The sequence below is a fragment of the Aegilops tauschii genome, chromosome 5 (genome assembly GCF_002575655.3).
Source record: "Aegilops tauschii subsp. strangulata cultivar AL8/78 chromosome 5, Aet v6.0, whole genome shotgun sequence".
In the NCBI taxonomy this organism is placed as follows: Eukaryota; Viridiplantae; Streptophyta; class Magnoliopsida; order Poales; family Poaceae; genus Aegilops; species Aegilops tauschii.
Window position 1 is genome coordinate 528,699,939 of NC_053039.3, and position 71,455 is coordinate 528,771,393.

General features: G+C 44.7%; 3 protein-coding genes, 2 long non-coding RNA genes and 1 pseudogene across 6 annotated transcripts; 1 reads left to right on the forward strand and 5 right to left on the reverse strand.

Annotated features, from left to right (window-relative positions):
- Positions 1 to 6,111: 6,111 nt before the first annotated feature.
- On the reverse strand, positions 6,112 to 6,911 carry LOC120965017 (histone H3.3-like). Its single transcript, XM_040390138.1, has 4 exons — positions 6,837 to 6,911; positions 6,650 to 6,729; positions 6,481 to 6,571; positions 6,112 to 6,282 (listed from the first exon to the last, which is right to left on the reverse strand). Exons 1-4 carry the CDS (start codon positions 6,909 to 6,911, stop codon positions 6,112 to 6,114), a joined length of 417 nt encoding a protein of 138 aa, XP_040246072.1.
- Positions 6,912 to 14,012: 7,101 nt separating this feature from the next.
- Positions 14,013 to 19,434, forward strand: LOC120965385 (uncharacterized). Its single transcript, XR_005758251.3, has 4 exons — positions 14,013 to 16,875; positions 17,344 to 17,436; positions 17,729 to 17,783; positions 19,229 to 19,434. It is a non-coding gene; the product is annotated as an uncharacterized lncRNA (long non-coding RNA).
- A 4,132-nt stretch (positions 19,435 to 23,566) lies between these two features.
- LOC109756778 (cycloartenol-C-24-methyltransferase 1-like) lies at positions 23,567 to 26,114 on the reverse strand. Of its 2 annotated transcripts, none has more exons than XM_045229280.2 (11): positions 26,033 to 26,114; positions 25,846 to 25,933; positions 25,641 to 25,707; positions 25,441 to 25,514; positions 25,200 to 25,340; positions 25,050 to 25,104; positions 24,902 to 24,949; positions 24,715 to 24,798; positions 24,436 to 24,636; positions 24,087 to 24,322; positions 23,567 to 23,969 (listed from the first exon to the last, which is right to left on the reverse strand). In XM_045229280.2, exons 2-11 carry the CDS (start codon positions 25,926 to 25,928, stop codon positions 23,891 to 23,893), a joined length of 1,068 nt encoding a protein of 355 aa, XP_045085215.1. In that variant the 5' UTR covers positions 25,929 to 25,933; positions 26,033 to 26,114; the 3' UTR covers positions 23,567 to 23,890. The 2 variants fall into 2 exon arrangements, with proteins under 2 accessions (XP_045085215.1, XP_020171201.1); XM_020315612.3 differs by having other exon boundaries at positions 26,007 to 26,096.
- Positions 26,115 to 30,287: 4,173 nt separating this feature from the next.
- On the reverse strand, positions 30,288 to 37,118 carry LOC109756779 (uncharacterized; annotated as a pseudogene).
- Positions 37,119 to 39,834: 2,716 nt separating this feature from the next.
- LOC120965386 (uncharacterized) lies at positions 39,835 to 42,305 on the reverse strand. The gene is made up of 3 exons (XR_012183356.1): positions 42,140 to 42,305; positions 41,778 to 42,054; positions 39,835 to 41,230 (listed from the first exon to the last, which is right to left on the reverse strand). It is a non-coding gene; the product is annotated as an uncharacterized lncRNA (long non-coding RNA).
- An 11,334-nt stretch (positions 42,306 to 53,639) lies between these two features.
- On the reverse strand, positions 53,640 to 56,285 carry LOC141023108 (uncharacterized). Its single transcript, XM_073499430.1, has 4 exons — positions 55,674 to 56,285; positions 55,243 to 55,578; positions 54,645 to 54,782; positions 53,640 to 54,461 (listed from the first exon to the last, which is right to left on the reverse strand). Exons 1-4 carry the CDS (start codon positions 56,283 to 56,285, stop codon positions 53,640 to 53,642), a joined length of 1,908 nt encoding a protein of 635 aa, XP_073355531.1.
- Positions 56,286 to 71,455: the final 15,170 nt, after the last annotated feature.

Genomic DNA, 71,455 nt, shown 5'->3' on the forward strand with positions numbered 1-71,455 from the left:
GTTTTCCAGGTCCAGATTTCGAGCTGCCGGAATTCTCCCTCTTTGTGTGTACCTTGCATATTATGAGAGGAAAGGCATTAGAATTACTCCAAAAAGCATTATTATGCATAAAAACATCATAAATAACAGTAGGAAAACATGATGCAAAGTGGACGTATTAGTGTTCTGGTTTCCAAATGAATTGATGCCATCGGTACTCGCACCAAGCACGATGTTCCTTGGATCTTCTGTAGCAAATCCATATACGGCGTTGAATGCTCTCCACTGGCTACCATCTACGAGGTGTCTCAGCTTCGGATCATCTCCATCGTCGGGCTTCTTCCTCTCCGCATGCCAGCGCATGAGCTTTGCTTCCTTAGGATCTATGAAATACCGCTGCAGACGGGGAGTGATCGGAAAGTACCGTACAACTTTCCGAGGAGCTTTATTTCCTGCCTTCTTGTATCGAGAAGCATTGCACACTGGACAGCTGGTTTTTTCCGCATGCTCCCCCCGATAAATGATGAAATCGTTGATGCATGCGTGGTACCTAATGTGCGGCAAATCAAAGGGCAAACGATTTTCTTGGCCTCCTCGACACTAGTAGGACACAGGTCCCCCGCGGGAAGAACTTTATTATGTAGATACTTCAAATGCTCATCGAGGCTTTTGTCTGCCCATTTGTTTTTGGCCTTCGTCTTTAGAAGTTCGAGCATGAAACTCAAGCGGGTCACCTCAGGATCGCAACTGTCATACAATGGAGTATTCGAGTCTACTTCAAGTTGCGCCAGCTCGGCCTCCTCTCTAGAAGCAACTCTCTCGCTAGTCCTACTCTTGCGAAGGAGGTCTCGAACATGAGGGTCCTGCACGACTGCACTTAGTACCGTCGAAGACTGCGGCGTGACCGCCGCCTTCTCCGCCATGTCCGGACTCTTCTTCGCCGTGTCCAGAATCTTCTCCGCCACCGTCATTTCCGGACTCTTCCCCACCGCCATGTCCGGCGCCATCGTCTTCGTGTCGAGCGATCATCTCTTCGTCTAGCCCCATGTCGTTATTCGTCCTTGGCATGTGGACGTCCTCATCATCGTCTTCTTCTTCACTTATCCACCGAGTATAGCCATCCATGAAACCATTCATCAGCAGGTGTGCCTTCAAAGTGCCACGATCAAAAGGGTCCAAAAGGACTTCTTCTTTGCATCTTGCACACGGACATCTAATACTAGTCCAATTATTTGCATACATGTCCTTCACCGCGGATTGCATGTATCGCTCCACGTTCCATCCACTCACCTTCATGACCGACTGCACGGTATAACAAGCAAAAGGGTTATAAACAAAATGCATGCATCAAAGTCATATAAAAAATTGGCATGACCTTTCCTAAAAATAGGACATATCGAGTTTGCTCGAAATTCACCGAAACGGAAATAAATCGACATTTCGGCAAAACATAAGCAACTCGGGGGCATGTCACTCGCACAAATCTCTCCATATCCCAAACACACATATTCCCATTCATACACATATTCCCATTCTTGAAATGAACAGCTTTTTACTCACCTATATATCTCCCGAGAGAGACCGAGCACGGTTAGATGAGGCCTTTCGCTACCTATAGGGATGGAAAGTGTGGATGGCTAAATAGCTAGATAGATCTAGTTGTTGGGGAGGAGAGATTACTCTAGATAACTAATGGAGAGGGAGTTATGATGGAGGGGGGCATTAATGGGGAGAGAAGAGAGAGATGAGAAGGCCATTTATGGAGGAGAGTTATGGTGGAGCGGGACATTAATGAGGAGAGAAGAGAGGTAGGAGGAAGAGAGAAGAAGGGCAATGGTGGAGAGGGGAGAGGGGAAAGGAGGGGAGAGAGGGCAAAGGGGGAGGAGGGGGAGGGGTGAAAAGGTGGCACCAGCCGCAACTAGCAGTAGCGCTGCTTCCCAGAAAGCGCTGCTGCTATGCTACTTAGTGGTAGCGCTTTCCAGGAAGAGTGCTACTACTAAGTTGGGCCCATTAGCAGTAGCGGTGCTGTAAAATAAAGCGCTACTGCTAAAATATTAGTAGTAGCGCTATTTTCTGGACAGCGCTGCTACTACAGCTAGCGTCGGTGGGAGCGTTGGGTCCCACTTAGTAGTAGCGCTTGCCCGGACCAGCACTACTGCTAATTAGCAGCAGCGATTCCTTTTTTCCAGCGCTACTACTGATGTCCTACCTATAAGCATTTCCCTAGTAGTGTAGATCCCATGTTGATAGGTTTTGACGAACTTTTTTTCACAAAAAAACCGGTCAAAAAACCAATGAAAAAACGAACCGGGAGCACGGGTTTTCTCCCTTTCCGAAAGAGGCACGCCCGTGCCTCGTGAAATCATAACTATGCCTCTCGCGGAAGCAAAACCGTGCCTCTCGCGGAAGGAAAAAAAGAAGAGAAAATGCGTTTTTTCCTTTTTCGAGGAGGCATGCCCGTGCGTCTCGCGAAAGAACAACCATGCCTCTCGCCGCCTCTCATGGAAGGAAAAAAATAGAAAACGCGTTTTTTCGTTTCCGAGAGGCACGGCCGTGACTCTCACGAAAGCACAACCGTGCCTCTCGTGGAAGCAAAACCGTGCCTCTCGCGGAAGGAAATAAAACCAGAAAACGTATTTTTTTCACTAGTAGAAAACAGGGCTTTCGTTCGGCCAGAAAAGAGCATTAATCCCGGTTGCATTACGAACCGGGACTAATGTGAGCATTAGTCCCGGTTCGAGCGGCTAGGGCACCGTACATGCATTAGTCCCAGTTCAAATGGGACCTTTAGTCCCAGTTGGTGCCACGAACCGGGACTAAAGGGTGCGATGCCCATTAGTACCGGTTCGTGTCACCAACCGGTACTAATGGGGTTTGAGGCATTAGTACCGGTTCGTGGCACGAACCGGTACTAAAGGTCCCATTTTCAAACTCTACCCACCTGAATCGCCTTTTCAGTTTTGTAAAAAGCAAAAGAAAATGATAAAAACTTCAAAAATTAAAATCCTTCCAGATGTAGTTATGTTACTACATGTACTAGTTAGGAAAGTTTAAAAACTTAAATTTGGACATGTTTTGCAAAAAGTGTAGGGAAAATGTAAAACGGCTATAACTTTTGCATACGATGTCAGAAAAAAACGTATAATATATCAAAATGTTCAGCACGAAAATCCGCATCCGATTTTGACCGCCTACGACCTGTTTGCAAATTTTTAGAATCCTCAAATTCTAAAAGGAAAAAAAGTTATGCTCAAATTTCATTTTTTTTGAATTTTTGTTAAATCTGGTCAAACTATGGTCAAACTACTTATTCAAGAAGTATTAGTGTTACTAAATAATTATTCAAGAATATTAGTGTTACTAAATAATTATTTTAGTTTTTTTGAATTTTGGTCAAATCTGGTTAAATTGTGGTCAAACTGTGGTCAAACAATGGTCAAACTAATTATTCAAGAAATATTAGTGTTACGAAATAATTATTTCAGTTTTTTTGAATTTTGGTCAAATCTGGTCAAACTATGGTCAAACTACTTATTCAAGAAATATTAGTGTTACTAAATAATTATTGTTTTTTAGCACAATAGTTTCAAACTCAAACAGTGAAATGTGTGACTTCATGCTCAAGCTAAATTCCTGAGGGTTAATAGGATTGACATCTTACTATTGTCAGGAAAACAACAAGTGCAGACTTGGAAACGAGTGAGAATAGAACCCGGAAGTTAAGCGTGCTCAGGCTGGAGTAGTGAGAGGATGGGTGACCGTCTGGGAAGTTAGATGATTTGGAATGATGAGGGGTTGAGGGGTGATTAGAGATTAGAGGTTAAATTGAGCAGTGATGAGGGGTGATTAGAGATTAGAGGTTAAAATAATTCAGAAATTTGAAAATAAAAAAAAATTCAAATTTTTTTTATAAAATTTCTTTAGTACCGATTCGTGTTACCAACCGGGACTAAAGGTGGACCTCCAGGCAGCGGCCATGTGGAGGGCCTTTAGTCCCGGTTCGTGTACGAACCGGGACTAAAGGGGGAGGCTTTAGTAACGACCCTTTAGTTCCGGATCTAAAGGCCCTTATGAACCGGGACTAAAGGCCCTTTTTCTACTAGTGTTTCCGTTTCCGAGAGGCACGGCCGTGACTCTCGCGAAAGCAAAACAGTGCCTCTCGCAGAAGCAAAACCGTGACTCTCGCGGAAGATAAAAAGAAAGCGCATTTTTTCCTGTAAAAAATATTTTTTAGATTTTTTTTCCAAAAGCTAAGAAGACCAGTGGAAAACCGAAACGTCGAAAACCCCCGGAAAAAACCCGTTTAAAGAGCCGAAAACGCGTGAAAAAAAACAAAATCTGAAGGGAGCGCCTAGAGCGCGACATGTGGCGGGCGGCTGAGAATGCGCCAAGTGGCGCTGATCGTTGTGAGACTCCCGAAGGAGTGCTCGTTAATTAGTTGCTCCCGAAGAAAAGATTAAAAGACCAGTTGACAGTAGTTGTCTTGCAACCTAGAATAAAAAAAGGTGGGCCCATTTTGGAGTCGATGGCTAATTTACAATTGGGAAAAAAATCAGCCCCTAGTTGCCTGTCAATAGTGGATTTGTAACTGAGACGAAAAAAGTCTGACCTAGTTGTAAATTGAGGGTGGACTTGTAACTAATGCAAGAAAAGGAGTCGGGCCCAGTTGCGACTCAAATGTGGACTTACAACTGGGCTAAAAAAAGGTTGGGCCAGTTGAAGTTAACACTGGACTTGCTACTGAGGCGAAAAAAATGGTTTGTCTGGTTGCAATTCAAGGATGGAATTGAAACTAGGAAAAAAGGCCACACAAAAACAAGGCAAAGGGGAAATGAAGAGAGCAGGAATGGAGAGAGGCAAAGCAGTTGCATAATGGAGGTGATGGAAAAAAAAAGGCAAACAAAGCACCCTGTCTATTCTGTTTCTGGACACAGCGATAAAAAATAGGTCTAACAAAAACAAAGTAGAGGCCCAACAAAAAAAAAGGCCTAACAAAAACAGTCCGACAAATTAACATCGCGACAACGGAAGACGTGCGACCATGGGACGCGCACAAGAACAAAGCGGGATCAAATTTGGACGGAGATTATACCAGTACCACAACTTAGATAAGACATTTTTTTTTAGCATCAGTACAGACACAAGCGCTCATATATACGCGCATACACTCACCCCTATGAACGCACACACATACACCCTACCCCTATGAGCACCTCCGAGAGACTGAGCCGGCATATCATCTTGAGATTTACAAAGCCACCATAGGCGCCTCGTCGTCGACGGGAACGTCTCCTCCCACTGAAAGCGCATCGCCGGAAATCCTTAAATAAATCCAGGAATAATGCGAGCACCAGGATTTGAACCCTGGTGGGTTGGGGATACCACTGTCCACCTAACCATCTCAACCACAGGTTAAGACATTGTTAAAGTGTACTTTTTTCAAAAAAATTATGTTTTTTCACAAATTCAATAAAGTGATCAAGAATTCAAAATTCATGTGTTCGCACACTTCACAAAGTGTTCACGTACTAAAAATATCGTGAATTGGAGGGGAAAAAGGAAAAGGAAAAGGAAAAAATGAATTAAAAAAATCATGAAATTTAAAATGAATAAGCAAAAAAATGAAATCAGAAAGAGAAAATAAAATAGGAACAAGAGAAAAAAGATCGATGAGAATATGTAAGAAAGCTTAGCTCTTTGAATTCTACTCCCTCCATTCCATAATATAAAAACGTTTTTCAAACTAGGGAGTACATGGTATGCCCAGGCATTGAAAAAAAGAACTCACAGCCTCTGAAAAAACAGGTGCCCCATGTACACGATGCAGACACGTACAACGGAAACGGTCACTGGCTTTTCGCGAAAAATAGGCTCGTTCCAGTGAGGTGTGAGACACTGTGACACCCGATCGAAAACAGTTTTTGCATGAATCCTACGGCGCCGATTGTACAGTAAACCATTTAGATATGACATAACTAAAAATCATCTAGATATGAATTATCAAAATTACATTTATTAATAATAGTTTAACATCCAGGGCATATCAAAGTGTGCTCCACCGCCCATTATGAACCCAGAAAATCACATGGAAAGCAGCAAACATGTTGGGGTTGATCCATCTATGTAGACTAATTACAGCCTCTCACCGCGGATCCTCCTAGCCAAATACACATCTTTGGACATAGTGGTCACACGTTTAGCATGGACGGCACATAGATTAGTGTCTTCAAACAGTCCCACCAAGTATGCTTCGGCTGCCTCCAGCAAAGCAAGCACAACATGGCTCTGGAAATGTAGATCACTCTGTAGATGTGGCAAGGAAGCCAAAGAAAATAGATGTAAGCCCAAATAATTCGTTTATTATCTTAAATACAGTGTGTAAGAACTTTTCTCCATATACCCTAATCAATCTCTAATGGATAGTTTTTGAAGGGATTGAGTTGGATTTGTTCGTATCTGAAATAAGGTTAGTCAGATACATATGATCTAGAGGAAATGTACCTTGCAAAATTGGGCAATCTCCCTGACAAGTCTCTGGAACGGTAGCTTCCTTATAAGTAGCTCCGTGCCCTTCTGATATTTGCGGATTTCACTATAGGAGCACAAGAGTATGAAGCACAGGCACCTCATAATAATCCAAGCAATGGAAATTATATTGTGCTACACATACCCAAGAGCAACAGTTCCAGGGCGATATCGGCGAGGCTTCTTCACTCCTCTAGTGGCGGGAGCAGTCTTACGAGCGGCAGCCTAGCATCACAAAACTAAAAACCAGTAGTTAAGTTGCTGTCAAGCAAACAGTTTCTAACACTCAAAGTTGCTAAGATGCTTCGTCGGAGCCAAAGGTGCAATATTACATAGAAAGCCCGAAGGTGCTTCGTCGGAGCCTTTCCGCCGGTGGACTTACGGGCTGTGCACTTAGTTCGAGCCATCTGCAAACAAAAGAGTACATCATGCACAAAAGTTGTGTTAACAAACTTAATTCCAAGGCTGGATCTAAGACATCTGAAACAAAAGCAACTACTCACTCTGGCTAAAATTTGTGATTTGACAGTGCTCTTGAAAGCCTTATATTTGACACTTTGAATACCAATTTATCATAGAATGTTTAATTACGTGCATGTGATACATACGTGTCTGAAAAATACGATTGCAGTTCCTTCCCGAAAGGATTCTAGCTTCTCAGAATCAGTATAGGCCCAAGTGATCACATAATACCCAGCTAGTTCACACACTTTATGATTATCAACGATTGCTAGCCAGGAAAAACAAGGTTTTGTAACATGTTCTAACTAGTACTCCCTCCGTAAACTAATATAAGAGTGTTTAGAGTATTTTATATGTTGACGAGTGATGACCAACACAAGCAACCACATGAGAAATATACTAGATGGAAGCACCAAGAAATACTAAGGCTACGGTACAACCATAGGAATTACTGTAGAACACTTGAAATGGCTTACCTCTCGCAGTTGCAATCTTGCGTTTGCACACCCTTGGGAGTACTCTTGCTGTCGGGCTGACTAGTTGATCGAAGGCTTATCCTGATCGGATGTACGTACAAATAGCGAGAGTGGGCAGGGTATTTATAGGCGTGCCTAACAGGGGCACGTACGAACCGACTTAGGTTAGATCCTTAATTTGCGCTAGATTGATTCGGGCACTGGCGTTGCAGTTCAAACTAATCGGACGGCTTGGATCAGCGGTGACACGGATTAATATGGGTATATCGCGCCCTGCTATTGGCCGATCTCACGAGGACACGGATCGTGGTTTTCCGGTACACATAAGAGAAACTTCCAGAATAATGCGTAAGCATGGTTGCATCTTCAGAGTTGATCAAGCGATGCCTCTCAGCCGCCCTGATATTGGCCGATCTCACTGGGAGTAGGACACGGCCGCGTGGCATGCTCGCCTAAGGTCTGAAGAAGCTCGTAAAGCGCGTGCGTCGGGTGCATGCACGCAGAGGCTCTCTGAGAGCATCTTTTGCAGACCCCGCAAAATCCCGACCCGCATAAGTCTTTTGCAGTTCGCCAAAAAGATATATGCAGGCCGGCGCGGGCGAGGACAGACTCAGACCCCGTATAATCAACCCGTAAAAAAAATATTCTCTGAATATACTGAACAGACTCAGAGTTAGCTCTTTTTTTTAGTCGTCCTCTTCCTCGCGTCAATCTGGCGAACAGGCGGACGAGGAAAACAAGAGGCGAGCGCGGCGCGGGCGGAGGCTAGGGCGGCCGGGGCGAGCGCGGCGCGGGCGGAGGCGAGGGCTGTCGAGGCAGCGCGAGCCGCGGCGGGATCCAACGGCCGGCGCATCGAGCTAGCTAGCTAGCTCCTCGAATCCATTGAGCTGCTGGCTAGCTAGCTCCGTTCGAATGGATTGAGTTGCTAGCTAGCTAGCTCCGTTCGAATGGATTGAGCTAGGTAGCTAGCTCCGTTCGAGGGCCGCGGAGCCACGGGCGAGCGCGGCGGCCGGGACGGAAGGCTGGCCGGCTATCGGATGGCCGGCGGGCGAGCGCGGTGGCCGGGGCGGACGGGCGCGGTGGCCGGGCGGCCGGGAGGCGGACGGGCGCGGCGGTCGGGCGAGCTTCATGGCGTTGGCGGGAGCAAAGATTCCTCAACCGCCAACGTTGACCGATATGCATAGCCCTGGTAAAGTTGCCCTCAAAACTGTATATATGAGGGTTTTGCGTTCGCGTTTGCAGGGCCCTTTAAATTTTTTTAAGGGTCGAACGATTTTGCGGGGTTTGTTTGGACTCGTTTTTCCGACTGAAACTGCAAAAAACGATTATTTTACGGGTTTGACCATTTATACGGGGTCCGCTAGAGATGCTCTGAGCGGCCGGCGCAGCATTTCGGTTGGCGGCAGGCATCCAAGGTCTGCCGGAGCAGCGGACAACGTTGCTTAATTGCCTAGGATAGACGGCGCGGGTGCTCCGACGAGATCGTCCGGCGATGGAGGCGCAGCAGCGACACCCGGCCGGCCGGGTCTACGACCAGGTACATCGCCGGAAGTCGGAAGTGTTGGACGTGCATGCCCTGGTGTTGTGCGTGTGGCATGGCTTGAATGCGTGCAGATCTTCACGGTGCTGTGGGGGTGTGGTGGCGGCATTGCGAGGACGTACGCACAAGGAGAGTTGATCGACGCATGAAGAGAACGCATGTGGTGACACGGAGAATATGGCACGGTCATTGCTCGCCACACGGTGCTGCTCTGCTTTGGCGTCGTGACTTCACAAATTAGCTCGGGCCTTGTTGTCTCTTCCCCCCTGGTTCATGTGTACTCTCTGTGACGGCACCACACATTTTGAAGAAGACTCGTCGTCGAGTGGCGAGCAAAGCTATTGTGGGTGCACGCTTAATTTTTTTTGCCTCCGTCAATCAGACATCTCTCTTGTTCGTAATTAATGGATGAGGCAAAACTTTTGTTGGATATTTATGCGGCTTTAAATATTTATTCAACATGGTTATTATTTATTTAACTCGGTATGGAATTATGCATATTATTGATGTATGTGACGGGGAATAATTGATGCGAAATTTCACTCGGGGCAGTAATACTCGAGGTGCCGAGGACGGTTGTACCTCCGTTTCAAAACAACAATTTGCGCATCAGAGTACTTCTCGCTTGAGACAGTCCACCAATCAAAAACTCGGCATGAGCAAATCAGTTCCAAGGTAAAACATTTGGGACCGGCTACTGGTCAGTCGCCTGATTTTAGGAAATGGGTCAGTTGATTCCTAACCAATCGACTGAAGCAAAATTGTGGTCAGCCAATTTCAGAAGTCTTTTTGCATACAAAACCAACAGAAGCTCACAAGACTTCATGTGCCCACTCCAAAACAATGGCCCGTTGATAAACAAAAAAATATAGAGAAAACAAACCAAAATGCAGACAACTTACACAAAAATTGCACATTTATACGATATGCAAAAATAAGCATATAGGAGTGGAATTTATGCAAAAATGAAATTTTGTAAGAAGGAATGAAGAATTATTTTTATATTTGCAATCTCGCACATGTATATTTAGTTTTATAGATGCATACAATACATATATGCATATGTTTATATAAAAAATGTATTATTATGATGAAAACTAAGCATACACTAGTGAGATTTTCGCGACAAATAGTGCTTTCTAAAAAGTAATGGATTAGTGACATCGGTATTGCCTTTACAAAATAAAATAAAATGAAAACTAAAAAAATAAAAAAAATTAGTGGCATTGGTATTTGATCCATGGTGTCTCTACTTCTCCGGATCAAAATAATGAATTAGTGGTATCGGTACTACCGTTTAAGAAGATATAAACGTAAAAAAATAATAATAACAAAATTTGCACACGGTTTGAATAAAAATTGCGCTTTTTTATAATATGCAAGAATAAGCACAAATAGTGAAATTTCACTAAAAAAATTCCCAAGTAGGAATGAATTAGAGGTATTGGTATTACCCTTGCAAAATAAAGAAAACAAAATAAAAACTTAAACAAAATTAGAATAGTGAAATTTTCTAAGAAACAATGAATTAGTGGCATTAGTTTCTCGTTAGGAAGAAAGGAACTAAAAATAATAAAACAAATAATGAATATTTGCAAACAATTTGTCAGAAGTTGCGCATTTTTAGTGTACATATAATCATGAAATTTTGGCACATATTTATATAGTATTTGTGTGTATATAATTACACTAAGCCAAAAACCCACAAAAGATAAAAATAACAAATAAAGGAAAGAAAATGGGAAAAAGAAAACCCGTACAGAAAACAGAAATAAAAATAAAGCAAAATACCCTAAAATAGGAAAGAAAATGATATAAAAAGCTCAAACTAAATAATGACAAAATTTGCACACAATCTGCACATAAATTGCGCTTTGTTATAACAAGCAAGTATAAACAGATAATACTGAATGTATTGCAAAAAGATTTTTTTAAGAAAGAATGAATTAGTGGCATTGGTATTTGATCCACGGTGTCTCTACTTCTCCAGACCAAAATAATGAATTAGTGGTATGGGTATTACCGTTTAAGAAGAAAGAAAAGTAAAAAAACAATAATGACAAAATTTGCACGCGATTTGAATAGAAATAGCACGTTTTTATAGTATGCAAGAATAAGCACAAATAGTGAAATTTCACAAAAAAAAATCCTAAGTAGGAATGAATTAGAGGTATTGGTATTACCCTTAAAGAATAAAGAAAATGAAATAAAAACTTTAACAAAATTAAAATACTGAAGTTTTCTAAGAAACAATGAATTAGTGTCATTGGTTTCCCGTTAAGAAGATAGGAACTGAAATAATAAAACAAATAATGAAATATTTTGCAAACAATTTGCACAAAAGTTGCGCTTTTTTATAATATGCAGGAATAAGAATATAATAATGTAATTTCACAAAAAATAAGTGTCCTGAGAAGAAATGAATTTGCAGCATTGGTATTATCATTAAAGAATAAAGGAAATTAAATAATACTAAAAACTGAAATACCAAAGTTTTGAAGAAAGAATGAATTAGTGGCTTACGTACTACTCTTTAAGAAAAAATAAAATGAAATAAAAACTAGAACACAATCAAAATAATGAGGTTTTCGAAGGAAGAATGAATTATTAACATTGGTATTACCCTTTAAGAAGAATAAAATAAAATTGAAACAAAAAAATCAAAATAATAATTTTTTAAGAAAGAATAAATTAGTGTCATTAGTTTTACTCTTTAAGAAGAAACAAAAATAAATAAATAAATTAAAATAAGGAAGAATGAATTAGTAGCATTATTATTACCCATTAAAAAAGATAACAAACAAGTTTGCAAAACTTGCACACAACTTCTCTCTTAGATTACACTTTTTTAGTATGCAAACAATAATCATATAGCAGTGTAATTTTCGCTCAAATTGCATATTTAAGTGTGTACACTACATTCACCCAACATCCCAAAAATATCAACAAAATAAAAATAAAACCAACTAAGAAAGAGAAACAGAAAAACAAAAGCAAAAGCAGATAAGAACAAAAAAATGTTTGAAAAACGAAGGGAGGGAGAGGAGAGCTGGATCTCACAGTTGATGGGCTTCGGCCCAGAAGGAAATCGACTGACCCAAATAAGGGGTCAGTCAAAAAAAGAAAGAAGTCGACAAAACAAACAACACAGGTCAGAAAAAAAACGCAGCCCGAATCTCAGAGAAAAACCAATGGCCACAAAATTGACTGATCCAAAAGTGAAATTTCAGCTGACTGAAATGTAGCTAAAGTGAAAACATTTTCAGTAGGTATTGATGTGACATAGAGTATTTGCATGAAACATTTTCCTCGGACCGCTAGCAGCATATCACAGAAGAACATGAGAGAGTGAAGATCGCTTCCCTGCAAAACCAATCAGGCGCACGCATAGCGTTATGCTCTCTCTATGTTTTTTTGAACTGATTCTGTAATAAATAAACTTGGACGTGCTTACCCTAATTAATTATCTGCCGCCCTTGACGAGGCCCTCGCCGGCGGTCACAAACCATCAGGCCGGAGACCCTGACGCTCCCCTCCGGCGCAAGGCCGAGGCGCTCCATGGCCTTCACCATGGCGTGGCGCCCGACGCGGGTGAGCCGGAAGCCGTTGGCGCTCGCCACGACGCGCCGGCGTCCGGGTCGAGGGGCTGGTACCACGGCACCGCGGCGTCCTACGCCACGTCCCTGGCGCAGATCGCCTTCAAACAACGGAACACAAAGGATTGAGCATGCAAATAACTATGCGTAGGAAGAGAGAATTTTCTGAGGCAGAAGTTTGGCTCCCCGCTCCCCTGCTCCCTCCGCCTAGGGTTTCTGCGCCGCCGCCGGCGGCTCCCCCGCGCGGAGCCGCCGCCACGGCCGGAGCCCGCCGTTGCCGCTCGCCTCCCCCGCTCCCCCGCTCCTCCCTCCACCTCCTTCCGTCCCTGTACCCTCCGCGTCGCCTCCCCGAGCGAGGCGACCGGGGGGCCCCGACGCCGCTCCCCTCCCGCGCGCCAAGCTCCTCCCTCCTCCCGCCGCCGCCAGCGCGCGCCGCCGGGCTTTGCCCGCGTGGTGCCGGCGGCGGCGGGCCTGCCTGTCCCCGCGCGCGGCCTCCTCTGCTCGGGCGATGGTGGCTGGCGGCGGTGTTCTTCGGCCGGCGATGGTGCGTCCTGGCAGCGGGGTCCGTGGGGCGCGGGCAATTCTGATGCGGTGGCGCGGCCGTTGGCCGCGGGGCGCGCGGTGGTGCGGCTAGCCGCCGGCCTCCGCTCCGCCCAGATCTAGGAGCTGGGTTGGGGCGGGCCGGCATTCCGGCGTGCGGCAACGTGGCTCCCTGGTGGTGGTGGCGCGGCGTCGAGGGATGCGGGTGGTGGCGGCTTCGTCGGCCGTTGTGCTGCAGCGTGGCGGCAGGGGTTGTACGGATCCTTTGGGGGTCCGGCCGGGCCTGTGCGGGCCTGGTAAGCTCCTATCGTCACGTCCGGTCGGCTCCGCGTCGGCGGTGGTGGTAGTCCCCTCCCATCGGCTGAGTTGCGGCTGCCCCCGAGCCCGTTGGCCCCTCGTCCCTCCTCCAGGTATCGTGTCGGTGGCTCAGCGAGACGGCGATGATGGTTCAGTGACTGTGGTGGCACATGTTGGTGGACGGTAGTTCTGGTGGAGCACTTCCGATCGTCTGGGGTGGTGGTGGTTGATTGGGTTGGGAGAAATCCCTGGTGGCTCGTCCATCACCGACGTGGTGACGCCTGCGGGCGCCGCCGGACCTTTCTGAAGGGCGTCGGATCTGCCCCTTCCCCACTGACCCCTGCGTACCGAGGGAAACCCTTGGACTTGTCCGGGCAGCAGCGGCGTCGTCGTCGCATTCCTTCCTGAAGGTGCTGCTCGGTACGTGACGTCTCGGAGTGCTAGAAGCGCGGTGGTACTTCTCCGGTGGGTGCAGCGGTCACTTGTCATCCTTGTTTCGTCGACCTGCCGTTGTCGGCATTTGTTTCTTTTCTTTTTCTTTTTTTTGGGCGTGCTTGTGCTGCTTCCGCCCCAGCACCTATCGTTGGTTATATTGATGGTTGCTTTATAATACAAAGCGGGGGAAACCCTTTTTCTCAATAACTATGCGTAGAACAGGTTTTGGACTCTGGGCGGCCGGTCGGAGCACACTTTTTTTTTGACTATGTACTGCAAGGCAAAAAGCCTCACAGATCTCTTTATTAAAGAAAAGTTAACAAAGTCCTGTACAAGCTAAAAAGGGAGTAGAATACTTACAAAGATGAATGTGAGTCAAAAAAATCTAACTAGGGTAAGAGTATAGCCAGTCCAAGTAACTATCCTTAAATTTACATTTGATCCTATGAGTTAACAAGGGCATATCATGAATGAAGTTATGCCTCCAGAGTCTGGACAAAGGCCTTTCATTTCTGAAAATCTTCCCATTCCTGATGATCCAGATGTTCCAAGCAGCAGTAAACACCACCTCAGTGAAGAAAGGCTTGCTAAAATCCTTCCTAGCATGCAGAGCCATCTTATATGTGGTCATCCCTGGCTGTGGCTCGGAGCACACTTGCCGTGCCATGCCACGGCAGTTTGGTACTGAGAATTCCCCGGCAGGGCACACTTGCCCGGTGAAAATTCAGACTGACCACGATTAAGGTGCTACGCATGTGGCCTCGATCGTGTAGGCTGCGTCGAAGGAGTCGTCAGGGAATGGTATGTCTCGCCCAAAGAAACGAGCCAGAAACGCTGTTTATCAAGACATTTTTCTTGCTGTACTTGGTCAGTTAATTGATTCACTGGCAAAGATCTCTGTGTCACAGTTGGTACCTTGACAAAGTTGCATAATTTGCTCAGGCCACCAGCCAGCTGAACTGATGAGTCCCTGCAAATGTCACGCATGGAGATTTTTTGTTTTTTCAGAAGCGCATACCCCAAGCAGTTCATGTTTAATTTGAACACGGGAAAACTGATGTCCACGTGATCTGGTACTCGTTGTTGTTCAACCCTGTCACCCTAAATACCCTCATAACCCTGCATGATCCATGTCTGAATGAATACGAAGTGAGCAAGTAATTCCACTTGTACATGTGCCCATCATATTTGTCCATGCCACTCCACATGTTCAGTTTTGCAACTTAAGCGGGCATAAGTACGATAACAGATCGACAGGCCCAAAAGGCGAGTACTGCACCATCCACACGAATGGCACGCACAGCCAACAACCTAAATGCATAACACAACAGCTGTTTCGTGCAGCTAATGCACAAAAGATGCTTACAGACTAGAGCATTCGTAGCACACAACATACACAGGCTAAACCTCGTCTTGAGCTCCTTGAAGCGCCAAAGCGGGAAACTTGCAGTAGTATGGCACGTAGAATGCACGTCGGTACAGTTCAGAGAACATCCGAATCTTCAGAATCTCTGAGCCTTTTCCAGTACTCATGCTAAATGAGATGATCCTATGAGCAACTCTGTCAACAAGGATAACTAGCTCTCTCTCCAAGTCAAAGGCCTGGATGTCGTAATCGAAGTACCATAATCCTTCATGATTAGTGCGGAGCAACAAATCCCTCCCAAAGACATTGTTCATACTTAGACGGTGCTTCACTACCCACCTGCTGTCAGTGCCTTCCAAACTCCAAATCCGCATCATACAACCATCCAATTCCTGTTGTGCATAGCATAAGACCCCTGATGACTGGCAAAGACAACCATCACAACAACCAAACATCTCTGGCCCATTTGGAAATCCTGGCAGCTGAATGATCCTCTGACTGAGCCACTGCATAGATGGACCGGGTGCATCGATTGCCAGAAGGACAGGCTCCCATATATGCCCCACATAGAGTACCCCATTCACAAAGCGTGAACTACCATAAAATCCTATCTCACTTTTCCAGCGACAACTAGACCATGTGAAATCCTCGGAGAAAAATATCTTAACTTCATTGTAGACTTCACCATCCATGGAAGGCCCAGACTGAAAGCTCAAGACATAAAAGTGTTGAGACCATGATGGATCAAAACACAGCATGAGATCATAATCAGAGTCTGCTGGTCCAGGTTCAGTATTTGGAAGTGACATCCACTCTTGAGTTGCCGGATTGCACACAATAACATGGGATATGTCTGCAAAATATGAAGAAGTAGGCCATTGCTGCAACCCTTAAGCTCTAGGTACTCATAACATGGCACAAAGCTAAGCGTTGTGTCAATTTCTTTGTCGCTTGAGGGAAGCCTAGCGAGATGGATGCCAGTGCCATACTGAGGTATTTGGTGCCGAACCAGTGCCCCCAAACCTAGATCTCACGGAGCCCTCCCAAATCCTCTTCTCCTCAGGCACACAACCCCGCCGGCGATGTTCCTCTCCTCCGCTGCCACCTACGTTCATCTCCGCGACCGCCTCCCTCCAGCCACTGCCACCCTGCGTTGTATCGCCGGCCCTTGACTCCTGCCGCACACTCCATCTCGCCGCTCCACGGGTGCCTTGCGTCTGCCCGTCGCTCCCCATCCACCTGAAGGCGGCCACCACTGACAAGCCCTCATCTCTCAAGGCCGCCGCCGCTCCCCATCCACCTGAAGGCGGCTGGCGGCCACCGCTCACGAGCGCTCTTCTCTCAAGGCCACCGCTGCTCCCCATCCACCTGAAACCCGCGAGCGCTCATGACCCTCCCCTCTCAAGCCCGATGCCGTTCACATCCGTGCTTCTCCCCCAACCAGCTAGATCCCGACCTCCCCACTAGCGAGCTCCGCCGCCCCTCTGCCATATTGCTCCTCCGACCTGCTCCAGCCCACCCCCTCGACCAGCGAGCTCCACCACCGGCCGCTGCTCCTCTGTCGTGCTGCTACGTACTCGGTACTCCGGCCTGCTCCACCGATTAGTGAGCTCGGCCACTGAACGCAGCTCTTGTGTCGTGTTGCTTCTCTAGCCAAAGGTTTTCTCTCAATTTTTATACATCTAATCCCCTCCTATGATTCTAGCTGAAGCGGCTTGTTGAATTATTCTGGAATCTTTTGTGCGCTTTTCTATTGAGTGCCTTTGTTTTCAACTAGAAAATGTGCCTATGTTTAATTCTGAAATCTAAATGCAATCTTATGTTGTTCCATCGAGATTTATTTTCAGAAGGTGTATATCTAATGTTTCTCACTGCAGCTTTAAGCTTCACTGTCATCTAACTTTGTATAGTTAATTTTTGTTGTCTGTCTTTGAACCTATAAAACTTGGGTGTTCTGTACACTTGTCGTTTCCTACATGTGTTTCTTGAACATGTCTAAAGTTTTTATAAGAAATGCAGTTCTGAACTCGGTCAATTGTAGGAGGACTAGACACATAGTACATATGATTTGAGATGTATATGTATGCAATTTCACCCTTTGCTAAAAAACGTGCTATACAATGTCAGATTTTGTGAAGCCACCGTGAGCTAGGGGTTGCACTGCAGGAGCATAGCCTGTACAAGTACTGAACATTGAAGATTGCATCGCAGCCTGTACAAGTATGCCTTCCTTGCAATCTTTGAAGCCTATTAAATTCTGAAATGTTATTTTTTTTCTATACAAGTTTATTTTGTGTAAAGTACTTGTTAATTGATGTGTTGAGGGGTGCTCATATACTTCCTCAACAACATGGGATGCTGAAGATGTTAGTGGATTGTGTTGGGCATTCTAGCTTCTATAGCTTGGCCACACTTAAGTGTACAGGCTAGACTCTGATTATTTCCTTGCATGTTTGGGTACTGATACACACATGATTCATTGCCTCAGTATTGTTCATCCTCTTTATTTCAGATTGTGAACGAAGAAAGGGCAACGAAGATATCTAAGGTTCAGCATGGTCAGCAAAGTATGTTTTTAGTCAAAAATTATTACCTATGGTGCATGGTTTACCTTTTCTTTTACTGAATGGGTTAATGGAGTTCACTGAAAACTTGACATTATAGTTGGATGTGACATAGTCACTTTTTCCTGAAGTAGCAACAAGTGACCTTTTTCTTTGAGTTTCAATCTTGTGGCCCCTGACATTAACAAATAAATTTAACAGGTTGTTATTTCTATACATGATATGCATTATCGCTAAAGGTGTATATTTAGTCCATTGGAGGAAGAATTTCAATTATTTCATTAACAAGAGACCACACTATCCTTGGCCAGTTTCTTTTGTTGTACCGGGTTATCCAAATGGACTCATGCAGATGGGAGTGTAATAGTGTGATCCTTACTATTTTGTTGCATGTTAACCATTTCTCCTGTTTGAATGGTTAATCACCGATCTCTAGGCATTGAATACCAGTGATCTGAAACCTTATGAAGCTACAACTTGAGAGTAATTTAGATAAGGCCTACTATCTAGCACACACATCCCTAGATATTGTAGAAAGGGACTGGTTGGGTGTATCCCCAGCCATGTGGTTCAGGGATATCATTTGGTTCTTGTTTTGTTGAGATCAAAGGTAGAGAGGATAGCCTAGTGTTTTTGTTTGGTTAAAGGGATAACAAGTGGATGGGTTATTGTGATGATTTTTTATGACTTGATGAGATTACCTTTTTGCACACAACCATTATTTCTGCAAACCAACTAATTCTCACATTCATACATGAGCTCTCAAGCACAAGATAGGTCAATTAGATACATGTATAAGCATCAAGAAAATAAAATTACACACACACACACACACACACACACACACACACACACACACACACACACAAAGACATGCAAGTGTACATCTGTTATATCTCACATACATGCACATGTTTGGCTAAGAAATATATGTGCGTCCATTTTGTATAGCGGTCTATTCATAAGTGTGCATTTACATGCATCATGGTCGTCAAGCTCCTATCCTCTCTTGTGGCCAGAAAGATGTATATCTATATGTTATGAAACCCTGATAAAAAAAATGTAGGCTTTTGAAGTTGTGCTCCTTTCAGTGTTCAGTATATAGAAACTACAACCTGAACATGGCTGCCTGTGTGTGTGTGTGGCCGTGCGGCTGTGTGGCTGTGTGCTATGCATACTGCTTACTCATTCCTAGCTGCTCGCACGCGCTCGTGGGCCTATGGCCGTTTCTTGCCTGTTGCATATTTCTTGGCTGCTGTAACTAAGGTTGTAAGAAACTAAGTAGCCCGTACTCTATCCTTCCGGCATTCTGCATGCTTCTTCTATTGTGAACTTCGAATCATGGACATCAATGGCTTATTACTATCATTTTCATGGTTTCATGTTGTCATTTTTTTTTGTTAGATTTGTTAAAATGCTGCTAAAGTTGAATCTTATGTCTTTTTCAGATGATAACTGAAGAATGTTGACTCTGTTGTTGATGCCTGGGCACTAAATAGTTGTTTACTTTTGGGAACGTGGTAGTACTTGGCAATATGCAAAATGTATTATCTTATTTTGTAATTCTATATGGTGTCAATCAGAATTGGGTTTGTGAGATATGCCGCAAATGTATGAACTTCATCAGATTTACAAATGATGGTCGAATTTGGTATGAGCTGTGTGCTGTGGTGAGATATAGATTTAATCATTTCAGTACCATGCCAAGAATTTGGTATCTATTGTACTGAGTGGACTTGTTTGTTGGTAAGCAAACGACTTACAAATGCACTTTCTGTCAGCATGAAAAATACTTAGTGGCACGTTATCTGTTGGGAAGCGAAATGACTTACCAACTCACGATCTGTTGGCAAGTGAAAGACTTGGCAGCACATTGCTTGTTGGGAAGCAAACTAACTTACCAACGCACAGTTTGTCGGTAAGAGAGACACTTAGTTACACACTGTCCGTCGGCAAGTGATTGACTTGCCAGACGCATAGGCCGTCGGCAAGAGAGACACTTAGCGACATACAGTTTGTCAGCAAGTTAACTGTCTGTCGGTAAATCTGACTCTTGACAGCTCAGATGCAGACAGACGCGTTCTAACAATTTGTGTGTCAGTAAAGGTTCATGCAGACATATTGTGTGTCGGGAAAACCCGTTTTTGCCAACACACACGTGTGTTAGCTATAGTGGGGCGTGGTGTAGTGAGAAAGAAGGGAAAACAAGGCAGCGGGCACTTGAGCTAGCGCCGGCTACAGCGCAAGAAACAAGACATGCAGCCCGCATGCAGCCCAGTGAGCACACCCTCCTCTCCTTTCCACCAATCAGCGTGTGTCGTCTTCCCTTCTTCCACATGCAAGCACTAATTACTAGTAGCTAGTTTACAACCCATCTATTATACTAGCATGCTATTACCAAGGCTTCAAATGACATGGCATTGGTATATAGCCAGCAACAGGCCTTCTTATTGAGAGCATCTACAGCCGGACTCAGCAAATTCGGCCCCTCAAACGCCGGAAGGGGAGGGGAGGGGAGCGGAGCGGAGCAGAGTGAGCTAGGGTTTCTGGCGAAGGAGGTTTTTGTGGGGTCGGGGTGGGCCAGTGGTGGGCCGGGCTGATATGGCGGGCGCACCCAGGCGTGCCCGAACCGCCTCATATCCGCCCTACATTTGGGACGAATATGAAGGGCCGGTAAGCCCGGGCGTTTGAGGCCCGTTTGAAAGCTTCGGTTGGGTCAGTATTTTATGACCGGTCAGTGACCGAACTGACTGTCCGGACATATGAGATGGATATAGGGCAGCCGGCTGTAGATGCTCTAACCATGCTCTTACCGGGAGGAAGGCCAGAGATAAACACCCATGGCTAGAAATGGGACCAAGACCAAAGATAAAAACAAAAGGAAGAGACACAGTTAGCTCGGGACAGAATGCCTAGCCAACAAGTTTAGCAAGTGCACGAATGAAAGAAAAAGGGGACTAACCGAAGATCTAATTCAGACACGAGACCCATAGCCAGCCCACACATTCAAGGCCTCAAAAGTCAAAGGACCCTTAAAAAAACTATTCACGTATCACTCGAGTACTTGCTAAAAAAAACCGTATCACTCGAGTAAGTCCACCGATCAGAAACTCAAGATGGACAAATCAGTTTTGATAAAATGTTTTCAGTATTCCCTCCAATCCAAATCAATTAACGCAGATTTAATACAATTTTAATTTGGATCAAAGGGAGTAGCTATGGATGTTACAAACTTGCATCAAACATTTGTTCGTGGACCACCAACGGCACATCATAGATAGATAGATAGATAGACAAGTACCCTCCAATCCATACAAAATTGTACTCCCTCCATTTCTTTTTAGTCTGCATATAAGGTTTGGTCAAAGTCAAGCTTTTTAAAGTTTGACTAACTTTATATTAAAAAATATAACCATTGACAATATGAAATCAACATTATCAGATGCACCACAAAATGTATTTTCATACTATATACTTTTAATATTGTAGATGTTCATATTTTTATATATAAGTTTGGTCAAACTATGTGTAGTTTGACTTTGACCTAATCTTATATGCGGAGTAAAAAGAAACGGAGGGAGTACTAAAGTTATGCCAATTAATTTGAATCGGAGAGAGTAGCTATGGATGTTACAAACTTGCATCAAACATTTTCCGCGCACCAGCACATCACAAATAGATGGATGGACAACACTGTCATAAAAGGCGAGTGGGCGCATCGGTGCCGGTTGCGAACATCCGAAAATGCTTGTGTGGCGGCCAGGGAAGTACATCGGCGACAACGGAGGTGGAGGGTGCGGATGCAAAGTAAGGGCAAGAAGTGGCGGTGAAAGAAAATGAGACCGGGAGGGCGGATTTAGTGGGTCCGGGGTGTCAGAGTCTAACATGGCTGCTGTCCGGACTATCGCAACCCCCTCCACCCACTTTGTATCCACTTTGCGGGAGAAAGTGCTTCCAGACCGAGCGGACCGATACATGACCGTGTTGGATGGATTCTATGGTCCGGATCGCGCGGTCCAGACGTATACGGATGGTTTGAAGGTCGGCGTTGGAGATGCCTTACAAACCTGCATCAAACATTTTCCGCGCACCACCAGTGGCACATAACAAATAGATAGATAGATAGACAAGCATTCCCTCCAATCCATACAAAATTGTTCTAAAGTTGCGTTAATTAATTTGGATCGGTTGAAGTAGCTATGAATGTTAAAACTTGCATCAAACATTTTCCGCGCGCCACCAGCAGCACATCACAAATAGATGGATGGACAACGCTGTCATAAAAGGCGAGTGGGCGCATCGGTGCCGGTTGCGAACATCCGAAAATGCTTGTGTGGCGGCCAGGGAAGTACATCGGCGACAACGGAGGTGGAGGGTGCGGATGCAAAGTAAGGGGAAGAAGTGGCGGTGAAAGAAAATGAGACCGGGAGGGCGGATTTAGTGGGTCCGGGGTGTCAGAGTCTAACATGGCTGCTGTCCGGACAATCGCAGCCCCCTCCACCCACATTGTATCCACTTTGCGGGAGAAAGTGCTTCCAGACCGAGCGGACCGATACATGACCGTGTTGGATGGATTCTATGGTCCGGATCGCGCGGTCCAGACGTATACGGATGGTTTGAAGGTCGGCGTTGGAGATGCCTTACAAACCTGCATCAAACATTTTCCGCGCACCACCAGTGGCACATAACAAATAGATAGATAGATAGACAAGCATTCCCTCCAATCCATACAAAATTGTTCTAAAGTTGCGTTAATTAATTTGGATCGGTTGAAGTAGCTATGGATGTTAAAACTTGCATCAAACATTTTCCGCGCGCCACCAGCAGCACATCAGAAATAGATGGATGGACAACGCTGTCATAAAAGGCGAGTGGGCGCATCGGTGCCGGTTGCGAACATCCGAAAATGCTTGTGTGGCGGCCAGGGAAGTACATCGGCGACAACGGAGGTGGAGGGTGCGGATGTAAAGTAAGGGGAAGAAGTGGCGGTGAAAGAAAATGAGACCGGGAGGGCGGATTTAGTGGGTCCGGGGTGTCAGAGTCTAACATGGCTGCTGTCCGGACAATCGCAGCCCCCTCCACCCACATTGTATCCACTTTGCGGGAGAAAGTGCTTCCAGACCGAGCGGACCGATACATGACCGTGTTGGATGGATTCTATGGTCCGGATCGCGCGGTCCAGACGTATACGGATGGTTTGAAGGTCGGCGTTGGAGATGCCTTACAAACCTGCATCAAACATTTTCCGCGCACCACCAGTGGCACATAACAAATAGATAGATAGATAGACAAGCATTCCCTCCAATCCATACAAAATTGTTCTAAAGTTGCGTTAATTAATTTGGATCGGTTGAAGTAGCTATGGATGTTAAAACTTGCATCAAACATTTTCCGCGCGCCACCAGCAGCACATCACAAATAGATGGATGGACAACGCTGTCATAAAAGGCGAGTGGGCGCATCGGTGCCGGTTGCGAACATCCGAAAATGCTTGTGTGGCGGCCAGGGAAGTACATCGGCGACAACGGAGGTGGAGGGTGCGGATGTAAAGTAAGGGGAAGAAGTGGCGGTGAAAGAAAATGAGACCGGGAGGGCGGATTTAGTGGGTCCGGGGTGTCAGAGTCTAACATGGCTGCTGTCCGGACAATCGCAGCCCCCTCCACCCACTTTGTATCCACTTTGCGGGAGAAAGTGGTTCCAGACCGAGCGGACCGATACATGACCGTGTTGGATGGATTCTATGGTCCGGATCGCGTGGTCCAGACGTATACGGATGGTTTGAAGGTCGGCGTTGGAGATGCCTTACAAACCTGCATCAAACATTTTCCGCGCACCACCAGTGGCACATAACAAATAGATAGATAGATAGACAAGCATTCCCTCCAATCCATACAAAATTGTTCTAAAGTTGCGTTAATTAATTTGGATCGATTGAAGTAGCTATGGATGTTAAAACTTGCATCAAACATTTTCCGCGCGCCACCAGCAGCACATCACAAATAGATAGATAGACAGATTAGATAGGTAGTTTCAGTAACCCGCAAAAAAAAAAAGGATAGGTAGTTTCAGGAAATGGCAAGCAAAGCAACCAAAGCAATAGGCATGATTCTTCAGACGTTCTCAGTCCCTGTCAGCAGGTTGGGTTTCTTGCGAGCCAGCACGAAGAACATGGGCGTGAAGATCCCTTCCCTGCAAAACCAAAATCACGCGCACGCACTCGCATCATGCTCCCTTCTAATATGTCCGTGCGTTCGCACTCATCTGGTTTCTGAATTCTGTAGTAAACATCGACGTGCTCCTAATTACCTGCCTCCCTTGACGAGGCCCTCGCCGGCGGTCTCCATGAGGCCGGAGACCCTGACGCTCCCCTCCGGCGCGACGCCGAGACGCTCCATGGCCTTCACCATGGCGTGGGTGACGAGGCGCCCGACGCGGCTGAGCCGGAAGCCGTTGGCGCTCGTCCACGACGCGCCGGCGTCCGGGTCCAGAGGCTGGTACCACGGCACCGCAGAGTCCTCCGCGACGTCCTTGGCAGAGATCACCTTCAAACAACGCCCAGCTTCATGAGTTGTGATTCTTCTCTGAAGCCTATGCACGTAGACGTAGTGGATGGCCCAAGCGAGTGTGTGACTGACTGACTGACAGATACTCCTACCTCGAAGCCGGCGTCCTTGACGGCCTGGAGGCACTGCGCGGTGGTGCGGATGTCGACGAGGCCGTTGCCGAGCTCGATCTCGGCCTTGGCGGCCACGTGCCGTGGGTTCCCCGGGTCGAACCGCTCCGTCATGCACCACTCGTAGAACGCCATGGGCTGCCCGGGTCGCAGCACACGGTGGATCTCCATGTAGCACCCGACCTGCCATGGACTCGTACATACCGTCAAGGAGATGAAATAAAGTTGGCTCTGACAGTCTTGGACATGAAAGTATTGTACCGCGTCAGGTGCGTGGCATGTGGCCTCGATGGCGTACGCCGCGTCGAATGTGTCGTCGGGGAACGGCATGTGCATGAAGTCCCCCTAGAGTTAGATGAATTATCAAAACAAACAGTTATCAAGACATTTTTCCTTGTTGCTAGCTCTTCATCAGTTAATTCACTTACAAAATGCTCCGTGTGTGTACCTTGACAAAGTTGCATCGTTTACTCAGGCCGGCTAAATCGATGAGCTCCTGCGAGTGTCCCGCACAAAGTTTTCTTTTTTCAGAAACAAACGCATATATGCAAATTCATGCTTGATTTGAGCATTGTAAATGCGTGTAGGAGAGAGACCTGGCCCCTTGTGATCTGGTACTCGTTGTTGTTCAAACCCGTCACCGACGCGGAGCTACACACCCACAAAGCAGAAATTCACGCAGGTTGTGTGACTGAAAATCTGGGCACAACACTTAGGTACGTTTTGGATCATCGATCGACACGTACCTGAATCTCGCGATCTCTCTGAGAGGCCCTCCGATGCCGCATCCCACGTCCAACACTTTCATCCCATCAGTGAGGCCAAGTTGCAAGGCTATGAAATGCTCATACCGCTTGATGCTCTCACGCAAAGTCTCTCCTTCCCATCTAAACAACAAAACCTAGACAGGTTAAGTTTGGCATTGAGTAAGACAAACTTCTCATTGGTGAAAATGTATATGTGGGGAATTTTGAGGTCTCGTATAACCTGTTTGCGAAATGGAACGACTCGCCCCATCCGTACTCGTAGAAGCTGGTGACAAGGTCATAGTACTTGTTGGCCTGCATGCATGCATGCATATCCATGACGATACAATGGCTAGCAACTCATCACTTCTTACATGATATTTGTGTACCGTTTTGAGTGAGAGGAGGATACAGAGAGAAGCTTTAGTACGTAGTACGTACCACATCAGCATAGTTGGATGCCCTCGATTTGGCTTCGCCTCCGTGAAGGTCATGGTACTTCTCGTACCTGTCCGGTTTGCAATCACCAAGTTAATATACTCCCTCCCATCCATATTATTTGTTGCTATTTAGTATATACAAGAGAGTAACATTTTCAACGCTGTGGCCTACAAGTACAATTAGAACAAGATGGTGCCGAACGTACTGTTCCACCGACGACTTGACTTGCTCCTTGCCGATCAGCCCTCCCAGGCCCGAAGCCAGATGGAGAGCGCCTGTCCTCGACATGCTCACTGCACAATCTGATCGTCAGGAACTAACATATACGGAGTAGATCAGATTGAAAAAGAAAGTTCGTAGTACTACCGGTTTTGGGGATAGGGGAGAGGGACCTGAATTGGTGTCCTTGCTACTGATTGTTGTAGAGTATGTAGAGACGAGAGAGCGAGCTGCTTTGGCTTTGTGGAGCAAGCATACATGTACCTATATATATACCAGTCCTAGGTAGCGACGAAGGCATAGGATTTCTACTAAGGTCTTGTTTGTTTGGGCTTTTGCTTTTGTTTTTGCAGCTTTTTTACTTTGGTCAAAAGGCCATAAAAGCTCCTAAATAGATGCTTTTAGAGTTTTTATGACTCTTTGGTGAAAGTAGAAAACTTGCAAAAGTAGAAGCAAAAGCCTAACAAACAAGGCCTAAAGAAGTTATGTCAGAAGACCGGAGTTGGATTCTGACTTGAAGCTTCTTCGGCTCTGGTGTGCGGCGATCTAGCTTACTAACTACTCTATACACATGTACTTTTTGTCACTTTTCTCGGTATTCTTTGTCTCCAAGCAGGATCGGCGCTCCATGGCCCGGAGCAGGAGGGCAGGGGGGCCGTCCTCGGTAGCAGCTGGTTGTAAACTGTGCAATGATGTTTGACGGTTTTCCAAGGAGGTGTGTTTTCATTTCTTGTCAGTAGTCTAGGTCGCTTTTGTGTTAGGATGTGCTACTCATGTACTCTTGTCTCTCTTTGATCCGCTTTGTAAGAGGGTCGCTTCATCGCCTCCTATCAGTTTGGCTGTGCTGCTTTATATATAAACCGGGCCAAAAGCCTTTTTCGAAAAACAAAAAGCACACGGCTTCCTGTAGCCTGAGAAGAAGAAAATTAAGGCAAGGTAATGGAATAACATAAAGAAATAAATAAAAAAGTCAAAGTTTTGCTTATTTTAGCTGAACTAACCTGAAGAAAAATAGGCAAAATGGTGCCAAAATATGACAAGCTGACAGCAATACGAATTTTTGTAAGACGCTTGATACTTACAAAAAATTTAAAATAGAGATTGTCATGAAAAATAAGAAAATTGAAGACAACAGGAAATTTTAAAACCAAATCGCCACTCTTCTGACATAACTTCTTTATTAGAAATATCTTTGCCAGAAAGGTTAGTGAGAACATGGATACGTATTTTACATAGACAAGTTAAATAAAGTCAGTTTGTTGAATTCAATGTGTTTCCTAATTATTTCTGTTTTTTGGTATTTTCAAAATTCTGGTAATCTTTAGAACTATTGTTTAGTGGGTTATCCTATTCCCCCTTAAACACTATTTTGACGTCTCCCATTTTCCTAATTATGTCAAATTTTTGTATTGGTTAGGCTAGCAGGTGTAAGAAAGTGCCGATAAACATGTACATGCAGTATTTCTTTCTTTTTATTTGTGATGATGAAATGCAGCATTTCTTACGGTTTTTTTGAGGAATTCTTAATTCATTTATATACACAAGGCAGCCTTTGCTTTGGGGATTGAATCCAGACAGCATGGGGTTACATGATGTGCTGTTGGTGGGTACTAGATAGTCTTCCATACATCGGTCCATCCATCCTAGGCGCTCTCAGAGTCAGTCGGCCGCCGGTTGGTTGATCCGAGGAGAGGACGGATCCGGCCGCGTCGGCGGACGAGGTTCCCATGAAGATGGACAAGGCATATAGGTGCCACGTGAGTCGCCATGACGTGCCATCGCGCGCCCATCACGCTGCTAATCCATTTTCTATACGACGGATGGCAAGGGGGGCTCGCTATCCGATCTGATAACACTTGGATCCCATGGACTTGAGGGAGCCGGATTGTCTGACGTACTGCACCCCTGACATGGGGCTATTGACGTGTGGGCCCGGCTCCACCTATCAGTGTGCCAACGGCACGTCAGGGGAGCCGCGTCCGGACTTGAGTAGCCCAATACCCTGCTGCACTAAATGACAGCACCAGCTAGGCTATGCTTTGAAGTGAAGTGACTCGATCTCTGCTTCCTCCCTCTCTCACAGACTGACTCGCCCCTTTTAGGTCTTTCTTTACCACGAGTTGGTTTGATACTATTCCTTCGATCCATATTAATTGACTTGTTTTTGCGAGACGATCTATATTAATTGATGATGCTTTAGCACAAAGTATTTTCTTTGTCGCTCTCCCGGGCGACACGGTGAACCCTAGCCGCCGCACCTCGCAGCTTCCCCTCTCCTCCTCAATCCCTCACTGCCATCGGAGGATGCGGCACGGGCTTAATCGCCGCCATTGGAGGATGCGGCCGGGCTAAGCCCGTGCCGCGGACGGCGGCGCGCGGCGCCTTTCCCCAGTGGTTCTCGGCCGTTGCAGCGGCGGTTCCCATCGCCAGAGTCCTCCGTTGAGATGTGCATCACAGGCATTGTGGTGGTCCATGAGTTGGGGCCCGATCCCGGCGTCCATGCTGGTCCCATTGGCAATCGACCCCTCCTCATGGCATGGGCAGCATTCCTCCTATGATCTGAAAGTCTAGATCCAGCATGCACCGGCCCCTCGGCCAGGCCTAATGCTGACTCTCTCATGCGTCTGCTTGTGACGTGCCCCAGCGACTCCACTCAGCATGGTGGCGTCCCAGCGGCGGCCAGTAACAAACTGGTCTGGATCTGATGGGCGCGGGACCCTCGACCGACAGGCCTGGTGTGAGCCCTCTCTGCAGCGAGGATGATGGCGTGGGTGGCACTACATGCGGGTCAGCCGGCCTATGTGTTTGGGAGGTGAGACGGACGACAAAAGTAGGGCTCGGATGCGGTCCGGACCATTACCGCGGCGTCTATGGGCGTCGTTACCTTGTTGAAGGCATCAATAAGGTCGTTCTCTTCTTCCAACATGTATTTCTCCAGGGGAATCCTTGGGTCCGGTGCTCTCGGACCGGACGATGACGACACTCTTGTGTTGTGACTCTCTTGAGGGCATCATTTTGGAGATGGTTTGGCTGATGAGACCAGTAGTATGCATCGTTGTTGTAGCTTCTTTGTCTCTCTGGTGCCTAGATGTGGGTGGATGAGGCGTGGAGGCGATGGCAGGCATCAGTGATCTTCCGCGACGGTGTTACATGGCGTAGTGGAGATGGTGCGCGACGACAGTGCTGTTGAGGCTGGAGGTGCAGATGGTCAGGCCATGATGGAGCTTGTGGAGGCATGTTGCAGCCATGGCGGTGCAGTGTCAGTTCATGGTGTATTGTTTAGGGGGCAATGGCCATGCCCAGATTATACCATTGATGTACATTTGCGACGTAGGACTAGGACCGTCAAAGCATCCCCAATATGGGATTTTGGCGGTGGCAACCTCTTTCAACAGTTGATCTGCGACCTGCGTCACACGAGTGTCATTGGTTCTTGACTCTATACACTACTTTTGGCAGTTGTCCAAAGTCCGGATCATGGACGTACACATCATCCTCGTTTTCGTCAGTTGTTGCTCGACGTGGATCACCGTTACTCTATTTATTTTCTTCTTTTTTCGCCTCCTAAACATAGCTTCGGTTTTGTAAGACTTTGCTATTAGGCGGCGTATTTCTTTGTGTGTGTCCATTGACTTTGGCTGTGTGCATCTTTGCTATGCAAAGACTGGGTGTTATTCATTGTGTTTTGTATCCTTTTGATGCTACGTTATGAGTCAATAAAAACGCCCTTTATCTAAAAAAAAGTATATTTTACTAAAACGTCATCAATTAATACAGACCGGATGGAGTAGTAATTTTCATGGCCAAAATGTTACTACTAGTAATACCCTAGCGGCCCACAGTGCTGCCCGAGTATCAGCTTCAGGCGCAGCACTGCCGCAGAATGCTCCGTTTGGATTGGATGATTGGTGAAATTGAGACACACACACACACACACACAGTCTTTCATTCCTACAACTTTCTTTCAGGTGCAGCCTTAACTCGCCTCTCTAGGAACCTCTTTGCTCTGCTTTTGGCAATAGAGCAGCGGCAGTTCATACCTTCTTTGGACCCAGCGAGGCTCCACCCTCTCCGTCCGCCGCCGTTGGGGGGGGGGGGGGGGGGTGGGGGGGCTCCTGCTTCTCTTTCAGTAGGGTCTCGTCTTTGTCTAATAAGTAGTAACCCAGTTTGGTGAGGTCGGTGCTTCGTCGACTAAGATGGTTCGGTCTCTCCTCACCACCACAATGTTCTATCCAGCAGCCCCATTGAGCCGATGACCTCGTTTGCTCGCCGTTCTAATCACCCCAGCTCGCCATTGGACCCCTTCGCTCACTCGAATATGGCGGTTATTTCTGAAGTGGCCCGCTCAGAAAAATGGGCCCAAAGCCCAAGCCAACGAGTCTTCATACCAGTAGCACGCGCGCACGCAGGGTCGCCACTTGTGGCTCATTTCCCCTAATGACTCCCTTTGTATCCCTTTGATTATTGTTCCAAATTGATAAAGTATGGGTACATCATATATACCTCATGCATTCCTTAGCAGCTTCAAGAGTGTACCAAAGAGCCTCATAGATTGATGATTACTTGTTGGTTGTCGACATCTTTCCAGCAAAAAATTATGATTTGGATTACGACAAGATGATCCATTGCCCCTGAATGCAGTAGCACAAAATTGCCTTCTTGGTTGATAACTATTTGCTGGTAGCTGGGTTCTTCTCCTTGAGGTACGGAGCGCTTCATCAAACTCAGCTGCTGGTGCATAGGATGGATACAACCTCATCAGACATCGGGCTCCTAGTACCGATCGCCATTGTGGGAAGAACATTCTCCTCGTGTATTCTGGATCCCATCCTCTAGCTATCTTTTTCATCGCAACCTGTCTCGTAATTCAGTAAGATTTAAACATCATAAGAAACAAAAGACATGCCAATATCAACATGACCAGGCAGGGGTACTCAACTAACAACAAATGTGGTATGAATGAAAAATGTGATATGCTGCTCACAGTTAGGGTAGTTGCATTACATTTGGTATTACTTATGCAACTCACAATAATGCTTTTTCGTACTGGTTGAATGCAATGCTTATAGAGATTATATCACTTCACAATTTTCTCGTCAGAACCTTTCTCCCAAGCAGCAAAAAAAGTGAAATACGATTATGTAAAATATAAATGTTTTCAAAAAAGCGAAAACTAGGGATGTGAACTACTTTCGTTACTGCTGTTGAATGTTATCCCTTTTTGCTGCGGTACCATGGATACTGTTTATGTGAACAGCAGCCCACGTAACAAGTCACTTAACAAAACTAATGAAAAGTAAACGTAGAAATGACCCAGTAATAACATTTAAACATCTTTACCTTTCCCTCTGCACCATGAGCAGTCGCTGCGATTGCCTTGGTTGCCTCTGCATGCACCACTTCCCAAGAAACAAAATAAGGGCTCATTGTGAAAGCCGTAAGGAACTAATTAAACAAGTAACACAAACCTTTATCATTTAACTGTTTGTCGGATATTTTGCAGTCATAGGGGCGGCTTCAAGAACAAGAGCAAGAACAATTACATAATCAAGAAAACTAAAATGCAAAATCATTACATTTGAAGTAGTGCAAAAAGGGCGTTACAGGTTTCTAACGTCAATGCCTTCTCCGGCGGGGCGAAACCCAAAATCCTTGAGAATAGATGAAACATGCTCAAGGACTTCCACATGGGAAACCTGCATGACATTTATGCCATTTTATTAGATATCAAAAAAGGAAATAGAAGAATTCAAAATACATATAAGATAGATTCATACAATATATCCCACAGCACAATCATTCACCATAAAACCAAAGGTTTCGAAGAGATAGTGAAAAGAATTATTAGAAATAAAATTTTAGCGTATGGCTTGGTAGGCAATAGGACATTTTGCAAACACACATTGAATGGAAGTGTATTCGATTTTGTTCATGAGTATGAATCATGAAATACAATGCGCTCATGTATTTTTAACTCAAACAAAATTTCCATATATGTTTGTCATAAGGATTTACCAAAAGAATATTATCTCTTCGATCCATATTAATTGTCAACCAATTAATATGGATCCTAGGGAGTATTCCTTTTTCCTTGATCAATGCGAGAATTACCAACGACTCTTAACGGACAGGCAGGACAGAACCCGGACGAAGAAACACCACTCAAATGGACCCCCCATATGGATCCCAAATATCCAGGCTGTCCGACACCCCTCAAACCCGTACCATATGTGTTGTGGATTTGGGGCTGCCCACGCATCCGCCACGTCGGCCTGACCCATCCCGACCGCACAAAATCCATCCTAGTCCCCACCCCGGACACAACCTTGGCCATTTCGAACACTCCACTATGCTTCCGCTCTGCTCCGCCCTACTTCTCTCCGGTCATCTCAGGGCATCTCCGGGCATGGCGACAGGTGGATCTTAGTCCGCCGGGTCTGGACCCAACAACGGTGTCAGTTGGGAGCTCGCTGCCTGCTCCGGCGAGGAGGAGAAAAATGCCGGCTCGTGCTCCATCGGTCTCGAGTCACAACCTGAGCTCCTCCATTGGAGCCGCCCCGATGCGGCAGTTGCGGCTGCTACACTGAGTCAAGATAGGTTGTGACCGCCATGTGAAGGCAAAGGCACACCGCGCCTCCTGCTCGTCCGCCGCGCCCGCTACGGTGCTGATGCCGTCTGGATCCGACAAGGACCAGGTCGTCCATGTCGTCAAGCCCTGACCTCCAAAGAGTCGGACGTGTGCCACCACCAGATCAACGCCAAGATCCTCGCGGAGTCGCGCCGTTTTGTGGAGGAGGCAGAGGAAGCCTATGCCCCAATCCTCGCAAAGCGGCAAGCACCAGCGGCCACCCGGGCTCTCGTGAAGGAGCAAACCCGGGATGTTCGTGTCCTCACCGGCCTGCCCTCGAAATCATACATTAACATGTTTGGTACCACTACTGACACATCCAGCTCAGCGGCAAGCATATCCGCCTCGACCCCTATGACGGCTTCGACCGCTACTTCCACGACAAAGACGACGAGAGCAAGGGCAAGGGTAGGCGTTGGTGAACTTCCCCTATCTATAGCCCTACTTTACTTTATGCTATGTACGATGAACTAGTAGAACATGCCATAATTTTGGTCGTATGATGGTATGTATGATGAACTCTCCTATGCTATGTCCTAGAACTGCTATGCCCAGACTACGTATCAACTATGTGCTATGAAATCAGAGTACGTGTTTTGATCGATGTTGCATGCTTGTATATGGATTTGAGTGTCCAGATGCATCCGTGGACATATAAGGGGCCAAATTAGCTATGTGTGGTTGGAGACGCACTTAGTGAAAGGAACTAAGGAAGAGACCAGAGGCCGTGTTAACTGACTCACTGCAATATACAAGTTGTCGTACCTCAGAGTGATGTTGAATGTACGCATCAAGAACTTCGCCAGCACGAGAAATGATACGAACAAGCAAATATGTACATTTTAATGTTGCCATTTCCTCCGGCTGCACGTGTTCATAGTGCTCCAGTACTATACGATCCATGATAACTTCAAGCCCATTTTGATTGCCATTGACACTTCTCTTGGAGGAACGGCTCCCGCGGATCTGCCCTTGAGCTGCCAGGAGTAAAACTGCAGTCTCTACAGGCCTTTTTTTCCCTTTGTGTACATCCAGAGCTCATCCACTAGATTATTTGTTTGTCTGGCAAGCAGTCTAATCGTATCCAAGAAGATCTTCTGTTAAAAAACACCAAGGAACAAAATATGAGTGCCTTTTTAAAAAAAAAGAGAAGGCTGGCAGCCGGCTTTAAATTAATGAAGCCCATACAACCAACAATGCAACTCAACGCAACCCGAACAACACGGAAACAAACAGACACAAACAAAAACAAAAACTCCGGCAAGATACAAGGGTGCCCAGAAGCAGTAGCTAAGTCCAAAAAACAAAGTCCAAGGACTCTCGAACATGATTGAAGAACCGACGCTGCGCAGAAGGCCACCTCGCAAAAGAGACCAGCCGTCGACAGGAGCTATGTCTTCGCCATCGCCTGGACGTCCGGCACAACAATGCCAACTTGTTCCATCACCGAAGGAGCCCCCTGCTCCTCACCCTGGCTCGTAGGGCGCCGCACCGTGGGATGATGGAATGCTCAACTCCCTAGAGCACAATTGGACACTGCTGCCAAGACCCGGAAGGGAGGCCTTCGAACACACCACCTCGCCAGACCTAGCTCTTCGAAAGAGCACCATCGTTGAAGCATGGAACCGTCACATGAAGAGAAGCAGCTGCCATCCACAAACCCACCCGGCGGCCAAAAATGGAACCTTGCTCATAAAACGGAGCCTCCAAGGAGGGAACGACACCACAACGTCGCCACCGTCCGTGTAGAACATGCCAGACCAAGGTTTCACCCAGAGCCCAAGGTGGACGGAGGCCAGCCACGATGACACCTCCAGGAAGGGAAACGGCACACAGGAGCTTCGCTATCACCGGCACCGACAAAATCGGCCAGAGCTTTCGCTCGGTATGTGACCCCCATCACCCAAGTCCATCCGCCATGGCCGACCAACGGAGAGATGCAGACGACAACCGAATCAGAGCAGGGTAGAAGCGAAGACCACACCTGCACAACGGACGCCTCCCGAGTGAGCCACCTCGCTGCCCACACAGCCGAGGGAACACACGAGCACCCGCGCAACGGCACCTGCCGGAATGGTGCCACCACGCCCACCATCCGGAGCCGCTGCTCCGGCAACCGAAGAGATCCACCCTCACCCACCAGGCCACCACCCACCGGGCGGTGAACCGCAAGCACGCAGCAGGCCACCCCAGCTGCCGCACTAGCTCAACTCCGGCACCCGCTGCCACCCAAAGTTTACACCTTGCCCACACGGAGACGAATCCTCGCCGAGATCCTTGCTGCAGGGCGCCCAAAAGGAGCTGCCGCAAGGGCCAGCACCGACGAGGGGAGGGCCATGCCCATGGAAATCACCGAGGCCTGCCAGATCCAGCGACGGCCGTGAACCCCATCCACGACCGCTGGCTCCCACGCGAGGAACCGCACCACCAGGCCTCGATAGCAGCAGCCCGCACCACCCCCGCGCCCGCCACTGGCCGCGCCGCGCAGGCAATCCCACGGACGGCGGGGAGGAGGGATTTCCAGATTTAGGACGAGGTTTCGATGCGAGGAAAGGAGCACTCCAGGGAGGAGGGGAGCGAAGAAGGAGGAGGCGCCCCGCCGCTGCCGCGGGCCGGCCGGAGGCCGGCGGCGGCGGCTGCGAGGGGGACTAGCGCGGAGGAGGGGCTGTTGAGGCAGCGGCGGCGTTCGCCTCGTGAGTCGCAGGAGCGACCCACGAGACGCGGAGAGCGGAGCCAAATCTACCGGTCCATCATATGAGTGCCTTTTAACATCTGCATGCAGGCAAGTAATGCTGAATAGTCCTTCCTGTTTTACTGCTTCATTTTATCCGAACACAGCAAGCATGGATACTCATTGTCTCTGAATAGGAAATAATAATATGCCAAATACATAAACACTTTCAGAAGACAAGCATGATTAGTATTCCATCTATTTCTTAAAAACAACCCATCTCTGACAAGTGGAGATTAAAGCACACTCCTTCGGTATGATATACGAGCATGCAGCTACAAATTGGGGGTCATCTCTGAGCCAAAGAAAATCAAATTAGCTAATGACAATTTGAAACTGCTGACTCCATGTCACAAAAATAAGGTTAAGAACTTACAACACAAGAACACAAACCGCAGGTAAAATAGGAATTATATCATTGACAAGAGGAGATGTAAGGATGCTCAGTCCCTGGGTATTGGTATACCAGTTGTATGCGATATATGGCATGGCCACAATACTTTTAAAATTTTCATGGTGCAAAAGTAGTACTTTGTGTAGAGAGGGGAATGACACAAACCATCTCAGGTAGGCACAGCAAATGGATGAGGTTGTAGGTATAATCCTCATAGTCCTGGCTAGAAGAAAGATTGTCCTCCAAATACTTATGCAGGCAAGCATTTTCAACCGCAACATGGAGGGGGAGTAGACCCTCTATGACTTTATTGCCAACTGTGCGCACATTGGCTGATGCACCGTGGCCAAACAGCAACTTGACCATGCCAACAGAGAACCTTTCAGCAGCTTCATGGAAGGGGAAGTATTCATATTGGTTGATGTAGTTGGGATTAGCATGCATCCCATTGAGTTCAGGAGCCTTGCCCTTCAATACATCGCAAGGCGTTATGAATGACCACATAGGTCAAGGTTTCCGCGGTGATAGTCAGATTCCATTGCATGCACGCCACACTCTCAAAAAGGCGTAGGAAGTGTCGGACACTGTCCTTTTCCAAGGCACGCTCCAAGCGGGGAGCTATCTCGTCAAAGGCATCCCGCACCCACTGGATGGGTCCATCCACAATTGCAAAGGGTGGAAGATAATCAACCATCCAACTAAAAAAGCAAATAGTATAAACAAAGTATTGCCGAGGGCATTTGACTAACAAGAACATATATTGTTTCAGCAGACAATTTCAGTAATCTAAAACTCTGCAGGACTAAAGAAAGAATATGGAATGATTTTTCATTTGAGATTTTGTAAATGAAGATAACAAGATACCTTGGGTGTAGGGTCTGGGATGATTATATCGTTTGGTTTGGACTTGGCGAGCCATGCTGATCTTAAACGATTCCACTGGAAGAGACAGTGTCAAGAGTCAGGAGCCAGTACAAAAAGGGAGATAATTAACTGAAGTCGAGAGGAAGATCATAAAATTAACAGTTACCACACCTCATGGATCTTATCGAGATCCATTTTTTTGAGAACCAGACAAGGACGGGAAGGATCCATATTATCTTTGGTTGCACCTTCTTCACCTTCATCATAATCATCTCCATGATAAGCAATGACCATATCCTTCTTTTTCCCCAATGCAGTAGAACTGGCCCCAACCATTGGTTGTTTGTCCGAAACAGGGGGATTTTATCTTGATATTTACATTCAAAACAAAATTCAATTTTCAGTTATTAGTGCAACAATCCTGAAGACCAGGAAGAAACCTAAGTTCCAAAGTTCACATATTGGAATGTTGACAACAATCCTGAAGACCAGGAAGAAATCTAAGTTCCAAAGGCTGTAATTACATACAAAAGGTTGTAAAACAACAATCATGAAGACCAGGAAAGATAAAATCTAAGATCCAAGTTCATATTGGAAATTTCGACACGATGGAATAACTTTGAGGAAGCATTCGTAAACAATTTTGTAGAAAAGAAAAGAAAATAGGGCAATCACTAGCATGCGTGCCAAAAAAATCACAAAAATTGCATACTTACCACAGTCAGGTTCCGACATGAATGAAAGTTTCTTCTGGGCGCGGGATCCTAATGACTTGTTAGCGGCGTTGAGCGATTGAGCCAACTACTGATGCGTCAATGCCAAATCAACAAGATCACATTAGAAACAGCGCCCCCCCCCCCCCACTCACCCCCCCCCCCCCCCCCCACTCAGCCCCCGCGTCGTCCGCTCGGGCGACTCGGGCGGCGACTAGGGTTTCCGCCCAGCGCCGCCACCCCTCACCCCCTTCCCCCTCGTCGCCACCCGAGGTGGCCGTCAGCAAGCCTGCGCGGTCGCCAGTGACGGTGGCGGCGAGGCCCTGCTCGCTCCGTTTCTGGCGGAGGACTCCGGATCTGGGGCGGCGGCCCTTGGCGCGGCGGCGGCGCCCTCCTGGCTGGCGGCGTCCGTGGGTGGTCCTAGCCGGCGTTCCCGACCACGCGGGTGGTGGGACGGCGGCGGGTGGTGGCTGTGGCGTGGAGATCCCCCTCCTCGTCAGATCTGAGGTTCGACTCCCCTCCCCTTCAGCTCCCTCATCCCCGCCGGATCCAGCAACTTTGGTCGCCGGAAAGTTGTGGATGGGTGCCCGGTGGTGCGGTTTTGGGACCGTGGGAAACCATTGGTCGGCTGGTCCGGCCCGGCGGCAGCGACGCCCCTGGGCGCCGCCCTTCCTCCTTGGAGGTGCAGCTGAGATCCCAACCCTATCCACCCCCGTTCCCCTCCCGGGTGAAAGCCCAAAATCCTTCTTGGATTGGGCGGTGACGGCGCGCTGCGCGTCGTGCCCTCCTTGGAGGCGCCGCCTGGGGAGTGTGCGTTCGGGTGAGGGGCGGCAAAGGTGGAGTTTTGGGCGGCTATGGTTATCAGGTGGCTGTGGTTGGTCTGGCTCGTAGGGAAGTCTGTCCCCGCTCCCCTCAAGTGCGGTGCTCCTCGGCGGTGGCGTGTTTGGCTCAGCTCCGGTGGTACGGCGTCTGCGATCCGGCGGTAGGGGATAGGGTTCCTCTTCCCGGCAGTAGCAGCACGTCCCTGGCCATGGACGCCCGGTGTTTCTCTTCAGCGGCCGACGACTCCTGCTCCTCGTCGTTCTGCGGCCTCTCCTGATGTCCGTGCTGCTCGTTCTTCAGTGGCTCCTCCCGGTGGCTTTCCCGCTGTTTTTCAGGTGTCCTAGGTTGCTTCGGTGTGTCAGATGAGGTGTGCTCATGTCCTAGGAGGTTGTGCTCTGTGACTATCCCAGGACTCGAGGTCGGCATCTCCCTTGCTCTAGGGTGAGCGTCTCTCATGTCCGTCGGTGGCGCCTTTCGATCCAAGGCGAGAGGGAAGGGTCCCTCTACGGCGAGAGCGATGGAAGATGCTTGGTTTCCTCCAACCTTGGACTCGGTCATGTCCACAACTCCACTCTGTTTCGGCAGGTCCTCGTTGTGCTCACGCTGCTCGCAATTCTTGGTTCTTGTTTGCTGCGGTCGGCGGCGTGTACTAGCTTGGGCTTCCTTGTTTTGAGCTAGTTTTCTGCGTCGAGTTGTAAGCTTCCTAGGGAGCTCCCTTGTATCGTTCGGCCGATGTGCTTGGTGTTGTGTTGTAATTCCTCACCGCGAGCCTTCGTTCTAAAAAAGAAACAGCGCCCGAGAGGAAAAAGAAACGCCGATGCCACCTGAGGACTCGCCGCTGGTTGCTTCCGGTCTTGGGCGAGGCTGCGGAGATGGGTGCGCGAGACGGCGGAAAGCAGCGGCCGCACCGGAGAATGGGGTCCCTGGTGGAAGAGCGGGACGGCGGCGGTTTTGGACTGAGGCTCATAGGGGTTATGGGCTTTATATCTATCGAGAGGCTCGTACTGGGCTGGGCCTTGTTATTGGAGCGTGCCTGGAACAGAAGAAAAACGAGCGTGCTTTTTTTTTTTCACGGAAGAAGTCCAATTTTCGACATTATTTAACACTGGCTTTGGATTTCGAATGTGATCAAGACTGGTTTACAGTGTTCATTTGTCCATGGCATCACTGTGGTGTGTAAGGCCATGAATCAGTCTCTGTTTTTCCTATCTTGAGAATCGATACTGTCATTTGTCTTAGAACTTTTGGGCGTTCCGTTCAATTATATACCGTCTCGGGCATGACAAGTTCAGGATCAGGAGGATGAACTTGAACACCCATGGGCATCACACATGCTGTCAATGCTGCTGGGGGTCTCTTCTTCTAAGCAGTTTGTATACTTTATCAAAATCTTCTAAGCCTGGTGCCTTTTATCTAAAAAATACTTCTGAGCGGCAAGCAGAACTGAAACCGCCACAGTGTTACTACTTCTTCCCACTCAAATGCCAACCCCCCCTCCCCCCAATCCGCAAGTGTTATGTAGTGCAGTGGGCAGCACTGAAGCAGTCACAGCTTCACACCATCATTTCTGAATATCTGCATGCATCAGGAGGATGAACTGACCAAGTAGTTCCACACACAGGTGCATGCCCAGAGTATCCATCATGTTCTACTCAAGGAAAAAAAATAGGGCGCTACAGCAAAATAGCGCTAGCCTCAAAATATGGTATTAGCGAGTCGTTGTATACTAATTTATCTAGCGGGACAATTCTCAACACGCTATAGCATTGCTATTAGCGACGCTATGACGCGCTATTTTTTCAGTGGTTCTACTTAATCAGCAGTTTTCCAAATTAAGCGAGCATAACTTCGACAAGAGTTGACAGGCTGAAAAGGCAAGTTCTACAATGTTCACACGAGTGGCACGAAAAGACAACAATCCAGTATAGTACATCACATAACAACAGCTTAATCCAACTCAAAAAGGAAAGTACAGCACTGATGCCATAAATTGTAAAACATAGAATGATTCATCCTCTGACCCTTAACTGCTAAAGCTGGAATTTTGCCATAGTATGGCACATAGAATGGGCTGCGATATTTTCGGGTCAAGCTTCTTGGAATCCTTTGGGACTGCAAGCGTTTACCAGTACTGATGCTAGCTGAGATGATCTTATTACCAATTTTGTCCTCAAGGATAACCAGCTCCCTCTCTAGGTCAACGGCCATGATTTTATATTCGAAAAGCCAGTATCCTTCACAGTCAGTGCGGAGAAAAATGTCTCTGCCAAATATATCAACCATACTTACACGATGCCTCACCGCCCACCCATCAGGGACTTCCAAACTCCAAATCCGTATTGCGCAGCCATCAAATTCTTGTTTCGCGTAGCATAAGACACCCGAAGACTGACCAATACATCCATTAGAACAGAAAGTCATGTTGGACCTATCCGGATATCCTGGCAGCTGAATGATCCTATGATCGAGCCACTCCGTACTTCTATCAGGTGCGTCAAGCGCCAGAATTTTATGAGCCAATAGGTGCTTCACGTACAACACCCCATTTACAAAGAGCGAATCACCTTCAAATCCATCTCCATATTCCCAAAGACAACTAGACCACCAAAGACAACTAGACCACGTGGAATCCTCAGAGAAAAATACCTTAACTTCAGTGGAGGTTCCAATTATATGAGGGTTCAGGACCGCGCTCGACTGAAATTTGAAGACACATAAGTGTTGAGACCATAATGGATCAAAACACAACTTGAGATTAGCCGAAAAGACCGATGGTCCAGGTTCAGTATCTGGAAGTGCCATCCACTCTTGAGTTGCTGGATTGCACACAATAGCGTTGGAAATTTCTTCAATTCTATTTTTCTGATAACAAAGAAGTAGGCCATTGCAGCAACCCCGAAGCAGTATTGGGTACTTATAACATGGCACAAAACTAAGTGTTGTGTCAATTTCCTTGTCACTTGAGGGAAGTCTGGCGAGATGGATGCCACTGCCAAGAGAGGAGGCAAGTCTGCCACGCTCAAATTTCTGGTACAAGAGACCAGTGGGAGTTCTTGGGAACTTTTGTCGGTAGTATGGATGAGATGAGAAGGCAAGCCAAGACTTGCAAACACATTTGAAGCGGCACAAGGACTTCAACGGCAGTCGAGACAGGATGTCCACCACCAGCTCATTAGGTAGTACACATGTGGACATCCCCAATCTATGATCTGAACTTATCTGCACCAAAAGAAAAGAAAAAAATAGATGATATAAAACTGGGGAACAATAAAGTACGTGTGTAAACGCCATCTGAACCCAAAAATTAAAACTCAAGCAAAGTTCCACCCTCCAAAAAACAATGAATGCACATTTTTATGTTGGTCCCGTTCAATGCTTAAATTAGTCAACAAGTGAGCCTTGAAACATTTTTTATCATGTTCATGCCTTATGACAATGACACGGTTGTGTATATGAAAGAACATATTTGGTATGGGCTTATGGCCTACACTGAGTGGGTCACAGGGATTCACTATGAAAGAACAGATTTGGTATGGGCTTATGGCCTATGATGAGTGGGTCACAGGGATTCATCGTTTGGTTGACACAGGGAAACTGCTATCTAGTAGTTATGTGCAAGATCAAAATGAAATCACTATAAGTTTTTTCAATGATTACATCGCCATCCATTTCACAACTAGTCGGCAATGGTGACAACATAATACACATGTTGCTATAATACACCTTGAAAAACAATGTGATCTGATAAAAAGGGAAAAGAAAGTACCTTCAGGATCTATAATCCTAACGACCTATCAGACGCCGTCAGAAGCTGAGATAGGTGCTAACTTGTGAGATAAGCCAGGGAAAGTCAAGAATATCATCGTATCCATCCTTAGTGCGGCTGACCAACAGAAACAAACTCATCAGACATCAGATCATGTATATGCTCCTAACCGCGACTTCCTTTGGCATCACGAAGACGACAGGATGAGGGAAATCCGTCAATTTACAGGATGGCACACCAACTGGCGAAACGGATGGCGTTGAGATCTAGGTTGCATCTGCGACGAGCTCAGATTAGAAACAACACACGAGGACAAATATGCGGCATAGACACCGAGGAGAGGAAGAGGAACGGGACCTCACCGCGTAATGGTTGCTTCGGGTCGTCGGCGAGTACGGTCGGCCAGGCGGCAAGCGGAAACGAAGCTGCGGAGGTGAGGCAGCAACGCAGGATTTGGAGGTGGGCGCAACGTAGTGCCTAGAGAGAAGGGGGATAGGTGAGGATGTGTTGAATCTGAATCAAGGGAAGGAGTAAAGCGAGTGCTCGAGGCCCTTCTAGAGATAAAGGGATAAGGGAAAGCACGCGGGACCACATCGACACATGTTTTGCATGTGAGGTGGCTGACGCCAGCGCTTTTGTCACCCCACCGAACAAAATTATTTTCCTTTAGAAAAAATAATACTAATCTCACTTGAAAACAACGTTGGGAGTCGCTAGGTGATATTTTCTCCGCCGGCTATCTCTCCAGCCATCCATTGTACTTGAAATGGTAAGCTTTGGATCCCTATCGTTGTAACACTAAACACCCAAATCTGAACTAGTTAGAATATCCCCCCCCCCCCATGAACCCATAAAAAATTATTCATAGAATTGCAACATTTGAAACATGCCCACAAAAAATATAGGACATAAAAAAGGGTCAAAATAGCATGAACACGGGCAACATGAAAAATCAATGTAAGAATATACAAGCACAACACATACAATAACGAAGAAAACATTTGTAACATAATTGCAATCCCTTCGTGACAGAAGTCTGGAGTCATTTAAAAAATCTCGTTCATGTTTTTGCAGTAAACAACCTATGCGCAAAAAAGTCCACTTAACGCATGTCCAACCAACTGAAAGGATCGAAGTCTCAAAGATATCAAGAGGGGTATTTAATAGGCAACTATAATTTTTTACAAAATCATTAATTTTAGGAAGTGTGGAATTGTAAGTTCACTACCATGAAACCATGTGATTCATACTATATGACAAGGGAGCTCTAGCAAGAAATATTAAACAAGGTAAACAAGCTACAATTGCACTAAGCATAAATCAACTAAGAGGGTATAAATAATCAAAATGGGACCACAGAAAGACTACGATATTGCTTGAAGTTTAAGTCCTTGGGGTTCTAGTCTCCGTTGGAGATACGTGGGACACCAAGGCACCAACAACCACAGAAACATAGCGTTACTCTCCTTGAGCTTTGGCCACGAATCCGAGCTCAACCACTAAGGGCAGAGCTTGAAGTAATTTTCGGCCTTCACAAACTATCCTTGGAATAATCCACAGCATGGAAGATCCCAGAAGAGTCCCCAGAAATCCCACAGAAGTTGAACAGCTGACGCTCCTATGTTTAAACAGACATTTAGAAGAATTCTACAGTGAGGGAAAGGGTGAAGAGAACCTATGATTGAGTCCACTCTACCAGATCTTCCCACATTGGCCAAAGGAACGGAAAGCCAGCCTGATTCACGTACATTCTCGACAAGTCAAAGATGGACTGCAGAGGATACACAGACCTAAACAAGGCATTTTGTACATGGTCAGCTGCAGCGAGCAGCATTGAAAGTCACAACTTCAGTAGTATTCCCTCCGTCCGGAAATACTTGTCATCAAGATGAATAAAAGGGGATGTATCTAGATGTATTTTAGTTCTAGATACACCATTTTTTATTCATTTTGATGACAAGTATTTTCGGATGGAGGGAGTAGTTCCTACTGAAATGATAAGTTATGTGCAGCTTCAGTAGTAGTTCCTTCAGTGAACAGCATAAGTTAGATAATAGTTGATCGGCCGAAAAGACAAGTACTACATACAGTTCACACGAACGACACACAACCAACAATCTAGTTCGTAGGAATAGAATTTTTTTTTGAGGGAAGGCCCATAGGAATAGGAATTCTGTTGCCTAAAACAGAGAGAGCGAGAAAGATGGGCTCGATCGGATACGTTCATGACATCCCCTGCCCACGACTCAGCTCCACATCATGCTTGATCCACTAATAATCACGGAAGGCTCGCACACAAAAGTTTGTGGGCTCATGCACCTCCTACCTTATTTGCATGGGGCTAAGAAAACGCTAAGGAAAAAACAACAAAGAGGTGCACAAGGTCTCGCACCAGATGTGTCGTGAGCTTCTGCCTCCCGGAGGACCCTGGCGCGTGCACGTTGCTGCTGCCGCCGCTGTGCCGTTCGTGGTCGCGACGGCTCGCTCCTGTGCCTCCCGGTCGCTGCACAGGAGCTCATGACCACCTCCTGCATGTCCCGCCGCCATGGTCACCACATCGCCACTTGCCAGTCCTCTCGGTCCGGCCCGGGCTTCGCCGTCGCTGGTCCAGTCCCTAATAACAGGACTGCCAGGCTGGTCGGTCCGGTCCGGTCCAGCCCGCCAGCGGCCGGTCCAAACGGCGGCTCGGTCAGGGATTGGACTGGCCCAGACCGTGCCCACCCTATAAGGGCTCGAACTTGACTCACATTTCAAGACATAGAAGTGTTGAGACCATAATGATCAAAACACAACCTAAGAACGTCAAATATCTGGAAGTGCAATCCACTCTTTAGTTGCTGGATTGCACACGATAGCGTCAGAAATTTCTTTGTAGTGCGTATCATAATGATAACAAAGAAGTAGGCCATTACTGCAGTCCATAAGCTCTAAGGGATGCCCACAATATGGCACAAAGCTAAGTATCGTATCAATATCCCTATCACCTGAGGGAAGTCCCGCCAGAAGGATGGGAGTGCCATGCTCACCTTTTTGGTAGAGGAGACTGCTACCTCTTGAGCACTGCGTTGGTTTTCCTTCGAACAGGAAAGGGTGATGCAGTAAAGCAGCGTAAGTATTTCCCTCAGTTTTTGAGAACCAAGGTATCAATCCAGTAGAAGACCACACACGAGTCCCTCGTACCTACGCAAACAAATAAATCCTCGCAACCAACACGATAAGGGGTTGTCAATCCCTACACGATCACTTACGAGAGTGAGATCTGATAGATATGATAAGATAATATTTTTGATATTTTTATGATAAAGATGCAAAGTAAAATAAAAGGCAATAAAAATAATTAAGTGTTGGAAGATTAATATGATGGAAAATAGACCCGGGGGCCATAGGTTTCACTAGTGGCTTTTCTCAAGAGCATAAGTATTACGGTGGGTGAACAAATTACTGTTGAGCAATTGATAGAATTGAGCATAGTTATGAGAATATCTAGGTATGATCATGTATATAGGCATCACCTCCGAGACAAGTAGACCGACTCCTGCTTGCATCTACTACTATTACTCCACACATCGACCGCTATCCAGCATGCATCTAGAATATTAAGTTCATAAGAACAGAGTAATGCCTTAAGTAAGATGACATGATGTAGAGGGATAAACTCATGCAATATGATATAAACCCCATCTTGTTATCCTCGATGGCAATAATACAATACGTGCCTTGCTGCCCCTACTGTCACTGGGAAAGGACACCACAAGATTGAACCCAAAGCTAAGCACTTCTCCCATTGCAAGAAAGATCAATCTAGTAGGCCAAACCAAACTGATAATTCGAAGAGACTTGCAAAGATAACCAATCATACATAATAGAATTCAGAGAAGATTCAAATATTGTTCATAGATAAACTTGATCATAAACCCACAATTCATCGGTCTCAATAAACACACCGCAAAAGAAGATTACATCGAATAGATCTCCACGAAAGAGGGGGAGAACATTGTATTGAGATCCAAAAAGAGAGAATAAGCCATCTAGCTAATAACTATGGACCCGAAGGTCTGAGGTAAACTACTCACACATCATCGGAGAGGCTATGGTGTTGATGTAGAAGCCCTCCGTGATCGATGCCCCCTCCGGCGGAGCTCCGGAAAAGGCCCCAAGATGAGATCTCACGGGTACAGAAGGTTGCAGCGGTGGAATTAGGTTTTTGGCTCCGTATCTGGTAGTTTGAAGGTACGTAGGTATATATAGGAGGAAGAAGTACGTCGGTGGAGCAACGTGGGGCCCACGAGGGTGGAGGGCGCGCCTCGGGGGGGGGGGGGGGGTAGGCGCGCCCCGCTACCTCGTGCCCTCCTGGTTGATGTCTTGACGTAGGGTCCAAGTCCTCTGGATCACGTTCGTTCCGAAAATCACGTTCCCGAAGGTTTCATTCTGTTTGGACTCCGTTTGATATTCTTTTTCTGCGAAACTCTGAAATAGGCAAAAAAACAATTCTAGGCTGGGCCTCTGGTTAATAGGTTAGTCCCAAAAATAATATAAAAGTGTATAATAAAGTCCATTAAACGTCCAAAACAGAATATAATATACCATGGAACAATAAAAAATTATAGATACGTTGGAGACATATCAAGCATCCCCAAGCTTAATTCCTACTCGTCCTCGAGTAGGTAAATGATAAAAACAGAATTTTTGATGTGGAATTCTACTTAGCATAATTTCAATATAATTCTTCTTATTGTGGCACGAATGTTCAGATTTGATATGATTCAAGATAAAAGTTTAATGTTGACGTAAAAACAATAATACTTCAATTACACTAACTAAGCAATTATGTCTTATCAAAATAACATAGCCAAAGCAAGTTATCCCTACAAAATCATATAGTCTGGCTATGCTCCATCTTCCCCACACAAAATATTCATATCATGTACGACCCTAGTTTTAGCCAAGCAATTGGTTCATACTTTTAACGCGCTTCAGCCTTTTTAACTCTTACGCAATACATAAGCGCAAGCCATGGATATAACACTATGGTGGAATAAGGTAATGGTAGGGGTTATGTGGGAAGACAAAAAAAGGAGAAAGTCTCACATCAACGAGGCTAATCAACGGGCTATGGAGATGCCCATCAATTGATGTTAATGCGAGGAGTAGGGATTGCCATGCAACGGATGCACTAGAGCTATAAGTGTATGAAAGCTCGAAAAGAAACTAAGTGGGTGTGCATCCAACTTGCTTGCTCACGAAGACCTCGGGCAATTGAGGAAGCCCATCATTGGAAATACAAGCCAAGTTCTATAATGAAATTTCCCACTAGTATATGAAAGTGACAAAATGAGAGACTCTCTATTATGAAGATCACGGTGCTACTTTGAAGCACAAGTGTGGTAAAAGGATAGTAACATTGTCCCTTCTCTCTTTTTCTCTCATTTTTTAATTTTTTATTTGGGCCTTTTCTCTTTTTTTATGGCCTCTTTTTTTTCAGTCCAGAGTCTCATCCCGACTTGTGGGGGAATCATAGTCTCCATCATCCTTTCCTCACTTGGGACAATGCTCTAATAATGATGATCATCACACTTTTATTTACTTACAACTCATGAATTACAACTCAATACTTAGAACAAAATATGACTCTATGTGAATGCCTCCGGCGGTGTACCGGGATATGCAATGAATCAAGAGCGACATGTATGAAAGAATTATGAACGGTGGCTTTGCCACAAATACAATGTCAACTACATGAACATGCAAAGCAATATGACAATGATGGAGCGTGTCATGATACACGAAACAGTGGAAAGTTGCATGGCAATATATCTCGGAATGGTTATGAAAATGCCATAATAGGTAGGTATGGTGGCTGTTTTGAGGAAGATATAAGGAGGTTTATGTGTGATAGAGCGTATCATATCACGGGGTTTGGATGCACCGGCGAAGTTTGCACCGACTCTCAAGGTGAGAAAGGGCAATGCACGGTACCGAAGAGGCTAGAAAATTGCCGAAAGGTAAGTGTGCGTATAATCCATGGACTCACATTAGTCATAAAGAACTCATATACTTATTGCAAAAATTTATTAGCCCTCGAAGCAAAGTACTACTACACATGCTCCTAGAGGAATGGTTGGTAGGAGTTAACCATCGCGCGATTCCGATCGCCACACAAAGGAAGACAATCAATAAATACCTACCTCATGCTCCGACTTCGTTACATAACGGTTCACCATACGTGCATGCTACGGGAATCAAAAACTCCAACACATATATTTTTCAATTCCACAATTACTCAACTAGCACAACTATGATATTATCACCTTTATATCTCAAAACAATTATCAAGTATCAAATTTCTCATGATATTAATTAAAGCAAATTGCCATGCTATTTTAAGATCCTCAAAATAATATAAGTGAAGCATGAGAGATCAATAGTTTCTATAAAACAAATCCACCACCGTGCTCTAAAAGATATAAGTGAAGCACTAGAGCAAAACTATATAGCTCAAAAGATATAAGTGAAGCACATAGAGTATTCTAATAAATCCCGAATCAAGTGTGACTCTCTCAAAATGTGTGTACAGAAAGGATGATTGTGGTAAACTAACAAATAAAGACTCAAATAATACAAGACGCTCCAAGCAAAACACATATCATGTGGTGAATAAAAATATAGCTCCAAGTAAAGTTACCGATGGAAGTAGACGAAAGAGGGGATGCCTTCCGGGGCATCCCCAAGCTTTGGCTTTTAGGTGTCCTTGGATAATCTTGGGGTGCCTTGGGCATCCCAAATCTTAGGCTCTTGCCACTCCTAGTTCCATAATCCATCAAATCTTTCACCCAAAACTTGAAAACTTCACAACACAAAACTCAGCAGAAAATCTCGTGAGCTCCGTTAGCGAAAGAAAACAAAAGACCACTTCAAGGTACTGTAATGAACTCATTATTTATTTATATTGGTGTTAAACCTACTGTATTCCAACTTCTCTATGGTTTATAAACTATTTTATTAGCCATAGATTCATCAAAATAAGCAAACAACACACGAAAAACAGAATCTGTCAAAAACAGAATAGTCTGTAGTAATCTGTAACTAACGCAAACTTCTGGAACTCCAAAAAATCTACCAAAATAGGACGACCAATAAAATTTGTTTATTGATCAGAAGCAATTGGAATCAATATTTTATCACGTTCTGGTGATTTTTAACAATTATTTTCGTGAACAGAAAGTTTCTGGAATTTTCAGCAAGATCAAATAACTATCATCCAAGAAGATCCTATAGGTTAAACTTGGCACAAACACTAATTAAAACATAAAAAGACATCTAACCAGAGGCTAGATCAAAGATTTATTCCTAAACAGAAGCAAAAAGTAAAAAAAAAAACTAAAAATAAAATTGGGTTGCCTCCCAACAAGCGCTAACGTTTAACGCCCCTAGCTAGGCATAATAGCAAGGATAGATCTAGGTATTGCCATCTTTGGTAGGCAATCCATAAGTGGCTGTCATAATAGACTCATATGGTAATTTAATTTTCTTTCTAGGGAAGTGTTCCATGCCTTTCCTTAACGGAATTTGGAATCTAATATTTCCTTCCTTCATATCAATAATTGCATCAATCATTCTAAGGAAAGGTCTACCAAGAATAATAGGACATGAAGGATTGCAATCTATATCAAGAACAATAAAATCTACGGGCACATAGTTCCTATTTTCAACAATAAGAACATCATTAATTCTTCCCATAGGTTTCTTAATAGTGGAATCCGCAAGGTGCAAGTTTAAAGAGCAATCATCCAATTCACGGAAACCTAGCAAATCACATAAAGTTTTTGGAATTGTGGAAACACTAGCATCCAAATCACACAAAGCATAGCATTGATGATCTTTAATTTTAATTTTAATAGTTGGTTCCCACTGATCATAAATTTTTCTAGGGATAGAAACTTCCAACTCAAGTTTTTCTTCATAAGATTGCATCAAAGCATCAACGATATGTTTGGTAAAGGCTTTATTTTGGCTATAGGCATGTGGAGAGTTTAGCACGGATTGCAACAAGGAAATACAATCTATCAAAGAGCAATTATCATAATTAAATTCCTTGAAATACAAAATAGTGGGTTCATTAATATCTAGAGTTTTGATCTCTTCAATCCCACTTTTATCAATTTTAGCCTCAAGATCTAAAAACTCCGAATTTTTGGAACGCCTTCTAGGTAAAGGTGGATCATATTCAGTCTCATCATTATCAAGATTCATATTGCAAAACAAAGATTTAATAGGAGACACATCAATAACTTTTAGATCTACATCTTTGTTTTCATAAAAATTAGAAGAACACGCTTTCACAAAGCAATCTTTCTTAGCACGCATCCTAGCGGTTCTTTCTTTGCACTCGTCAGTGGAAATTATCAAGGCTTTGAGAGACTCATTGATATCATGCTTAGGAGGAATAGATCTAAGTTTCAAAGAATCAACATCAAGAGAAATTCTATCAACGTTCCTAGCCAATTCATCAATCTTAGGCAACTTTTCTTCAAGCAAAGCATTGTAATTCTTTTGCGAATTCATAAACTCTTTAACACTAGTCTCAAATTCAGAAGGTATCTATTTCCATAAGAATTGTTGTAGGAATTACCATAATTATTAGAGGAATTACTAGGATACGGCCTAGGATTAAAGTTTCCTCTATACGCGTTGTTACCAAAATTATTCCTACTGACAAAATTCACATCCATAGATTCATTATTATTATCAATCAAAGTAGACAAAGGCATGTCATTAGGATTACAAGAAACACTTTTATTAGCAAATAATTTCATAAGTTCATCCATCTTTCCACTCAAAACATTAATTTCTTCTATCGCATGCACTTTTTTATTAGTGGATCTTTCGGTGTGCCATTGAGAATAATTAACCATAATATTATCTAGGAGTTTAGTAGCTTCTCCTAAAGTGATTTCCGTAAAAGTGCCTCCCGCGGCCGAATCTAAAAGATTTCTAGAAGCAAAATTCAACCCGACATAAATTTTTTGTATAATCATCCACAAATTCAAACCATGTGTAGGGCAATTACGTATCATCAATTTCATTCTCTCCCAAGCTTGTGCAACATGTTGATGATCAAGTTGCTTAAAATTCATAATATCGTTTCTAAGAGAGATGATCTTAGCGGGAGGAAAATACTTAGAGATAAAAGCATCTTTGCACTTATTCCAAGAATCAATACTATTTTTAGGCAAAGACGAAAACCAAGCTCTAGCACGATCTCTAAGCGAAAAAGGAAATAGCTTCAATTTAACAATATCATTGTCCACATCTTTATTCTTTTGCATATCACACAAATCAACGAAACTATTTAGATGGGTAGCGACATCTTCACTGGGAAGGCCGGCGAATTGATCTTTCATGACAAGATTCAATAAAGCAGTATTGATTTCACAAGATTCAATATCGGTAAGAGGAGCAATCGGAGTGCTAAGGAAATCATTGTTGTTGGTATTGGTGAAGTCACACAATTTAATATTATCTTGAGCCATCGTGACAAGCAAGCAATCCAACACACGAGCAAACAATTCATCGGTCTCAACAAACACACCGCAAAAGAAGATCACATCGAATAGATCTCCACGAGAGAGGGGGAGAACATTGTATTGAGATCCAAAAAGAGAGAAGAAGCCATCTAGCTAATAACTATGGGCCCGAAGGTCTGAGGTAAACTACTCACACATCATCGGAGAGGCTATGGTGTTGATGTAGAAGCCCTCCGTGATCGATGCCCCCTCCGGCGGAGCTCCGGAAAAGGCCCGAAGATGGGATCTCATGGGTACAGAAAGTTGCGGCGGTGGAATTGGGTTTTTGGCTCCGTATCTGGTAGTTTGGGGGTACGTAGGTATATATAGGAGGAAGAAGTACGTCGATGGAGCAACATGGGGCCCACGAGGGTGGAGGGCGCGCCTGGGGGGGGGGGGGCGGGGGGTAGGCACGCCCCCTACCTCGTGCCCTCCTGGTTGATGTCTTGACGTAGGGTCCAAGTCATTTGGATCACGTTCGTTCCGAAAATCACGTTCCCGAAGGTTTCATTCCGTTTGGACTCCGTTTGATATTCTTTTTCTGCGAAACTCTGAAATAGGCAAAAAACAGCAATTCTGGGCTGGGCCTTCGGTTAATAGGTTAGTCCCAATAATAATATAAAAGTGTATAATAAAGCCCATTAAACATCCAAAACAGAATATAATATAGCATGGAAAAATAAAAAATTATAGATACGTTGGAGACGTATCAGAGACCGACAGGAGTTCTTTGGAGCTTCTGGCGGTAGTGCGGATCAGATGAAAAGGCAAGCCAAGATTTGGAGACACATCTGAAACGGCAAAAGGACTTCAGCGGTAGCCGAGAGAAGATCTGCACCACCAGGTCATCAGGTAGTACAATTGTGGTCATCCCCTAACAAGGTTATCTCCTTTGATTTTTTGGTTGTTGTTGTTAATGACAACACTCCTTTGAGCTTATTTAGCAGATGAACTTATATCTACATCAAAAGAGAAGAAAATAAATGATATAAAACTGAGAAACTTAGTGTCTATGCAGAACTACAAGAAGTAGTGATACCCATAAATTAACGATTAACCGAAATGAGCAAATTACTGGATTGAAGCTGAGACCAGCACTTGATAATTGGTAAACATTGACTCCATGCCCAAAATATGGATGTAGGATTGTGGATGCCATTTGAACTGAAATACTATCCAGCTTTCACACTAAAAACCATGACTAAATTTTTATTGCTGGCCCCCTTCTAACAATAGCTTTTGCAGTTTACACCAGACTTTGTAAATGAGGATTGAGGAAAGTTTTGAAGCATATTTTTGTACGGGCTTATGGCATACGCTGAGTGTGAGTGGGTCACGGGGATTCATAGTTATGTGCAAACAATAAAATTACTAAGTTTTTTTCCAATGATTGCTTCGCCATCCATTTCATTTATTTTTTGAGGAACCGGCAGGAGCACTGCCTTTTTCTTATAGAAGGGATGGAGAAAGGACGCAATTTACGGAGGGGCAGGCGTTTTTAGGGAACGTCTCAGAAACCGCAAAAAGACCGATCTAGAAACTAGTTTAGCCAATGCCCACGATTGACAGGCTGCTAGCAAACGCCAGGTCGCGCTGATTGATTGTGCCTAGGGCAAGTGCCGCCACCTCGCGGTGCGTCAGCCGCAGTCCAGTGAACAAACATCTATTCTGCTCCTTCCAAATCGACCATAGTGTGTACATGATTCTCCCACTGCGCCTCTTACGCACCTGTTTGGACTGTGAATTCAGTGTCTTGTCCCACCAGTCGGACAAGTTTCCTGGCTCCAGGAGGAAGCCCGAGATTGGAATGCCTTCATTTGTCTATGTGTTCACCTGGTTCCAGACAGCCACCGTGAAGGGACAGTCCTTGCAGAGGTGAGTTGTTGTTTTTGGCTGCTGAAGACAAAGCAGGCACCTCAGGTCATGAGGCCATCTCCTCACAGCCAGCATATCCGCAGTGAGGATTCTTCCGTGTAGAGCTAGCCAGGAAAAGAACTTGCATTTGGGCTCAGCGTTTGCGGACCAAACCTTGGCCGTGTCGAAACGTGAGTAGGAGCCAAAGAATTGTGCGCTGTAGGCAGAGGCAGCAAAGTATGCCCTAGAGGTGGTTAAGTTCCAGTGGATGTTTTCTCCTGGGCAGGAAGGAGGGTGATCTGACTAATTTGATTCGAGAGAGACACGAATTCTCCCAGTTGCTGAATGGTCTAAAGTCTGGCCACCGCCAAGATCCAGTTCTCGTTCATTAGCTCGTTGTGCACCGATCTGTTCTTTCTGGACGTAATCTTGTAAAGCTCTGGAGCTAGAAGCTTGAGTGGACCGTCTCCGGTCCAGTTGTCATGCCAGAACAGTGTCTTTTGCCCATTGCCCAGCGTAGCGAGGTACACGCACGAAAGAGGTTCATGTCTACTTGGTCACACGGCAACTTTGATCCCACCCACGGCCTCTCTGGATCGGTCCATTGCAACCACGGCCACCGGAGGCGCAGGGCACGGCTAAATCTCTCTAGGTCCATGATCCCAAGACCGCCCAAATGCCTCGGGCAGTAGACGGTCTTCCAGTTAACAAGGGAGTCTCCTCTCGAGGTCTGAGATTGGTCCTCTTTTTGCCAGATGAAGGCCTGAATGATTTTGTCAATCTTCCTCAGGGTCCCCTTTGACAGGTTGAGAGTTGTGATGTGGAAGGTGGCCATGGCCGTGAGGACAGACTGTGCGAGTGCCACCCTGCCAGGCTTGTTGAGCAGTTTTCCTTTCCATCCCGGAAGTCTGCCCGCAAACCTATCGATGAAGGTTTGCAGATCAATCCCTTTAAGACAGCGATAATGTAGGGGGAGCCCCAAGTAGAGTCTCGGGAAGGTGGCGATCTTGGCCGGGAAGACTGACAACACATCCTGGAGGTCAATGCCGACACATCTGATCGGGAAGACCTCAGTCTTACTCAAGTTTGTGATTAGTCCGCTTGCCTCCCCAAAGGTCTTCAGAATTGCAGAAATTGCATGAAGCTCATCCTTGTCTGGGTTCGCAAAAATGCCCGCATCGTCGGAGTAAAGGGAAATCCTGCATCTGGCCGTCCTTGCACGAATGGGCTTGAGGATGCCATGTCGGGAGGCGAGCTGGAGGATCTGCTGAAGAGGGTCAATGGCCAGGATGAAAAGCATCAGAGATACTGGGTCGCCCTGACGGAGGCCCTTTGCGTATCTGAACTTCCTTCCGGGGTTTCCATTAAGCAGCAATCTTGATGAAGAAGAAGACAGGGAGAGACAGATCCAGTCCCGCTACCGTTGCCAAAAACCGAGGTGTTGCATGACCTCAAGCAGGAAGGCCCAATTAACGGAGTCAAAGGCTTTCGAAATGTCAAGCTTGAGGAAGAGGCCCAGGATGTTCTGACAATGCAGGTCCTTTATGAGATTCTGGACATGCAAGAAGTTGTCATGGATGGAGCGCTTCTGCAGGAAAGCGTTTTGGCATTTGGAGACCAGTATTGGCAGGATTAGGGCCAGTCTGTTGGCTAGGAGCTTGGAGAAGATCTTGGAAAGGTTATGGATGAGGTTGATTTCTGTAGTCCCCGACCACATGAGCGTCTCCTTTCTTTGGGAGCAAAATGATGTTCGCTGAGTTGATGAGAGAGGCACCGTCTCCGCAGAGGTTAGCAAGCTGAAGGATTGCTTGAACAACGTCACTTCGAATGATCTCCCAGCATGCTTTGAAGAACGCTCCAATAAACCCATCTGGGCCAGGCGCTTTGACGGAGGGCAGCGAAAAAACCGTGTCTTTTATCTCATCCTCATCGAAAGGTGCATCAAGCTCCGAGAGATCATGCGAAGTTATCTCCAGGTTGTCCCAAATTAAGCTTGAGTTCTAGGGCGTGGGGGTACCCAAATGGTCTTGGAAGTGGGAAAGGAGCACTTGTTCCTTATCTTCGGCCGTGATGACAACCCCGTGGTCCGAGTGCAGCGTCTGAATGTAGTTTTTCCGCCGGTGCCCATTCACCTTGGCATGGAAAAACTTTGAGTTGACGTCTCCAAGCCTGATACCCGTGATTCGTGCATGCTGGCGCAGCTTAACCTTCTGGGAGGATAGAAGACCAAGATAAGAAAGCTTAAGCCTGCGCCTGAGCCCCAGTTCTGCTGGGGAGAGAGACCTCCCCTCCTCGGCTAGGTCAAGCCTCCAGATTACCTCCTTTGCTATTTCAATCTGAGTTTTGAGGACTCCAACTGTATCTCTTTGCCATTTCTTGAGAACCTTTGTAGTCCATGCCAATTTGATGTGAACCTTGCAGATTGCGTTGGTTGACTGTACTGGTTTATTCCAGGCCGTGGCCACCATTTCCTTAAAACCTGGTAGTCGAAGCCAGAACTCTTCAAACTTGAAGGACGGGCGCCGACGCACCTTAGTATCCCCTTGGAGGAACAGTGGGGCATGATCCGAGCAGGCTGACGAGATGCTTGAAGGTGAGCATTGGGAAAAAGCCCATCCCAATCATCAGAGTGGAAGAAATGATCTATCTTTGTTAGCACCGGGCTCTCTTGAGCATTGGACCATGTGAATTTTCGGCCTGAGAGCCGCATCTCTTTAAGTTGCAGGTGATTTAGCGCGGAACAGAGACTGCCAATGAGGCGGTTGTTGATGTTTTGGTTGTTCCCGTCAGCCGCTTTGGTGATCAGGTTGAAGTCACCATGAATGAGCCACCGAGGCTTCACAACATACTTCAGCCCCCTGAGCTCGTTTATGAAAAGCAGCTTCTCTTGTTCCCCCTGAGGGCCATAAACGCGTGACAGGGTCCAGTCGAGGCCATCAGCCAGCATGGTGATGGTGGCCGAAATGGATCCTTGCGTTGGCTGGAAGTCTGAAAGCCTGAAGTAAGCGTCGGAGACTGCCATGATCATGCCCCCCCTTGAACCAACAGCCAGGAGGACCTGGTAGTTTGCAGTAAAAGAGGGACCAATCATGCTTGCGATCAGAATATCTTCGACGCGTTCGAGCATAGTCTCTTGGAGGCACACAATGGTGGCGTTGCAGTCTCGGACAAGGTCCCGCACGGCGTCTGATACGCCTCCAACGTATCTATAATTTTTGATTGTTCCATGCTATTATATTATCCTTCTAGGATGTTTTATATGCATTTATATGCTATTTTATATGATTTTTGGGACTAACCTATTAACCTAGAGCCCAGTGCCAGTTTCTGTTTTTTCGTTGTTTTTTAGTATCGCAGAAAAGGAAAACCAAACGGAGTCCAATTGACCTGAGACTTCACGGAACTTATTTTTGGACCAGAAGAAGGCAATGGAGTAAAAGAGTTGGGCCAGAAGAGTACCGGGCTGCCGACGAGGGTGGGGGGCGCTCCCACACCCCTTGGGCGCGCCTCCCTACCTCGTGGACAGCCCGGAGACCCCCCTGACTTGTTCTCGACGCCAAAACCTCTTATATATACTGAAACCTCCAGAACATAACCTAGATCGGGAGTTCCACCGCCGCAAGCCTCTGTAGCCACCGAAAACCAATCTAGACCCATTCCGGCACCCTGCCGGAGGGGGGATCCCTCTCCGGTGGCCACCTTCATCATCCCGGCGCTCTCCATGACGAGGAGGGAGTAGTTCACCCTCGGGGCTGAGGGTATGTACCAGTAGCTATGTGTTTGATCTCTCTCCCTCGTGTTCTCGATTTGGCACGATCTTGATGTATCGCGAGCTTTGCTATTATAGTTGGATCTTATGATGTTTCTCCCCCTTTACTCTCTTGTAAAGGATTGAGTTTTCCCTTTGAAGTTATCTTATCGGATGAGTCTTTAAGGATTTGAGAACACTTTATGTATGTTGATACGTCTCCGTTTCTATGCCAATATTATACAACTTTCATATTCTTTTGGCAACTTTTTATACTATTTTTGGGAGTAACATATCAATCCAGTGCCCAGTGCCAGTTCCTGTTTGGTGCATGTTTTATGTTTCGCAGAAACCCCATATCAAACGGAGTCCAAACGGGATAAAAACGGACGGAGAATATTTTTGGAATATTTGGAGAATATGGGAAGAAGAATCAACGCGAGACGGTGCCCGAGGTGGCCACGAGGCAGGGGGGGCGCCCCTGACCCTCGTGGGCCACCCGTAAGGCGGTTGCTGCTCTTCTTCGGCCGCAAGAAAGCTAATTTTCAGGAAAAAAAATCTCGGTGATGGTTTCAATCCAATCGGAGTTACGGATCTCCATATATATACGAAACGGTGAAAGGGCAGAACACAAGAACGCAGAAACAGAGAGAAACAGAAAGACAGATCCAATCTCGGAGGGGCTTTCGCCCCTCCCATGCCATGGAGGCCAAGGACCATAGGGGAAACCCTTCTCCCATCTAGGGAGGAGGTCAAGGAAGAAGAAGAAGGGGCGCCCCTCTCCCCTTCTCTTCCGGTGGCGCCGGAACGCTGCCGTGGCCATCATCATCATCACCGCGATCTTCACCAACACCTCTGCCATCTTCACCAACATCTCCATCACCTTCCCCCCTCTATCTACAGCGGTCCACTCTCCCGCAACCCGCTGTACCCTCTACTTGAACATGGTGCTTTACGCTTCATATTATTATCCAATGATGTGTTGCCGTCCTATGATGTCTGAGTAGATTTTCGTTGTCCTATCGGCGGTTGATGAATTGCTATGATTGATTTAATTTGCTTGTGGTTATGTTGCTGTCCTTTGGTGCCCATCATATGAGCGCGCGCGTGGATCACACCATAGGGTTAGTTGTATGTTGATAGGACTATGTATTGGAGGGCAAGAGTGACAGAAGCTTCAACCTAGCCTAGAAATTGATGCATACGGGATTGAAGGGGGACCAATATATCTTAATGCTATGGTTTTACCTTAATGAACGTTAGTAGTTGCGGACGCTTGCTAATAGTTCCAATCATAAGTGCATAGAATTCCAAGTCAGGGATGACATGCTAGCAGTGGCCTCTCCCACATAAAACTTGCTATCGGTCTAGTAAAGTTGTCAATTGCTTAAGGGACAATTTCGCAACTCCTACCACCACTTTTCCACACTCGCTATATTTACTTTATTGCTTCTTTACCTTAGCAGCCCCTACTTTTATTTACGTGCTCTTTATATTCTTGCAAACCTATCCAAAAACACCTACAAAGTACTTCTAGATTCATACCTCTTTCCGGTAAAGCGAACGCTAAGCGTGCGTAGAGTTGTATCGGTGGTCGATAGAACTTGAGGGAATATTTGTTCTACCTTTAGCTCCTCGTTGGGTTCGACACTCTTACTTATCGAAAGAGGCTACAATTGATCCCCTATACTTGTGGGTTATCAAGACCTTTTTCTGACGCCGTTGCCGGGGAGTTATAGCGTGGGGTGGATATTCTCGTGTGTGCTTGTTTGCTTTATCACTAAGTAATTTTTATTTGTTGTTCCAAGTTGTTCTCTATCTTTAGTTATGGATATGGAGCACGAAATACCAAAAAATTAGGTGTACTTGCTACTCATGGAGATGGGGAACCTTCTAAAACCCTCGATGATCATTATGTGAAAAATATTATGTACCACTTTGATAATCTTGAGAAAACCTCATTCAATTATGTAATGGGAGACACGTTGGACCAACGTGAATACTTTAGGGATTATCGCTTGACTCAAAAAGGGAAACTATTATGGGATCAAATTTATATGTTGAAGTGGTATGCTCGGCAAGTATGCTTGAGATATGATTATACTTGTTGCTCTAGGATGAAGGCTCCACACCTTCCCTTTTCATGCAAATTTAATGATGATAAAACCTTGGCTTCTTATGCTAATGGTATATATGATTACTATGATGTGGACCAAATAGAAGAATTCGTTGCTTTTATGGGTGCTTATGAAATTGAATCTATGTTCAAGGAGTTTGAAAATCTTTATGATGCTGTTTATAGACCTGAAAATTTAGCTATCCTTAAATATTGCTATGCCAATTATGAATTCAATTCCGATATTGATGCATTTATTGAGAAAGTCTCCGCTGTCCAAGAAGAGACTAATATTTTGCAGTAATCTATGGAAGATGAAATTTATGAAACTGTGAGCTCATTGGATGAAAAATATGAGGAGGAGAGCGAAGAACAAAAGAAGGAAGAGCGGATTAGCTACCCGTGCCCACCTTCTAATGAGAGTAACTCTTCAACTCATACATTGTTTAATTTCCCTTCGTGCTTACCGAAGGATGATTGCTATGATGATTGTTATGATCCTGTTGATTCTTTTGAAATATCCCTTTTTGATGATGCTTGCTATGCTTGTGGCCAAGATGCCAATATGAATTATGCTTATGGAGATGAACTTGCTATAGTTCCTTATGTTAAACATGAAATTGTTGCTATTGCACCCACACATGATAGTCCTGTTATCTTTTTGAATTCTCCAACCTACACTATATCAGAGAAGTTTGTGCTTATTAAGGATTATATTGATGGGTTGCGTTTTACTACTACACATGATGATTTTGATAGATATAATATGCATGTGCTTGCTGCTCCTGCTTGCAATTATTATGAGAGAGGAACTATATCTCCACCTCTCTATGTTTCCCACATGATAAAGTTGCAAGAAACTGTTTATACTATGCATTGGCCTTTACTTTGTGTGCATGAATTGTTCTTTTATGACATGCCGATGCATAGGAAGAGAGTTAGACTTCGTTGTTGCATGATATATGTTGCTTTGTGCTCACTACTAAATTCTAAATCATTGTTAATTAAAATTGGCTTTGATATACCTTGGGATCCGGGTGGATCCATTACTTGAGCACTATATGCCTAGCTTAATGGCTTTAAAGAAAGCGCTGCCAGGGAGACAACCCAGAAGTTTTAGAGAGTCATTTATTTCTGTTGTGTGCTTTTATATAGTTTTAAAACAAAAAATAAAGAGGGGAACCCAAAACTTTTCAAAAGGAAAAGTGAAAGTGAGATAGACGAGCATTGTGAAAGTGGGGGACGTCCTTGAACTTTGTTCATGCCCATGGAAACTTTGTGAATCTTAATTACAGAAACTTTTCAACAAAAATAATTATCCCCTTGTAAATTCCATTGTATTATAAAAATAATGTGCCAAGGTTTGCCTTTAGGATGTTTACAATGCTTGTTGGTTTGTGCGGTGCAGGACAGAAACTTTGGCTGTAGTGCGCGATTTTAAATTTTTTACTGGAATGTCAAATGGATCTGAAACTTTTTGCAATGTATTTATATACAATTTTTTTATTTTTCCTAATTTTGGTAGAATTTTGCAAGTATTAGAAGTATGGTGAATGTTCAGATTGTTAAAGACTATTCTGTTTTAGACAGATTCTGTTTTTGATGCATAGTTTGCTTGTTTTGATGAAACTATCAATTTATATCAGTGTATTAAGCCATGGAAAAGTTATATTACAGTAGCTACAATGCAAAAACAAAATATGAATTGGTTTGCAACAGTACTTAGAGTGGTGATTTGCTTTATTATACTAACGGATCTTACCGAGTTTTCTATTGAAGTTTTGTGTGGATGAAGTGTTAGAAGATCGAGGATGTCTCGATGTGAGGAGAAGAAGGAGAGGCAAGAGCTCAAGATTGTGGATGCCCAAGGCACCCCAAGTAAATATTCAAGGAGACTCAAGCGTCTAAGCTTGGGGATGCCCCGGAAGGCATCCCCTCTTTCTTCAACAAGTATCGGTATGTTTTCGGATTTGTTTCGTTCATGCGATATGTGCAATCTTGGAGCGTCTTTTGCATTTAGTTTTCACTTTTCTTTTATGCACTATGATGGTACGAGATAGTCCTTGGTTGATTTATAGAATGCTCAGTGCACTTCACTTATATCATTTGAGTATGGCTTTATAGAATGCTTCATGTGCTTCACTTATATCATTTGAAGTTTGGATTGCATGTTTCTCTTCACATAGAAAACCGCCATTTGTAGAATGCTCTTTTGCTTCACTTATACTTGTTAGAGCGTGGGCATATCTTTTGTAGAAATAATTAAACTCTCTTGCTTCACTTATATCTATATAGAGAGATGACAGGAATTGGTCATTCACATGGTTAGTCATAAAATCCTACATAAAACTTGTAGATCACTGAATATGCTATGTTTGATTCCTTGCAATAGTTTTGCGATATAAAGGTGGTGATATTAGAGTCGTGCTAGTTGAGTAATTGTGAAACTGAGGAATACTTGTGTTGAGGTTGGCAAGTCCCGTAGCATGCACGTATGGTGAACCGTTATGTAACGAAGTCGGAGCATGAGGTGTTCTTTCATTGCTTTCCTTATGAGTGGCGGTCGGGGACGAGCGATGGTCTTTTCCTACCAATCTATCCCCCTAGGGGCATGCGTAGTAGTACTTTGCTTCGAGGGCTAATAAACTTTTGCAATAAGTATATGAGTTCTTTATGACTAATGTGAGTCCATGGATTATACGCACTCTCACCCTTCCTTCATTGCTAGCCTCTTCGGTACCGTGCATTGCCCTTTCTCACCTCGAGAGTTGGTGGAAACTTCGCCGGTGCATCCAAACCCCGTGATACGATACGCTCTATCACACATAAGCCTCATTATATCTTCCTCAAAACAGCCACCATACCTACCTATCATGGCATTTCCATAGCCATTCCGAGATATATTGCCATGCAACTTCCATCATCATCATATACATGATTTGAGCGTTTATTGTCATATTGCTTTGCATGATCGTAAGATAGCTAGCATGATATTTTCATGGCTTGTCCATTTTTTGATATCTTTGCTACACTAGATCATTGCACATCCCGGTACACCGCCGGAGGCATTCATATAGAGTCATACTTTGTTCTAGACATCGAGTTGTAATATTGAGTTGTAAGTAAAAACAAAGTGTGATGATCATCATTATTAGAACATTGTCCCATGTGAGGTTATCAAAATAAAAGAGGCCAAAGAAGCCCAAATAAAAAAAGAGGCCAAAGAAGCCCACCAAAAAAAGAGAAAAAAATGATGAGAGAAAAAGATAGAAGGGGCAATGTTACTATCCTTTTACCACACTTGTGCTTCAAAGTAGCACCATGTTCTTCATATAGAGAGTCTCTTGAGTTATCACTTTCATATACTAGTGGGAATTTTCATTATAGAACTTGGCTTCTATATTCCGATGATGGGCTTCCTCAAATGCCCGAGGTCTTCATGAGCAAGCAAGTTGGATGCACACCCACTTAGTTTCAGTTTGAGCTTTCATACACTTATAGCTCTAGTGCATCCATTGCATGGCAATCCCTACTACTCGCATTGACATCAATTGATGGGCATCTCCATAGCCCATTGATTAGCCGCGTCGATGTGAGACTATTTTTTTGTCTTCTCCACACAACCTCCATCATCATATGCTATTCCACCTATAGTGTTATATCCATGGCTTGCGCTCATGTATTGCGTGAGGGTTGAAAAGGCTGAAGCGCGTTAAAAAGTATGAACCAATTGCTCGGCTTTTCATCGGGGTTGTGCATGATTTGAATGCTTTGTGTGGTGAAGATGGAGCATAGCCAGACTATATGATTTTGTAGGGATGAGCTTTCTTTGGCTATGTTATTTTGATAAGACATAATTGCTTGGTTAGTATGCTTGAAGTATTATTGTTTTTATGTCAAAATATAGACTATTGCTTTGAATCACTCGTTTCTTAATATTCATGCCATGATTAGATTACATGATCAAGATTATGCTAGGTAGCATTCCACATCAAAAATTATCTTTTTTATCATTTACCTACTCGAGGACGAGCAGGAATTAAGCTTGGGGATGCTGATACGTCTCCTTCGTATCTATAATTTTTTATTGTTCCATGCCAATATTATACAACTTTCATATACTTTTGGCAACTTTTTATACTATTTTGGGACTAACATATTGATCCAGTGCCCAGTGCAAGTTCCTGTTTGTTGCATGTTTTATGTTTCGCAGAAACCCCATATCAAACGGAGTCCAAACGGGATACAAACGGACGGAGAATATTTTTGGAATATTTGGAGAATATGGGAAGAAGAATCAACGCGAGACGGTGCCCGAGGTGCCCACGAGGCAGGGGGCGCGCCTGCCCCCTGGGAGCGCCCCTGACCCTTGTGGGCCACCCGTAAGGCGGTTGCTGCTCTTCTTCGGCCGCAAGAAAGCTAATTTTCAGAAGAAGAAAAAATCTCGGCGAAGGTTTCAATCCAATCGGAGTTACGGATCTCCATATATATACGAAACGGTGAAGGGGCAGAATACCAGAACGCAGAAACAGAGAGAAACAGAAAGACAGATCCAATCTCGGAGGGGCTTTCGCCCCTCCCATGCCATGGAGGCCAAGGACCAGAGGGGAAACCCTTCTCCCATCTAGGGAGGAGGTCAAGGGAGAAGAAGAAGAAGGGGCCCCCTCTCCCCTTCTCTTCCGGTGGCGCCGGAACGCTGCCGTGGCCATCATCATCATCACCGTGATCTTCACCAACACCTCCGCCATCTTCACCAACATCTCCATCACCTTCCCCCCTCTATCTACAGCGGTCCACTCTCCCGCAACCCGTGGTACCCTCTACTTGAACATGGTGCTTTACGCTTCATATTATTATCCAATGATGTGTTGCCATCCTATGATGTCTGAGTAGATTTTCGTTGTCCTATCGGTGGTTGATGAATTGCTATGATTGATTTAATTTTCTTGTGGGTATGTTGTTGTCCTTTGGTGCCCATCATATGAGCGCGCGCGTGGATCACACCATAGGGTTAGTTGTATGTTGATAGGACTATGTATTGGAGGGCAAGAGTGACAGAAGCTTCAATCTAGCATAGAAATTGATGCATACGGGATTGAAGCGGGACCAATATATCTTAATGCTATGGTTGGGTTTTACCTTAATGAACGTTAGTAGTTGCGGACACTTGCTAATAGTTCCAGTCATAAGTGCATAGAATTCCAAGTCAGGGATGACATGCTAGCAGTGGCCTCTCCCACATAAAACTTGCTATGGGTCTAGTAAAGTAGTCAATTGCTTAAGGGACAATTTCGCAACTCCTACCACCACTTTTCTAGACTCGCTATATTTACTTTATTGCTTCTTTACCTTAGCAGCCCATACTTTTTATTTACGTGCTCTTTATATTCTTGCAAACCTATCCAAAAACACCTACAAAGTACTTCTAGATTCATACTTGTTTCCAGTAAAGCGAACGCTAAGCGTGCGTAGAGTTGTATTGGTGGTCGATAGAAGTTGAGGGAATATTTGTTCTACCTTTAGCTCCTCGTTGGGTTCGACACTCTTACTTATCAAAAGAGGCTACAATTGATCCCCTATACTTGTGGGTTATCATATGTCTTGCATGTGCTTATCTGTGGTGACAATGGGATATCACGTGATTCACTTGATGTATGTTTTGGTGATCAACTTGCAGGTTCAGTGACCTTGTGAACTTCTGCATAGGGGTTGGCACACGTTTTCGTCTTGACTCTCCGGTAGAAACTTTGGGGTACTCTTTGAAGTTCTTTGTGTTGGTTGAATAGATGAATCTGTGATTGTGTGATGCATATCGTATAATCATACCCATGGATACTTGAGGTGACATTGGAGTATCTAGGTGACATTAGGGTTTTGGTTGATTTGTGTCTTAAGGTGTTATTCTAGTACGAACTCTATGATAGATCGAACGGAAAGAATAGCTTCGTGTTATTTTACTATGGACTCTTGAATAGATCGATCAAAAAGAATAACTTTGATGTGGTTTCGTACCCTACCATAATCTCTTCGTTTGTTCTCCGCTATTAGTGACTTTGGAGTGACTCTTTGTTGCATGTTGAGGGATAGTTATATGATCCAATTATGTTATTATTGTTGAGATAACTTGCACTAGTGAAAGTATGAACCCTAGGCCTTGTTCCAACGCATTGCAATACCGTTTACGCTCACTTTTACCACTTGTTACCTTGCTGTTTTTATATTTTCAGATTACAAAAACCTATATCTACCATCCATATTGCACTTGTATCACCATCTCTTCGCCGAACTAGTGCACCTATACAATTTACCATTGTATTGGGTGTGTTGGGGACACAAGAGACTCTTTGTTATTTGGTTGCAGGGTTGCTTGAGAGAGACCATCTTCATCCTACGCCTCCCACTGATTGATAAACCTTAGGTCATCCACTTGAGGGAAATTTTCTACTGTCCTACAAACCTCTGCACTTGGAGGCCCAACAACGTCTACAAGAAGAAGGTTGCATAGTAGACATCAAGCAGTTTCTGGCACCGTTGCCGGGGAGGTGAGTGCTTGAAGGTATATCTTTAGATCTTGCAACCGGATCTTTTAGTTTCTTGTTTTGTCACTAGTTTAGTTTATAAAACAAAACTACAAAAAAATGGAATTGAGGGTGCCTCATATGCTTCATCTTTTTAGTATCTTTCGTGAAAATGATGGAAAGGAAAATTGTGCTCAAGTGTTAGAAGAAGAATGCATTAGAATGTTTGACACTAAATATTTGAATGATGAGCATGATTGCAATGTTGTTAGTATGAATTCCTTGAATATCCATGATGCAAATGATATGCAAAGCCACAAGCTTGGGGAAGCTATGTTTGATGAAGATGATATTTTTTGTCCCCCAAGTTTTGATGAGTAAATTTATTATGATGAAAGCATGCCTCCTATTTATGATGATTATATTGATGAAAGTGGATTTGGAGAGGTCATGACTTTATTTAGTGATGATTCCACTATTTCGGAAAAGGTTCCAATTGATTATGAGAACAAAGTTTCTATCTATGATGATTATTGTGATGACACATATGCTATAAATAATAAAGATAACCATGAAACTTGTCATCATGATTTTAATTTTAAATTGGATTATGCTTCACATGATAGTTATTTTGTTGAGTTTACTCTCACTATTCCGAATGAGAGGAAAATTGCTTATGTTGAGAGTAATAAAAATTCTATACTTGTAGACCATGAAAAGAATGCTTTATGTGATGGTTATATTGTTGAAATCATTCATGATGCTACTGAAAATTATTATGAGGGAGGAATATATTCTTGTAGGAATTGCAATAATATCAAGTTTCCTCTCTATGTACTTAAAGTTTTAAAGTTATGCTTGTTTTGCCTTCCTATGCTAGTTGATTATTGTTCCCATAAGTTGTTTGCTCACAAAATCCCTATGCATAGGAAGTGGGTTAGACTTAAATGTGCTAGTTATATTCTTCATGATGCTCTCTTTATGTTTTTCTTATCTTTTATGTGAGCATCTTTGAAATCATCATGCCTAGGGCGTTACACGTTAGCGCTTGTTGGGAGGCAACCCAATTTTATTTTTATTCCTTGATTTTTGCTCCTGTTTAGCAATAAATAATCTATCTAGCCTCTGGTTAGATGTGGTTTTATGTTTTAATTAGTGTTTGTGCCAAGTAGAACCTTTGGGAAGACTTGGGTGAAGTCTTTATGATCTTGCTGTAAAAAACAGAAACTTTAGCGCTCACGAGATTTGATGCCAGTTTCTACTGGAGAGTGCTTTTAGGTTGATTCTTTTTTCAGATGATTAATAGATAAATTCCTCAGGTCCACCAATTTATTTTAGAATTTTTGGAGTTCCATAAGTATACGTTTGATACAGATTACTACAGACTGTTCTGTTTTTGACAGATTCTGTTTTCTATGTGTTGTTTGCTTATTTTGATGAATCTATGAGTAGTATCGGAGGGTATGAACCATAGAGAAGTTGGAATACAGTAGATATTACACCAATATGAACTTAGAATGAGTTCACAATAGTACTGATTTATTTTCGAATGAGTTCACAATAGTACTGATTTATTTTCGAATGAGTTCACAACAGTACCAATATGAATATGAATATGAATTTAGAATGAGTTCACAACAGTATTTTGATGAATCTATGAGTAGTATCGGAGGGTATGGACCATAGATAAGTGGTGATTTATTTTCTTATACTAACGGAGCTTACGAGTTTTCTGTTGAGTTTTGTGTTGTGAAGTTTTCAAGTTTTTGGTAAAGATTCGATGGACTATGGAATAAGGAGTGGCAAGAGGCTAAGCTTGGGGATGCCCAAGGCACCCCAAGGTAATATTCAAGGACAACCAAGAGCCTAAGCTTGGGGATGCCCCGGAAGGCATCCCCTCTTTCGTCTTCGTTCATCGGTAACTTTACTTGGAGCTATATTTTATTCACCACATGATATGTGTTTTGCTTGGAGCGTCATTTTATTTTCTCTTGTTTTGCTTGCTGTTTGAATAAAATACCAAGATATGAAATTCTTAAATGTTATAGAGTCTTCACATAGTTGCATAATTATTCGACTGCTCATTGATCTTCACTTATATCATTCGGAGTAGTTTGTCATTTGCTCTAGTGCTTCACTTATATCCTTTTAGAGCACGACGGTGGTTTTATTTTGAAGAAATAGATGAACTCTCATGCTTCATTTATATTATTTTGAGAGTCCTAAACAGCATGGTAATTTGCTTTGGTTATGAATTAGTCCTAATATGATGGGCATCCAAGTTGGGTATAATAAAACTTTCATATAAAGTGCATCGAATACTATGTGAAGTTTGATTCCTTATGATTGTTTTGAGATATGAGGATGGTAATATTAGAGTCATGCTAGTGAGTAGTTGTGAATTTGAGAGATACTTGTGTTAAAGTTTGTGATTCCCGTAGCATGCACGTATGGTGAACCATTATGTGATGAAGTCGGAGCATGATTTATTTTTTGATTGTCTTCCTTATGAGTGGCGGTCAGGGACGAGCGATGGTTTTTTCCTACCAATCTATACGCCTAGGAGCATGCGTGTAATACTTTGTTTCGATAACTAATAGATTTTTGCAATAAGTATGTGAGTTCTTTATGACTAATGTTGAGTCCATGGATTATACGCACTCTCACCCTTCCACCATTGCTAGCCTCTCTAATACCGCGCACCTTTCGCCGGTATCATACACCCACCATATACCTTCCTCAAAACAGCCACCATACCTACATATTACGGCATTTCCATAGCCATTCCAAGATATATTGCAATGCAACTTTCCACCGTTCCGTTTATTATGACACGCTCCATCATTGTCATATTGCTTTGCATGATCATGTAGTTGACATCGTATTTGTGGCAAAGCCACCGTTCATAATTCTTTCATACATGTCACTCTTGATTCATTACACATCCCGGTACACCGCCGGAGGCATTCACATAGAGTCATATTTTGTTCTAAGTATTGAGTTGTAATTCTTGAGTTGTAAGTAAATAAAACTGTGATGATCATCATTATTAGAGCATTGTCCCAGTGAGGAAAGGATGATGGAGACTATGATTCCCCCACAAGTCGGGATGAGACTCCGGATGAAAAATAAAAAAAAATAAAAATAAAAAAATGAGGCCATAAAAAAGAGAAAGGCCCAAATAAAAAAAATAAAAAAATGAGAGAAAAAGAGAGAAGGTGCAATGCTACTATCCTTTTACCACACTTTTGCTTCAAAGTAGCACCATGATCTTCATGATAGAGATTCTCCTATGTTGTCACTTTCATATACTAGTGGGAATTTTTCATTATATAACTTGGCTTGTATATTCCAATGATGGGCTTCCTCAAATTGCCCTAGGTCTTCATGAGCAAGCGAGTTGGATGCACACCCACTTAGTTTCTTTTTGAGCTTTCATACACTTATAGCTCTAGTGCATCCGTTGCATGGCAATCCCTACTCACTCACATTGATATCTATTGATGGGCATCTCCATAGCCCGTTGATACGCCTAGTTGATGTGAGACTATCTTCTCCATTTTGTCTTCTCCACAACCACCCCTCTATTCCACCTATAGTGCTATGTCCATGGCTCACGCTCATGTATTGTGTGAAGATTGAAAAGGTTTGAGAATAGCAAAAGTATGAAACAATTGTTTGGCTTGCCATCAGGGTTGTGCATGATTTAAATATTTTGTGTGATGAAGATAGAGCATAGCCAGACTATATGATTTTGTAGGGATAGCTTTCTTTGGCCATGTTATTTTGAGAAGACATGATTGCTTTGTTAGTATGCTTGAAGTATTATTGTTTTCATGTCAATATTAAACTTTTGTTTTGAATCTTATGGATCTGAATATTCTTGCCACAATAAAGAAGATTACATTGATAAATATGTTAGGTAGCATTCCACATCAAAATTCTGTTTTTATCATTTACCTACTCGAGGACGAGCAGGAATTAAGCTTGGGGATGCTTGATACGTCTCCAACGTATCTATAATTTTTTATTGTTCCATGCTATTATATTATCCTTCTAGGATGTTTTATATGCATTTATATGCTATTTTATATGATTTTTTGGGACTAACCTATTAACCTAGAGCCCAGTGCCAGTTTCTGTTTTTTCGTTGTTTTTGAGTATCGCAGAAAAGGAAAACCAAACGGAGTCCAATTGACCTGAGACTTCACGGAACTTATTTTTGGACCAGAAGAAGGCAATGGAGTAAAGTGTTGGGCCAGAAGAGTCTCGAGCTGTCCACGTGGGTGGGGGGCGCGCCCACCCCCCTTGGGCGCGCCTCCCTACCTCGTGGATAGCCCGGAGACCCCCCTGACTTGTTCTCGACGCCAAAACCTCTTATATATACTGAAACCTCCAGAACATAACCTAGATCGGGAGTTCCGCCGCCGCAAGCCTCTGTAGCCACCGAAAACCAATCTAGACCCGTTCCGGCACCCTGCCGGAGGGGGATCCCTCTCCGATGGCCATCTTCATCATCCCGGCACTCTCCATGACGAGGAGGGAGTAGTTCACCCTCGGGGCTGAGGGTATGTACCAGTAGCTATGTGTTTGATCTCTCTCCCTCGTGTTCTTGATTTGGCACGATCTTGATGTATCGCGAGCTTTGCTATTATAGTTGGATCTTATGATGTTTCTCCCCCTCTACTCTCTTGTAACGGATTGAGTTTTCCCTTTGAAGTTATCTTATCGGATGAGTCTTTAAGGATTTGAGAACACTTGATGTATGTCTTGCATGTGCTTATCTGTGGTGACAATGGGATATCACGTGATTCACTTGATGTATGTTTTGGTGATCAACTTGCGGGTTCAGTGACCTTGTGAACTTATGCATAGGGGTTGGCAGACGTTTTCGTCTTGACTCTCCGGTAGAAACTTTGGGGCACTCTTTGAAGTTCTTTGTGTTGGTTGAATAGATGAATCTGTGATTGTGTGATGCATATCGTATAATCATACCCATGGATACTTGAGGTGACATTGGAGTATCTAGGTGACATTAGGGTTTTGGTTGATTTGTGTCTGAAGGTGTTATTCTAGTACGAACTCTATGATAGATCGAACGGAAAGAATAGCTTCGTGATATTTTACTACGGACTCTTGAATAGATCGATCAGAAAGAATAACTTTGAGGTGGTTTCGTACCCTACCATAATCTCTTCGTTTGTCTCCGCTATTAGTGACTTTGGAGTGACTCTTTGTTGCATGTTGAGGGATAGTTATATGATCCAATTATGTTATTATTGTTGAGAGAACTTGCACTAGTGAAAGTATGAACCCTAGGCCTTGTTTCAACGCATTGCAATACCGTTTACGCTCACTTTTACCACTTGTTACCTTGCTGTTTTTATATTTTCAGATTACAAAAACCTATATCTACCATCCATATTGCACTTGTATCACCATCTCTTCGCCAAACTAGTGCACCTATACAATTTACCATTGTATTGGGTGTGTTGGGGACACAAGAGACTCTTTGTTATTTGGTTGCAGGGTTGCTTGAGAGAGACCATCTTCATCCTACACCTCCCACGGGTTGATAAACCTTAGGTCATCCACTTGAGGGAAATTTGCTACTGTCCTACAAACCTCTGCACTTGAAGGCCCAACAATGTCTACAAGAAGAAGGTTGCGTAGTAGACATCAGCGTCGCGATGGGTAGGGGCGTTAAGGCCATGCACATTCCAGCACAGAAGCTTGACATTAGGTTGCGCCATATGAGGAAATGTTGATCACACGGGGTCCATAAACAAATAACAGGCGGTGAGGGGCCGCGCAGGGATGCCAGGTCGCGGTTGTAGTGACGCGGAGTTGCACACACATGGACGGATGAACTCTAAAGG

Coding starts and splice junctions, on each gene's coding strand:
- LOC120965017 (XM_040390138.1), bottom strand. CDS start 6,911: ATGGCTCGAACTAAGTGCACAGCCCGTAAGTCCACCGGCGGAAAGGCT. Junction 6,572..6,649: donor CCTGGAACTGTTGCTCTTGG/GTATGTGTAGCA, acceptor GTGCTCCTATAG/TGAAATCCGCAAATATCAGA. Junction 6,283..6,480: donor AGATTGCCCAATTTTGCAAG/GTACATTTCCTC, acceptor CCACATCTACAG/AGTGATCTACATTTCCAGAG.
- LOC109756778 (XM_045229280.2), bottom strand. CDS start 25,928: ATGTCGAGGACAGGCGCTCTCCATCTGGCTTCGGGCCTGGGAGGGCTG. Junction 25,341..25,440: donor TCGTTCCATTTCGCAAACAG/GTTATACGAGAC, acceptor TTTGTTGTTTAG/ATGGGAAGGAGAGACTTTGC. Junction 24,637..24,714: donor CATGCCACGCACCTGACGCG/GTACAATACTTT, acceptor AGTCCATGGCAG/GTCGGGTGCTACATGGAGAT.
- LOC141023108 (XM_073499430.1), bottom strand. CDS start 56,285: ATGATTGGTCCCTCTTTTACTGCAAACTACCAGGTCCTCCTGGCTGTT. Junction 55,579..55,673: donor GTTCTGGCTTCGACTACCAG/GTTTTAAGGAAA, acceptor TGGACTACAAAG/GTTCTCAAGAAATGGCAAAG. Junction 54,462..54,644: donor ATTGGGCCTTCCTGCTTGAG/GTCATGCAACAC, acceptor GACCCTCTTCAG/CAGATCCTCCAGCTCGCCTC.